Source organism: Calypte anna, chromosome 6 (genome assembly GCF_003957555.1).
Source record: "Calypte anna isolate BGI_N300 chromosome 6, bCalAnn1_v1.p, whole genome shotgun sequence".
In the NCBI taxonomy this organism is placed as follows: domain Eukaryota; kingdom Metazoa; phylum Chordata; class Aves; order Apodiformes; family Trochilidae; genus Calypte; species Calypte anna.
Window position 1 is genome coordinate 2,284,697 of NC_044252.1, and position 71,108 is coordinate 2,355,804.

Sequence of the window (71,108 nt, forward strand, 5' to 3'; positions counted from 1 at the left end):
GCTGAGGTATCTTTGAATCACAGTCTCCTAGATAAAAATTCTCTCAGCAGTAAGAAATCAGAAATGAAGTCAAAGAAACAAACACTCTGCCAGTGAAACTGCCTGCTCGTGCCTGCAATGAGCAGCTGATAAAAATTATGAAAAAAAATATAGAAAAGAAAAAGAGAAAACCAACATGTACACAATTGTTATTTGTCCCATACATCCAGCACTCTGCATAAGCCAGCTCCCAAAAACCTCAAGGGCTGCTGGCAGAGCCAGTCCTAGAAGCTTCTAGAAGGCAAGGCTGTGTATTGATTGGCATCTTGCATACTGCAGAGAAAAGGAAGGGGGGCAGATGCATCAAGAAAGCACCCAGAGCATCACTTCACACCATTTCACTGCAGCCTGTGTCAGAAGAAAGCTGCCAAGGACATTGAAAATGATGCTGGGAGCAGGAAAGCCTGGAGACAGAATGTGTCCCTCATGGGAGAGACCACAGCTCAGCTGAGACCTCAGGATGGGGTGTAGAATGTGACCCACTTTGTATTTCACACTTGGTGCAGTTCATCTCCTGCTGTAGTGCTGACCCAGTGTTAGCAGCCATTTAATGGCACAAAATCCTGAAGTTCATCTGTCACTGGCTCAAGCCATCCTAGACTGTGTTGTTGGGTATACAGCCTGCAACTGAAATTTCATTAATGCCTGTAAAGGTGGAGGATTTTTATCTGTTTAGCTTTTTTAGCAATACCTTACTCATCTTTCCACTACATGCTCTGTTAGTTTTCAAGCTGGGTGTGCATTTTTTATAGTGTGACACTAAAAAAAAAAAAAAAAAAAAGGTGTAGTTATGTAATGGCTGGAAAGCAGGACAGCTTTTTTTTCCCAACATTCACTCTGTGCTAGGCTCTACAAAAGAGGTCAATATCATTAATCCCTTTATAGAAGGGCAAAGTGTCTTAAAGAGAAGTGAAATTAATTGCTGCAGGTAAGTCAGTAGAGCCCTGATTTTTTCATTCTTTTCAACAGACACCTTTGCTCTTGTTCCTGTCACAGTTCATTATTCCCTTAGGTTAGTACTTTTTTTGTGATTCTGTCTGCCTTGCCTTTTGTTCCTGTACCCTCTTCTGTTCTCAGGAGGTATTCGGTGTTCTTAGGCTCCTGCATGGTTATCTGTAGGGACTTTCTGTTCTGCTTAGAGTCACAAGGAGGTTTACCAGACAGAGTTGAAATCATGTAAGCAAGCTCATCCCACTTCTTCAGCTGTGGGATGCTCCTGGGGGATGGCTTAGACAAATGAAGTGCAGAGATGAAGCCTGCTCCATCAATACACCCTCTGGAGAAATGGATTGTCAAATCATACCATGGGAGATCCTTCTGAAGTTTAGAGACTGGATGGGTGAGTTTTACTAGACAGCAAAAGGGCAGTCTTTCCATGTGATGTCTGAAATACCTGTTTCATTGCAGTTAAACCATTTTAAGTTTTATTTCAATTGGGAAACAGCATTTTTCCCTTATAAAGTAGTGAAAATTTTACTCAAACCTTTCGAAAAACCATTCAGGCTGATACAAATTTCTGGACTAGAATCTCCACTCTAAAAAGTCAAGTCAATGAAAAAATGTAAAATTACTAAAATCTGACATTTTACTGAGGGTTGTTAAGCAAGCCTAATTATAAGAATCACTGCTCTGAGACCTGCACTGAGCACCTGGCAACTAACTAAAACATGATGGTACTTATACATAGTTAAATTTCTGTGAAAGAGGAAAAATCTGCCATAGAGAGATTGTAGATTACCCTGCAGGTCTTGTGTGTGTGTGTGTTTGAATGTCTTAGATTCAGTCAAAAATGCAAACCCTTGGAGGACTGGAGAATTCACTTATGTTGGCAAGGATTGCTCACCTTGCACATGCCCGTGCCATGTGAGGGTGTGGTCTACACAGTTTTCCAAGGAAATCATGGAGATGGAAAAGTTTATTTGTTTGCTACTTTTTTACTTGTTAGCAGGAGAGCTGTCAAAGTAGACCTGTAGATAAATCACTTCTTGTGGGTTTTATAACAGGTTTTTCCTATCAAGATAAGCTTCTCCTCCCAGATACCCAGCTGTGTCAGATTGCTCTGGTGAAACTCGAGCTCTCCACAATCAGGTTTAGGTCAACTCTGTGGCTGTTTCCCCATGGGATGTGCTGCTGGCTGGTGCCAGGACCTACAAGCAGCACTGGTGTAATACAGGTTGTCAGTTTGCTTGTACAAATGGTGGCAGAATCCCCCCCCTCCCCTCGCCTCCCATTTTTTTCCCCATTCTCTCCTTTTGTGAAACTTTGGGCTCTATCTCAGCGTCTGCTTTCCCTCCTACAACCTGACCTGGATGTGCTCAGCCAGCCAGGAAAGCCTGCCCTCCACTGCCTGTGCTCCTGAAAGGCAGCAGCCAGGGAATTAGCTGTTCAAGAAAATACCATGACTGCTGGGGTGGAAGAACAGAGCAGGAGTGTACAGCAGCCACTGTATTCCTATGGGATAAATTTATCCCTATAGGATAAAGCTGAGGCCACCCCACGCTCTTTAAGGGTGGGTGATGGCTGGGCCTGAGCTCACTCAGGCGTTGTTGGCATCAATCCACCCACAGCAGCTCAACACTGCACCCAGAACCAAAACGTGCCCAGCCTCGTCCTGTCCCTCGGCACCACCGATCCACCCCGAACACATCTGCTTCCAGAAATCTGCTTTTTCTACTCCTCTAAAGACCCGAGTCCCACAGGGAAGCCCTGTGACAAGTCAACATGGTTTACCAGCTCAGGTTGGGCCAACTCTGGGAGCCAAGAAACTCATCATAGTCAGACCTTAGCCAGCTCTTCCGCGGCTGCAGCTTCCTCGAAGTTTGAGGCTATTTGGGGCAGGAGCTCAGATTACAGCAGCCTGAAACCCCTGCAGCTTGGCAGTGGCAAACAGCTCCCCCCCCAACTTGCTATGCTTGTAAAGCCTGCTACAAACAGGCACCGTAGAAAGAGGTGACCTTAAGAGAGGTTTTCATTCAGGGGAGAAAATGACTGAAGTGCAGGTTGGAATGATAGCAAATATTATTAAGATTTTTTAATATTTATTTTAGTTGTTGTTGAAGAATAAAACTTGGTCTTTCAGTCATCAAATGGACAAGAACATGAGCTGCTGAGTTGCAGGGGAAAAGCAGCCCATGCATGCTCCTGCCTGGGAGGTGTGTGCACTGAATGGTGTGAGGGGAGCCTCATTTAGAATTTAAGTAACAGGGTAAGCATTTTAACATTCCATTTAGCACTTCTTGTTCATTCAAGCTAAAGAAATAACTATGTGCTTACATCTACCTGTCACTTATGAAGTGTACTCAGACTCAAGTAGATGCCAGCAGCCTAAACACACTCCCCTCATTCTCTTCTTCTTTGCTCTGCAAAGACTTAAATTAACATTGTGGGTTTACCCTTACATTTCACTGCTTTAGCTAAGGAAACACATATTATCACCCCGAGTCATCTTTTGGCAGACAGCTACTTGTTTACTGAACCTCTCAGCCTGTCACTACAGAAACCTGGAACATCAATGCCAGGGAGTTTTTGTCTCAGATTATGGCTCTGCTTTGGCTGACATAGCAAGTGATTCACTGCTTTTTTTTTTTTTTCCTCAGGGTGGGGCAGTAGTTACTTTCCCGGATTGCTAAAAATAAAGCTGAACCATCACTAAAATCTTCATCTTTACAAGACCAAGAAAAAACAAAAAAGGCAAAAATGTCTCATGTAAGCAACTGAACTTTTACTCAGGATATGGGTATGAATTATATATGTCTATCTTTAAATAATGAACAACTTATGCCACAATCTATTTTTACTTAATCAGACCTCTATTTATTGCTAATGTCTGTTCCCCTGCACAAAAAGATATATTGGTTTTCTTTTCCTACTGCTATTAATTCTCTCAGCATGTGGTTTTCCTTCTTGATTCCTCAATACATCTCTCTCTGTGGAATGCCAAGCTGTCTTATTTTAAAAATATAAAAATGAAATGCATTAACCTGTTGGGTCCTGTCACGTGGAAGTGTTGGACTTAGACAAAAATTAAAAAAAAAAAAAAAAAAAGGAATTAGTTGCTCATCTTTTGATGTAAGTAGCAGGTGCTGACTGGCATTATGTTAGGCCTTGCTGCTAGTCTGGTCTCTTTTTAATAACCTGGAAAATTACTGTTGTACCATGTGTTTTTGTAAGTTGGTGGTGTCAGATAATGATATTTTTCATAGTATGTGAATATAACTTGTATTGGAAAATAATTTTTATTTTCTTGAGGAATTTTTCTCACGTGGTTCAAGTAAGCAGGGGAGAACTAGGAATTGCAGAAATGCCTATCCTGCAGTTCCTTGGCCTAGCAATGGTCTGCACTGGTGATGGATTTCTCCTGTCAGCTTGTCCAGTGAGTGCTGCAGAACAGTCACTTGCCTGTTTTCTCCAAGAGGACTTACTTGTGATCAGTCCAGAACCATCTGAGAAAGCTTTCTGAGGATTATTGCTTCTCTTGACCTGAGATATGCTGCCTTCTGTTATGGCTGTGTGGGGGTCTTCTGGTGGGGGGTGACTGGAAGACAAAAAATAGAGCTTAGGCCATCGAAAAGACTGTGACACCCATCTGGAGGAGGCAGCAAATCTTGTGAGATGGAGTACAAGCTGTCAGATAACATACCCTCAGAGATATCCCACAAGCTGTGGGGTAGCCCTGCTGCAGGATTGGGTTTTTGGGGTAAGAAGAGGCAAGCACATTAGGTGTGCTGTCTTCAGGGGGCTTCAGGGCTGTGGGAAGAGCCAAGATGAACATCCCTGGGGTGGGATGTGGGGCTGAGTGCCATCACCCTAGTGCTCTGGAAGGGGTGGCCACTGTGGGAGGGAGTCTTGGGGACTGTGAGGAGGTCAGGGTTGTCTCCAACAAGGGCTGTATGGGCAAAAGCCAACCTTGGCAGACTGTTCCTGGGTGAGGACTTGGTATGTGCCAAGGTGGGAGGCAGGTGGTCTCTGAAAGTGATTTCTCAGGAAAGGCAGTCATATAATCACAGAATCATTGGGGTTGGAAAGGACCTCTGGGATCACCAAGTCCAACCCTTGATCCACTCACTCCCCCTGTGGTTCCCAGCCCATGGCACTCAGTGCCACATTCAGTCTCTTCTTAAAGACCTCCAGGGATGGAGAATCCATCCTCTCCCTGGGCAGCCCATTCCAATGCCTGATCACCCTCTCTGGAAAGAACTTCTTCCTAATACCCCACCGAAACCTCCCCTGGCAGAGCTTTAGACTCTTAACCCTCTTGCCTTACTGATATCTGCCTGGGAGAAGAGCTTGAATTCCCCCTTGGCTCCAACCTCCTTTCAGGGAGTTGTAGAGAGTGATGAGGTCTCCCCTGAGCCTCCTCTTCTCCAGCCTCAACACCCCCAGCTCCCTCAGCCCTTCCTCACAGGAATTCTGCTGGATCCCTTCACAGCCTCCTTGCTCTTCTCTGAACCTGCTCCAGCACCTCAATCTCCTTCCTGAGCTGAGGGGCCCAGAACTGGACACAGGACTCAAGCTGTGGCCTCACCAGCGCTGAGCACAGGGGCAGAATCCCTTCCCTGGACCTGCTGGCCACACTGCTCCCGATCCAGCCCAGGATGCCATTGGCCTTCTTGGCTACCTGGGCACACTGCTGGCTCATGTTCAGCTTCCTCTCAACCCCAGCTCCCTTTCTGCCTGGATGCTCTCCAGCCACTCCGTGCCCAGTCCTGGCCGCCCTATTATAGAAGACTCCTCAGGGTGTGGCCGCCACCCTCCCGCTTCCCGGGCTGTTCCTCACCCTTTCTTTCCCTCTCCAGAAGAACCACACCCGAGGGCAGCTTCCCCGCCCCTGAGGCGTTTCCTCGCTCCTCTCCTCACAGCGCCTGAGGCGTTTCCTCCCTTCCCGCCCCTCAGCTCCCGGCGCCTCCGGTCCCGCCTCCCGCTTGTCCCTCCCTCTCTCCTTCCCTCAGGACCCCGCTCTCACACCGGGGCTGCCCTAACGCCCGCCTGCCGGCCCGCGGCACTCCCGCCGCCCTCCCGGTTGCCGTTCCCGCTGCCTCCCGTCCTACCCCGTCCCCGTTCCCCGGGCGGCAGCGCTTTCCGCCGTCGGGGCGGCGGAGGGGTGAGGCGGGCGGGGGAAGGCGTCGGGTAGGGCGTCCCCGGCCGCCTGGGGTCCTGCGGGGCGGCGGGCGGGCGGGCGGATCGGTGTCTCCTTCACTTCGCCCTCCAGTGCCAGCGGCTGCAGCAACGCGGCCTCCTCACCGCCAGACCCTCCCGCACCTCCCGGACCCGCTCCGCCCGGACCCGCGCTACCCAGGTGCCAGCCCGGGCCGCCACCGGGAGCAAAGGGGACGGGGGAGGGGGGTGGCGGGAGCGGGAGGGGAAAGCGAGCGGCGTGCGAAGGGCTGGGGTTGGGGTGGCGAGCGGGGCTGCGGGCCGCGTGGGGTGAGGGGCGGCGGGGCGGGCAAGCGCCTTCCCGGCGCCCGGGATAACGGCGAGGGGGGTCGGGCGGGGGGGGGACGGGGGAAGCGGCGGGGCTGGGGTTCTGAGCACGCCGAGTCTCTTTCCATCCCCCCCCTTCGCTTTTCCCCCCGCGGACTTCCGCGCCCTGCCGGGTGCAGGGCCCGGGCCGCCGTTACATAAGGGTCGGCGGGGAGGGCGCGGCGGGCGGGCGGGGGTCAGGGCGGGATGGCCAAGATGGCCGCGGCGAGGAGTTCACCTTGCGGCGGGCGCCGCGGGGGCTGGCGGCGGGCCTGGGAGCGGGCCTGGGAGCGGGGGAAGGCGCTGGGCCCTGCGCTGGAAGGGTGTGTCGCCTCCTTCTCCTTCTTTGCTTTTCCTTGTGGTGCCTTCCTCTCCCCGGGGGTCCGGGGTTTTTTAGCCTCGGTTTCGGTTTCTGAGCGCGTTTTCCCATCTGGGTAGTGTTGTTTTATCCCTCGGGATCAGCTATGGGTGCTGGGGCCTCCTCCGGGAGCTGAGTAGGGAGAGAGTTGGAGCGAAGGTAACGAGGTAGTTTATTGTGCCTTTTGGGTTTTTTTCCATTTTATTCTAATTTTTTCAAAGCTTGAGCTACAGTGTAGCTCTAAAGGTCAGTGGTGTCCTCAGGGTATTTTAACGAAGTGTTTTCTGATTAGCAGCATTTTCTTCAGCACTATGTACTCTGCTGGAATACGATTCTAGTCACGTTATTGCTTTTGTTATTTTTTTTTCCAATTGCACTACTACTTAGTTTTTTTTATTCTAGTCTGATCTAGCCCTCTAGCTTGATCTTCAGTATCCCAGGATCTTTAAATGGTTAGAAATCTCTGTGGAAGTCCTTTAATTGTAGGGTGTGAGGGATTTCTGAAATACTACCTTGAAGGAAAACTATGTTGTAATACTTCTGACAGTATTAATACCTTTTTCCTCTTCTTGGGACTGTGTTTTTTTTTTTGCTTTGTCTGGTTTCTTTTTGTTTTTTTGATTTTGCTTTTTTTACAGAAGAGGAGGGCGTTTTTGTGTCTCTTGAGTGACAGATTAATCAAACTTTTTCTCAAGGTGGCATGAAACAAAGCTAGGGTGGAGCCTCCACTTGTTTCAAGTAGATTCTGCATTTTTGAACTGGGGAATCAGCTTATCTGATAGATGCTTTCACGACAAACCTCTTGTTACATGGTACTTACATTTTAGGCAGTTCTAATTATTAGGTTTTAAGTGAAGAACTGAAGAAAGTGCCTTTTGAGTATAAGAATTTGCCAAACCTAGCTAACTTGCCAGCGTTTGAAGGGCTCTTTTTTCCTTTTTGACCCTGTTTTCATTTCATGAGCATTCTGATGATGGCAGTGGCTTGTCAGGTATTTAATATACCCAAATTAACTCTTTCTTTCCCCTTTTGTTCTTCTCTGTCCCTGTTGGTGCAGGATTAGACCAGCAGCATGACAGCTCTACTCTGTTTTATATCTTTGTCACAAAACTTGCATCTCCAGGCTGTATTGTCTGGCAAATACTCATTTTGATACTGGTTGGTTTTCTTGCAAAGGGAAGGATGCTTGACTAGGTCAGATGAAACAGCAGCATCCTTTTTACTGTGGTAATCCTTTGAATTTAGGCACAGATTCCAGTTTGTTAACTTCTCAGGACCTTGCTGCTTAACATAAATGTCCTGTCTGCAGTGGTTGTCTGGTCACATTGGAAACATTTAAAACAAAACTGAGAAGCTCATTTATTTACACTGTAAAAGCATGTATGTGTTAGAGGCTGGTACAAAACTTGAAAACAAGAAATAATTTAATTATTCTTCTGAAGATGGTAGTTAGAAGCGAGACCTGTTCATTAAATGGAAAATACATAGGCAGATCTCCCCTAATTTTTTTTTAAACTAATGAACTGTACAGTTTGCTGCATAGCAGAAGTTTAGAGGGGAAAGAGCAGCTTTCCCACACTTTCTCAAATACACACTGTTCAAATACCTGCTTCTTTTTATTGAATAATAGGAACAATTTAATGCAGTTCTGATACAGAATTTTCTTTTCTGAACTGTTACTTATTATTGACTTGAACTTGGGCTAAGCCTTTTTAAGCTTCAAATGCCCGGAGTCACTTTCACGGTTGGTTTGTTTTAGGCTGTGGTGTTTTTTTGTTGTTGTTGTTGCTTTGTTTGCCTGGTTTTTTGTGTGTTGAAAGACAGTGTACTTTAACTCTCTGGAAAAACCCAGACTTGTTCTCTATTCTTTAGCAAGCAATGGATGTCTTACTGCTCTGTCTGACCTGGTCGTAGAGTTTAGAACTCCTTACTGAAAGAGGAGATTTAAAATATATTTTAGTTAGATGGTGAATATAGATGTTATTGCCTAGAGGAGGCTGAAGTTACCTTCTTAAGGCTTGTGAAGGTTACTTTCTTAAGGCTGGAAAACTGAATTAGAAATTGTAGTAAAATAAGAAAGTCTTGTGCTTTACCATTGCTTGATAAAATAGTTGGGTTTTTTAGATAGTAGGAGTTAATGAATTAAACTATATACAGCAGGTGTAATCAGTTTTTTTTTTTAATCTTTAGTTTGTTTGTTTAATGTGGATCCTGTTGTGAAATAAGAGCCTGTTGAGTGGAATGGTGCCCTGAAGCAAGTTATTCTGAATCGCATGTTCCAGGAAAGTTATCCCTTTATGTAGATAAGGCTATGAAAATATGGAAAGAATTGTTTTGGACAGAGAGGAAGAAGGAAAAAAGAGCTTACCTTAATTCTGTATTAGTGAATATACTTGGAATCTTGCAGGGATTTGCAGAAGATATCTATATCCAGGTGTTGAGAATTTAAATATTGGATAAAAATAATACCTAAAAATGAAGGTGACGTTTTCTGCTTTCAATTGAAAGTTACCTCAAGAGAGTGCTGCCTGGGTGTTTTTGACATTCTGAAGAGATTTTTCCCATTTAAATCAATAAAAACCCCAACAAGCAGACCATCAACAAGAGCAAGATAAACAGTCAATTATGGTATTCTGACTTTCTCTGCCTAACAAATGTGACCAATTTGTTTGAAAAGATTTCCTTGTGCTTGTGTTTTGCCTTTTTATGGTGCTTCTCCAAGTTAGTTTCATTGTCTTCCCCCCTCTTTTCACATCCTGGGGGGAGTTGATGAGTTTTTTAAATATTCTCTGTTCTGTGTATTTTAAAAGTTGAAAAAAAAACCCCAAACCAGTGCCACTGTGAGTGTCCTTTTACTGGTGCAATGCTGGGAAAACAATGACTGAGGGGAAGGTGCAGGCAGAGCAGGATCTTTACAGGGGGGACAACCACACAGACTTGGGTGAGACCTTGGGCTGGTATCTCTGATTAGGGAGGCAGGGTCCTGGCTGGTCCTGAATGACAGGTTCTGTTCAGCAGTGACATTCCAGGAGCCTCCTCGTCTGGGAGAGGAACATTTAGAGAGAGCATTTCTCACTGACCCAGCACTCCTACTTGTTTCTTTTAAAGAAGGCAAACACTCAAACTTAAACCTGGTATTTGGGGGGGGGAGGGGGGAAAAAAATCTCCTCAGGCAGATTGCTAGTTAATGGCATTAGATGTTGCTTCTTAAATTATATGTTTACTATTTAAAATCTGGGACAAATGGTGTTGCAAACCAGATGCACACTCTTTTTACATATTGAAAATAAAACCCAGTAGGTCCTTTCAGGTAATTTCTGTAATTATCTGTCAAATTTGACTTTGTGGATCTGTGTTATAGTTATTCAAATTCCCAGTTTTCTGGAAGTGTTGATTTCTGGTAATTGAAGATGTATAGAGAAATCTACTTGAAAAAATGAAGAACTGGGTGGTCTTGTTATAACTCTCTGCAAGCAGATGACTAAACCAGGAAAAACATTGGGTATTCCTAGTGAACATCACTGAAAAACTGTAGGTATTTCACAGAATTGTTTGAGCCATCTTTTAACTGCCTTCATGTATGGATCTGCTTTAAAGTGTCTCCAAGAGTTGTGGTGGTGGTGTTTTTTGTGTGATAAAAGATTGACTATTAACAAGTCCATTCCTTTTCAGCTCCAATGGCGATTCCTCCATCATATGTAGACCTTGGCAAATCTGCCAGAGATATCTTCAATAAAGGATATGGTAAGAATAATACCTTTTAATCAAACACAGGGTTTGTGGGGCAGCAATGAATTCCCTTTTTAAGCCTGTGTGTAAAATTGAATGGTGGGGGAAGGTGTGTTGTTCTACTGTCATTACTGTCAACTAACATCACTGAGGGCTTTCTGTGGGCTGTTTTGATGTGAAGTCTGTTAAAACTTAGTGCTACAGCCACATAAATGCCAGATGTACACAAGTATGCCATGTTGTCAGCATTGGGTGTAATTTAACTTGGGAATACACTTTGTTTACCAGTTTGTCCTTGCCACAGTATTTGTTAATACAGAAAGGTATAAATACCACTGTAACACTATAAGCCTGTTTTGGAGTAGAAAGAGGAATAGCTATTGGGATAAAGAATCCCTCAACATTTTTAAATGCTTTAATAGTAGGCAGTGGTGCAGTTATTCTGCTCTGTCAAAGTGTAGTTTCTTTCTAGGTATTGGGAACTCCTATGGGGGCTTTTTTACCAAGACTGTTACTCAGCTCTAAGAGTAATAATGTGGATTGACTTTCCCGTAAAACCTACTTACGTTTCAGTTCCAATAACTGTGTATTTCCCAGTCACCTCACTTCTAAAACTTTTTTCACCTTGAGGTATTTCTTCTTGGTGCCAAGAGACAAACTGTATGGATTGGGGTAGCTCTTCAGAGGGCATTGACTACAAAGCTGATCCTGTCCTGGGAACAGAAAGAAGATGCATTTTGTCAGTCACTAAATTTGACTGTTGGAAGTCTTTGTTAGTTAAATGTTCAGTGTACAAACGAGAGGCTACTCTCACTTTCTGTGTGGTTATGACAGAACTCCTGGTGTGTTATGGAGTGGCCTCCTCTATCCCCTACCATCTAAAATATGAGTGTTACTGAAGTCAGTCTATACATGACCCATTGCTGGGACTGCTTGGAAAAAACAGATTCTTGGAAAATGTGCATTGTCTTAGTTGAAGTCTGCTGTTGTAACTCTGGATTTTTTTATTTTTTTTTTTTAAAGGTTTTGGGTTGGTGAAACTGGATGTGAAAACAAAATCTGCAACTGGAGTGGTGAGTTTAAATTCCTTTTATTAACTATCTTTTTTCCATACACATTTTGATATTTAATTAATTTAATTCTGATATTCTATCTATTTAATCTAGGTAGAAACTACCTAGATGCTGCTAGGTAGTTTATAGGTTATATGAATGATAAACTTTTAGTGTAAGGTGGTTTCAGGAGCCCTAAAGATCTTTATCCTGAACGTGACAGGGGTATCACACTGTTCAGTAATCTTTGTAAAATAAAAAGATTTATTAGCTGTCCCTTGTTTTACATCTCAAGGTTAACAAATAGCTGACACATTTTGTAAGGATGATATCAATCACAGTACTCAAAATTTGTTTCTAAAGTACTTTTTGATACTCTTTGTATTTGGTGGAAATTTCTGGCGTTTCAATGCTCGTGTGAAGTATTTGACAGGGGCTTAGCATCCTGATCTTTGGCTCCTGTTTAAAGGTATTGAAGTGTTGCAGTAATTTTCCATGCAAGATATCTTGGTCATGCAAGCAGTCCCTCCTGTAACTTTTATCTATTTTTAGAGCAGACTTTGAAAAATACAGATTCTTTTTTTTAGTGTGTGTTGGTTTTTTTCACAACTGGAAGCTCTAGCAGTGTAACTGGCTGTTAGAAACAAGATGTGTGCATTATATGCTGTGTTTTCTCTGTATCCCAACTGAAGCACAGTTTGCAAGAGCCCTGCAAGTTGTTCTTACTTTAGCTTGTTTCTTTCAACAACCAGTAATCCTGGTATTACTTGCAAAATCCAGGCCCTCATGTGAATACTATCAAGTATAAACCATCTTTCTCAGAAGAAAGGGCGACGTGTATGTACTGCAGATGTTTTAGAACAGAGATTTAGGAGATAATGTAATAATTTGCTGCTCCTGAAGCTGTTACCACAATGATTGCAGTCACATATACCCTGTACAGTAGGAACAGCACCAAGTAAGAAGTGCCACTTGCACTAGACCTTACTAGAAGTGTGCAAGTGTGTGCATGGTTTAGTGCTTCACTAAAATAATTCAAGTAAATGTCTTGGCTAGGGTTAAATTCAATCAGCCACCATTAGAGAGCAGTCTCATGCATGCTTGTGCAAGCTTTAACAGAATAAGAATGCTTAAGGACTTGTGATTCCAAATGTGGTCTTAAATTAAAATCTGTGTTTCCTGAAGTTCAGTGTAAGGAGTTGATTTACAAATAATATTGTGATTTTGATTTTTATATTTTTAGAAGTTGAAATACTGAACTTTTTAAACCCTAAGGGCAATGATACTTTGGTGGGAAGAACTCCCAGACATATATTTGCAAACCAGACTTTTATGTCTAGCAGGTATTGCCTTTAGTTTCTGAATACTGGTACACAGAAACGATTCATTCTGTTTTTGTGAGAATCCAGTGAGATACCTCAGGGACTTCTTAGTTTATTAAGGAGGTGTGAGTGGTATTGCTAACTTCTAATTGCTTTCAAGAATTCTAAGTGAGGCTGTACCAGAAGCATAAAATCGGGCTGTTGTCTTGTCTTCCAGTTCAAACATGAATATTCTTCCTGGGTGACATTAAACCGAAGTGTCAGGGCATAGAAATTTTACAGATCCCAGTGAAAACAAGTGTTGCCTGTGGCTTGTGTGAAGCTGGTGCATTATTTGGCTGAGAACTCTCTTAAAAAGCAGCAGAAACCCCAAAACAACAAAAACCCCACCCCAAACTACCCACTTCACCCCCAAATTAAAAAATGATGGCATTCTGTGACATTTTACAGTTGTACATAACTTATCTTTGGAGGTGGTTGACTGGACAATACATATGTGATCCTAAAAGAGTTTTACTGGAGTTGCATTATGTTCCTGATAGTGTCCTTGGCTCTGGAATTGATTTGTAATTTCCTCATTAGCAGTATCAGACTTGAACTTAAATTTCAAGAGTTTTTGTCAGCTTTTAAGGAGAAAGTTTAAGGTAACTACTAGAACTACTGTCCTGTTTCTGAGTAACATTGCAAACCTGTACAGTTTGTAATAGTGTCAGGAACACTGCACTTGAGACTGGGGGCCAGGGGGCATGAATTCTCTAGTTTTAATTCTCCATGTTCTTTCCTTTTCTCCCTCCACAAGTTGTAAACTTGTTGCATAGAATAACAAGCTCTTAGGGCTTGCTGAAGTAACATCTTTTTTGGCACTGTGTAATGCTTTCAGGATCACATGTATCTTCTTTCACATGGGCACTGTCCTTTTTAGGAATTCACAACATCTGGTTCATCCAACACAGACACTGGGAAAGTGAATGGGAGCTTGGAGACCAAATACAAGTGGGCTGAGTATGGGCTGACTTTCACAGAAAAATGGAACACAGATAACACTCTGGGAACAGAAATTGCAATTGAAGATCAGGTAAGAGATTAAGAGAGTATTTATTTGTTTTACCTAGCAGACTAGCAGAACTGAATGTATAGCTTTTCTTATCTTCTCCCCATTCAATTAGATTGCCAAAGGCTTGAAGTTGACATTTGATACAACTTTCTCACCAAATACAGGGTAAGAATTGTTAACCTTTTAACCTTATTGGGGGCAATACCAACATCTGTGGTCAGTAATCATTCATCTGGTCTGCTGTATTGACAGAGATGTTCACACAGAGTTCTGTTGATTCAGATTAACAAATCCTAATGCTTAAGGCTTCTGCTCTTCAGTCTCATGCTTCGTGCTACAGGATTAGCATTGGACATTTCACAACAGCCCACTTTGCTTATTTCCTGGGGTAGGAATACTTGGAAGACTGCAGGAGGCATGGAAATGCCTCTGTGTTCATCACAAAATGCCTGTATTTAGTAGCCCTGGGATTTCTTGGTGGGCTAGCTGTGCTTTGGCCCAGTCTAGGGGATGCATGTGCATGGCATTTAGGTAACACTGTAGAGTCACACGGCTGGAATTTAGCAGTTCATTGAGTAAGATCAAACCTTGTCTTAAAGTAACTGTTTCTCTGTTTCAGAAAGAAGAGTGGTAAAATTAAGTCAGCTTATAAACGTGAATGCCTAAACCTAGGCTGTGATGTTGACTTTGATTTTGCTGGACCTGCAATCCATGGTTCAGCTGTCTTTGGTTATGAAGGCTGGCTTGCTGGTTATCAGATGACTTTTGATAGTGCCAAATCAAAATTGACAAGAAATAACTTCTCTGTGGGTTACAAGACTGGAGACTTCCAACTGCACACTAATGTGTGAGTACTGAATGTTGTGTCCAGGTGTACAGAAGCAGCTTTTCTCTACCTTGTACTCAGAATATAAATGGTCAGGGTGCCTTTTTCTCTGGGAAACTAGGTAGCTGTTACTTCGTATCACTTTTTCAAAACAGTAAATATTTGTGGTTTGTTAGCACTTCCAGTATAATATATACCACAGCAGTGCAGTGGTTGAGTGCAGCAGAGCTGATCACTGCCTTTTCCAGCTGTCCCATCACACTGAATTGTATCTGACTGTAAGGGCAGTAGATTTGTTTGAGGTAAAGCTTTGCACTCTTTAAGTAGGCCAGCAGCACTTTCTGGAGCAAGACTAGAGCTTTGGTTTTAAACTTTTCCAGTAGATACATCTTGCCTGTCTGGGATGTAAAGCACATGAAACACTTGGAGTTGTAACTAAACAAGTGTAAGACTTGATTAGGAGTTTTATTTGGAGTTGCTGCCTTATTAAATGTTGCTCATCAGATCAAAACCTACTGAAGGAAATGGCAGTGTCAATTTAAGTAAATAAAAATTTACTAGTGCCTTTAGTTAGGAAGTAACTTAGTCGATTGTTGAGGTAGAAATTTGTCCTTTTGAAGGGGAAGAATGGGGTTTGTCTGGATTTATGGGAATTGAGGGTTACGGAAGGAAGCTACACAGCACTTCACAGCTTGAACTGTAAATACTCTGTTTCAGTTCACTAATGTCAAAAATTGTAACACATTTTTCAAGATCGTCTAGGTCATAGAATTCAGAATGCCTGTTTCCTAACCACAATTATCTGTTAGTTTTGTAAAGATATAATCTGGAATTACGTTCATGTGTTTGAGGATTAGCTGTAGTCCACTGAAATATCTTTTTTCCCTGTGAATTATTATAGTTTAATTTTGCTCTGAAGCCTTCCTTCATCTCCTCCTGTCAAAAAGCCTGAAACAACTCAAACTTAAGAGTTCTTATTTTAATACAAAATGGAAGCAATTATAAATAAGCATTGGGATTATGTAAATACAGGAAACTAACTCTTGTTCTTAATTTATGCAGCAATGATGGTTCAGAATTTGGTGGGTCAATTTACCAGAAAGTGAGTGACAGTCTTGAAACTGCTGTCAACCTGGCTTGGACAGCAGGTAGCAACAGCACTCGTTTTGGCATTGCAGCTAAATACAAGTTGGATTCCACTGCTTCTATCTCTGTAAGTATGGTTTTACCCGAAAGGGTTCTGCTAAGCACAGTTTGTTTTCAGGTTCTGTGAATCTGTGTGCTTTGTTAGTACAACAAAAGGTAATAGGTCAGGAAGCCTTCTAGGAATTAACCTTACAGGCAGTTTTAATTAAGCCAGCAGTCTTTAAATTCTGTAGTATTGCATACAGCAAAGTCTCTTAGAATCTGACTGTCAAATGTTGTGCTACTGTAGAAGACTTAAGTGTGCTTATTAACAAAAAATATAAAAAAGCCTTCATGTCTAGTTCTCTAAGCTAAGAATATTTTTAAAACCAGTTGTTGGAGAGCACTGTCTGTTCTCATGGTAGGAATTCTGGCAATAGGGGTTAAAAAGGTGGTAGGCAGAAAAGTTTTCTCTGTTATAAAGCTAGAATTGAAGGTGGATTGTTGGAAGCATCCTACAGAGGAAGTGATGCAAAGTGAGATAAATACTTTTGCACAGACTTGTTATGATGATGATATGAAATATGTTCTGCTTGGCTGCTTGGTATCTTGCCAAGTCTTTTGTAATAATAGGAATGTGGAAGATTGTTTGGAAGTGGCTTGTGCTGGGACACTGGTGGTAAATTGCTATGGCCTTCTGAAGAGGGGAGAAGTGGGGAGGTTCACTTGCCAGCCTGCATTCCAGCAACTGTTCTCCCCACCCTTACCATCTCTGCTCTGAAAGATATTACTATTTCAGCTCTAAGTTGAGGGGAAAGGGTGTAGCTTACTCCAGTAAGCACAAATATATTGAAAGAAAAGTAGAATTTGTTTAAGTAGATAATTAAGGTCTTGCCATAGTCATTCTAGTTTCTGAATGATAACAAAAACCTAATTAGTTACAATGCTTAAATTGCTTTTGTCTTTTTTTTTTTTTCAGGCAAAAGTGAACAATTCTAGTTTAGTTGGAGTGGGTTACACCCAGACCCTGAGGCCAGGTAAGGATTACTACATTGTCACACATATCTATATTATGCATCACCAAGAAAATGTTTGAGATCTATGCATTTATTATATAGCTGTTGGGCCCCCCCTTTTAAAATAATTTAGTCTTTAAGATGTAGTAGGTATTACAGTAGCTGATGCTGTACATTAAACCTTAATCTAAACAAGGCAAATTCCATTGTATACAGTGGTGTATCTGCCTTGTGAAAAAAAAAGTGGAGCTCTTGTGTACTTAGCAGCTAGTAACTAAGTATATCCGCATGATTACCTGATATTAAAAAAAAAAAAGTATCTGCCTTGATTCACATGAAGAGCTTAAGGATGATTTCATGGGTAAATGGATCCTTCTGTGGAAATCTTTAGAAGAAAATAGTGAAATGGAAAAAGAGCTGCAACTGGGACCTGTAATGATGGAGGATGAGTTGCACAAAAGCTAAAGCTACTCTGATTGTTTGTTGTAAATGTGCCCTTCAAAAATCTTACAGGTGTGAAGCTTACACTGTCTGCCCTGATAGATGGAAAGAGCATCAATGCTGGTGGCCATAAACTTGGTCTTGGCCTGGAACTGGAGGCTTAAAAAAGTGAAGAAACTGCTGCAGAGAAGGGATATCAGAAGAATTTGGCCTTAAAATGTATTTCCAATGTGACCAGCAGGTTTTTTGTTTTTTTCGTTTTTTTTTTTTTTTTTTTTTTTTTTTCCAAGAAGGATGACCTAGAACAAGAGCTGTATTTGAAGTATTTAGACAGTTACTTGTTAGCTGGTTTCTAGATAAATTGGTTACCCATCTAGTAAAAACTCTGCATTAGTGCAGTCACTGAAACATTATTTAAATGTATTTAACTGTTTAATGCGCTACCCACAAATAATGAAATAGACATTTATGAAAACTGTACAATTGTGTGCATGTTTGTTTTTATGTTCCTTTTGACATTCAATATTGCTATTGAATGAAAAATGGATCAGTGGATGTTTTGAAATGAGGTCGATGACTTTGTTAAATCACCTGAAGTAGAAATACATTTGGTATCCCAAGACAAATTATGAATAAAACAAGTACACACACATCTTTGTGCCTCAGATATTTTAAGAGTTAAGATATATGAGGGTAGTGCTCAGTTAAGTTTTAACTTTTAACTGAAAATAATCCAAGACTTGTAGTGCTCTTTACCTTTGTGCAATTAAGGACCCCGCCCCACCCATGGCAACACTGAATATAGATGGTTTTCACTTGAACAGCTGGATTCCTCAAGCAAGTTGAATGTGCTTTTCTGTCAGGTAAGACTTGTCATGACACAACACTTTAATTCCTCCTGTGTTCCACAAGCAAGATTTCCTGCATTACTTGTTGGCCTCCTGATGCAAAGAGGGCAGAGTGATGTACTTGGTGCACCGAGACATTTAAGAACTGCTCCTTGATGCTTTTGCTTAAGGGGTGAAAAACCTCACCACAAACACACCTTTTGCTTATGTTTGTATGAAGTGAGACCTATCTCTGCAACTGAATGTAACAGTGTAATGGTATAACGGCCTGCTTATCCTAATGCTGTGAGAGGTTTCTGCTTAAAATGACTGAAATAAAGGCTTAATTTTAAATGGAGATGGAGGAAAATGCATTCAATTTTGCTTTCCCTTCGACTAAGACATCTTGGCAGATAACCCATATGAAGTCCAGAAGCATGAGGAATAATGGAAAACCTTTCATGTTTTTCCAGGACAGAATAAAAGGAAAGTATAGGTACTTGATCTGTGAACATAACATCCCTTAAGGTCAAACATAGCTAGCTGAATGCTTTTAATGTGATATAGATTAGATACATATAGCTACAGTGCTAGCATTTAAGGATGTGGATTTATTGAGATCACTGGAGCCTGCTTACAGTTTCTCATAGCTGAGAAGGGCATCTTGGTAGTCAGTCTTGCAGTCTGTAGTTCACATCAGCTTGTTGTAAAAACCCTAGTGATTTGCTTCCCATCTTGTTCTGTCCTGCATTGTTGCTCTCAAAGTCAAGTTCTCCAGTTAAGTAATCTTGTAACATGCCTGTGTTTATGCTTTAGCTATGGAATAGCTGTCACCTTCCTTCCAGAAGATAGAGCAGAGCTTAAGCATCAAACTCAGGCTCCTGAGTTGGTTGCTGGTGTTTTGTTACATGACAAACAGAAGGCTTGGGAGCATTTGTGCCTTGGAATACCTTTACTGCTGTTGTCACTAAAGGCCATTTTCTGAGGAGTTCTTTCACTTCAAGCTAGGGAATGTGCAGACATCTGAATTTTAATATGGGGTGTTTTTTTATTGGTTCATTGCTTTTTTTTTTCCCCTGTATTAACTATCTTTAGTGCTTCACAAAGTATGTCCAGGCTTCTGAAAAATATTAAATACAACATGCTGTGTGCCTGCAGCACCTGGGCAGACAAAAGACTCATCTTTTCCCTGTTTGCATCCTTAGACTACCAGCATGGCTGTGATACTGATGTTTCCCACTTTTTGGAAGCTTTTGATAGGGCTATGGTGGTCTGACACTTTTGGGGTTTTTTGTTTGTTAGTATTTTTTAATTAAACCTTTTCTTCACTCCCTGCTCACCTCTAGCTGTTTTTCCAAGGTCAGAAAATGGGAAAGTGAAATGAATAGATACTGCAGAAACTTCAGCTCTTTGTACAAGTTAGTAATGTAAGGCTTGAACCTATTCATTTTGCTCTGTTTTCATGTGCATCACTTCACTAGTCCTCAGTCTTTAAACCTGAAGTAGTTTCATTTGTTATAATGCTGATAGGCAACAGGAGATAAAAAAGGGCTCTGCAGTAGTGAAGACAACTGAAAATCTGAGTTTTCCTAAAATACTCTGCCATAAATCACTACTTGGAGCATAAAAACGAAGTTCATTGTCTATGTCTTGACATTTCTCAGGTGAGGCTGGCAAAAATGGCTTTCAAACTTTTTTTTCAAGTGTGTTACAGAAGCTGGTGGTGTCATTTGAGTTCTGTGGTAAGAAATTCCGATAGTCTAAATAGCTCCATTTTGTTAGAACATGTAAAAAGCCTTAATGATAACTTCAAAGTGCTAGCCAGCCTTTCCTCAGGTGTCATTCTGAATAAAATAAAACCCCTTGGGATAACCAATGACCTGAGCATGGCTGTGCATCTTCTTTATGTGGACTGTAGCATTGCATTCCTGCCTGGGACAGTTGGGAGTTGGCTTGTCTGTGTGCATATTTCAAGGGCAATTAATTGTTCTTTCATAAAATAAAAAGCCTGTCACATGAAGTTAAAATGCCCTGGGTTTTTCAGGTTGCTCTGAGTGACTCGGACACTGATGTTCTCTCATGTTACTTGAACACACATGTTCTTGCAGTGCTGTAGAAATCCCCCAGGTTGTTTCAGTTGGCATCGCTATGGTGGAGTCTTCAAATTTTGCGTACTGAAATAGTTTAAAACTAGGAAATTTGTTTTGAACTATTTTGGAAAAGGCAAGGAAGTCTTTCAGCTCTGAGGCACAGGTGTTTGTCTTTCCCTTGGCTATTGCTGGGATAAAGCCAGGTGGAAATAGAGTGTGTTTACTGCCCTCTGATGCCCTGTTCTGGTGTCTGGTTTACTACTGGGCACAAACTACTGCAGTTTAATCCACTGTGACTGCACTTCTGTAGGAAACAGATCACAGCCCACACACTGATGGTTCAGCCCAGGTTCTGTCAAAGGTTTCCTTATACCAGTCAGGGAAGGCAGAAGCAATTCTATGGAAAGTAAGGCACAAATGACAAGGACTGTGGTCCCCCCTGTGGCAGCACTGGTTTAAAGGCAGGAACAAATGCTTCCTGGGAACTGGCAGAAAGAAAAACCTGAACAAAAAATATATTTTGTGGCCCCAAAGGGCACATCTGTTGCAAGTGGGTTCATCATGTTCGTCTGCCTCCCTTTGCGGTGGAATATTTCTGTTCCTAAACTGGAATAGGAATGAAAACATTACATAGATTATTGTAGTGCACATTAATTGTATTTTAGTGATGTTTATCATTATTGTTCCTTCATTGTTACTTTCTTGTTGCCCCTTGTGTCTGGCTTGCCATGTACTGCTGGGTCAAACAGATATCAACAAGCAACTGAGTTTATTTTTCTGAGCCTGAGGTATGGCATCTAGTGTAGCTGCAAGTTTGATACTGAATCTCATGCAGAAAGAGGTATTTTATTGATCCATGGTGGCACTAGTAAAAACACACATCTTTATTTAAGAAATACCAAGTGCTGCTTTGTTGCTCTCAGAGCTGAGGTGGTGGGTAAGGGCTGTGAGAGGGGCATTTATTTATTATTTATTTATTTATTTTATTTTCCTGTACAGAGCTGTTTTTCCCCGGCAGCTGCTGAAAGAGTATTATTGTAATTTAGCAGTGTTCATTTAGCCCCAATCCAGTCCATGACGGGGCGGTACCGGGGCGGTACCGGGCAGGGTTTCAGCGGTCTCTGGGGCTGCCCCCGCCGCGCTTCCCGCCCTTCCCGGCCGCGTGCCGGCGGCGCCATCTTGTGGCCGCAGTTCTCCTCTCTTTACCTCACGGGGAGACTTCGTCCCGCAGAGCAGCCTCGGGTGTTCCTCAGGTTCTTCGGCTCGCATCCTGACAGAAATGTGCGAGAAAACTCAACCCCGACCTTGATCCTGAGGTAAAGAAGCAGAGGAGGAAAACCCCCCGGGCTCTCTGGGTGTTTTTCAGCCCAAGGGAGGCGGGCAGCGCATGTGGACTGCTGAGGGAGCCGTGTTCGCTTGCGTGGACTACAGCTGCTGGTTGTGGGCGCAGCCCCTGTCCTATCTACACAAAGTTAATGAACGAAGCAGGTAACTTCCCGACTGCTGCTCTTCTCCTGTCTTCATAATGCTATTCTAGAAACCTGCAAATGGCTCAAGATCCCTTGATTTCCAGAGAGATGCTCCAGCCACCTTTAAGCAAGGCTTGCTGACAGGACAGGGCACGCACACCAGCTGCCAAAATAAAAACAAAACAACAACACAACAAAAGCAGAGGGCAAAGGGGAAGGATTCAAAATATTGACTGAGTCATCTTTTCAGGGTTTATGGCACCCTCCACCATCATGATGGGGCTGGACTGGCTCTGGTGGCCCTGGGGCCATGGCAGCAGTGTGCAAAATGGCTGCCACCTGGGGACAGTGGCACAGAAACACAGCACTGCTGTATGGAGCCACTGCACCACCATCCCCTTCACACCGAGGGGAAAAGCTGTTTTTCCTGGACAAAACCAGAAGATGAGTGCATCCATGGTGTGAGGCAGTGATCTCATGCCCCACTGCCTGCTCCTGAGGTGGGCTGCATCCTGTTCTCCACTTTGGGGATCCCCCCCTTAGTCTTGGGCACCTTGTTTCCCTGCCCAAGCAGAGCCTGCAAACACCTCTTTTTACCAGGTGCTTTGAGCCCCTCAGCTGCTGGGGGGGTTGGGGGCAGGGCACTGGGTGTGTGTCTAAGCCAGATTTAGAGCTCTGGTGAATTTTTTCCTTGCTGCTCTGTTGAGTAGATTGTGTGGGTTACAAGTGATCGTGAGAATCACCTGGAATCATTTTCACTTCTCTAATTGGCATCATGTGCTTTGGGGAGCAGAGGAAGTGGTGTTTCTGCCTTCCCCTGGTGGTGGTGCTCCGTGTATGTCCTTTCACTTGGACAAAAGCCTTCCTGTAGCAGGGGAGAGTCTAGTGGTCCCCAAACTGCTGCAGTGTTTGAAAGCAGGCTGCTTGTTGTCATATGTAGAAGATTCATCAGTTGGAGTGAACAGAATCACCTCTGATGGACATCTTCATGGACGTCGAAGTGGTGACCTGCATCCTCCCTGGCACCAGGTAAGTGTGAATGGGCATCTCTGATGTTTCAGGAGTTAATGTTTTATGGAGTATCTTAAGAAATGGCAATTTCTGAAAATGGCAATTCACAAATGTGTCTTGGGGGGACTGTAGGCTTCAATTGTGATTGAAGAAATATTTTTGGTTTTGCTTTTTTTGAAGTTCCTGGGGAAATCTGGTAGAGCATTGAGTTGAAATGCAAAGCTTCCAGCCTAATGCTTTGCAGCAAAGGCCCTCTCTGCGTTGAGGGTACATCAGCATGGCCTCGGGCTGCTTACAGTCCACCCATACAGCCTGGAGATCACCTGGTTTGACTTTATCTTGCTCCACATATGGTGTGTTCGTGATTGTGCATGAATGTGGAGTGTTGGCTGCCAAGTCAGCACAGCCCAAATAATCCCCCATTCAAAATTTCTCCTTTTGGGCTGTCTATAAACAGTTTAGTTCTAGGATCCATTTGCTGCCTCTTCCTTTTCCAGCAGCAAATGGAGAGAAGGAAAGAGAAGTGGAGAAGTATCCAAAATACAAACTTTCCATAAAAAGAAAAGCCTTAAAAAAGCCTTCCAAGATACCTTTCCTGTTGTATAGGAAAAGCCATTCTTACCTCTCCTGTTTTTTTTCTTCCTTTCTACATGATAGCCTTTGAATCACTTGGAGGAAAAGTACAGGAATTCAGTTGAAATTATTTGGTGTAGCTGCTACAGTCCAATTTCTTTTTATGGAGATGAAATAAGATAAACATAATGCAGAAAGAAAAGATAATTAAACATAGAAGAGGCAGTTATAACTTCAGCTGGGGAGTCTGGCTCCCTAATTTCTTCTGCTGGAGAAGTGTGACCACAGCACAAAGCCTCTTGGCCCTTTTGAGACCTAGCAATCCTCTGTTGGCACAGGCTGCCTAAAACTAGCTATTTTCCTGTTTATAGGTTCTCACTTTATTAGCCTGGAGGCAAAAAGAAGTAAAATGAGACCTAATAAGGTCAGGAAGGAGCACATAAGAGGTAGAGTACTGGAATGCTTGATCATAAAATTAAAATCTGTGTTATAATGCTTATATGTAACAGGGATGGTAAAAATGAAGATTGCTGTGCAAATTTAATACATCTTTTGTAACCTTCTGAGTGCTTAGCTTTGCAGCCTTAATCATGTGCTTTTAATTCACTTTGTGGAAATGACCATAAATGCTTTCTAAGGTCAACAGGCAGACTCCAGCTGTAGATCTGGAGTTTTCATTAAGAGTTCACCATAGTGTATGGCAGGGAGTTTAAATATATGCTTTTACTTAAGCTTCAGCTAAAGAGCATCACTCAGTGTCTGGCATGTGAGTGACTATGCTGACAGTCAAGAAGGGAAAACTTGATAGCACCCGTCAGGGTAACCAAAGCTGCATGAGAGAAGGGAGTGTGATGGGCTTGGCAGTACTTGGGACCCTTTCTCTAACATCAGTAGGGGTTTTGGGGCCCCAGATCTCTGGGTTTTGACTGAGTATGTGGTTCTGTGGCCCAGGCCCTCAGCAGGACATTTTGCTAGCTCCATCTTGTTTCTTCCCCTGACCTGAGGAGAAGACTGTTGACTGCTGGTGGCAAGAACTCCTGAGAAATGACTGCCTAAATTAGACAACAGCTGTAGGAAGATCCAGAGGTGATGTAGAGGTTGGCTCTACTCAGCTGAGGAGAAACTGCAGCTTTTTTGTACAGGAAGTTTTGTCAGGAATCTGACCTAGTGAATGCCATTTTGTAATTCACTTGATAATGAATTAATGCTCCTCTTCACTAGGGATGTCTTTGATGCTCACTGGAATATGATCTAGCTCTGCTGTTCAAAGGAAACCTAGGCAGGCTCTGTAATTTCTTTCAGGTTGTGTTAATCTCTTTGATATAATACATGATGGCACAGTAGTTGCACAATTAACTGTGCCTTCCTGCTTTGGATTGACCCCACTAATTACTTTACATTGAAAAGATAGATTAAATTTCTTGGGACAGTGTTTTATAGCATCTGACATTCAGATGGCTAGAGGACATTGAAGGTGACACTGCTGGAATGGCACACCAATACCCTGCTGGTGTGCCCTCAAGGAGACATCAGTAGCTGGGTGCAAGTTGTGGGTGAAAGCACCTGAGGGACCCTTTCTTACCTCCATCCTTGGAGTTTGGCCCCACTGAGGTGGAAGCCAAGTGGGTCCCCTTGCACCAAGCAGTGCAGGTCTCTGTGCTCCTTCCTCATCCCTGTGCAGCCTAGCAGCTCTGCATGGCTTCAAAGGTGTCCATGGCTGTCTGACAAACCTTTCCACTTCTGCTGGGGTTGCAGTTGTGGTTGCTCCTTCTGCTCTCCAGCTTTTGACCTGTAGCAGGCAACTTGCAGTAGGCAAATGCAAAAATATAAAAGGAACTTAAAGAAATGAAATAAGCATTGAGTGTCATAAGGCCCAGGCTGTGTGAGTTTATATGTTACAGGCAATGGGGTAGGACCTGTACAGTAAACAGTAGCACTTAAAATTTAGCATTTTGGATCTCTATATATTCTCCTAGTTTTGTACTTTTTCTGTTTTTTTAATAGCTAGGTGCTATAGGAGATGCATGATTTTCCTACCTTTGTATGTAAATTACTAATGTTTGCTTCCTGACAATGCACAAGTTTAAAGATACAAGTTACCTGTAGGGCAAGTTTGAAGCTCTTTAGCTGTAAGCCTAACTTACCTCCAGGTGATATTGTTAGGTGGAGTCCCTTTCTGGGCCATAACCTTATGGACTCCTGTGGCCACGGCACACAACATGGCAGGCAGAAGCTGGGTGTCCTGTGATGCCATCCTCCTCTGAGAGCAGGCTTCTTTTGTTGATGTTTTAGATTTGTGGATTTTATTCAAATTGTCGGTGTTGTCAATGTTCAGCCAGGCCTTACCCTGGGTAATGAACACTGTGTTGTGTGTGTCTGCAGTAGTTAGGCATTGCAGTTACCTGTGACAGCAGTTCTAACACTCTTTCACTAACTAACTTGTGCAAATCTAATTTCACAATGTCAAAAATTTACTACTTTCAGCTCGCCAACAAAACCCAAGTCCCTACCCCAGTGTAACTCAAAAGGTTGCTGTGAAATTGCAGAGACTTGGCTTTACAGTAGGTGAACAGGAATAAAATTATGAGCCTTTAAACTAAATAATAATTTTTTCCTTGTAGCCCAAGATCTGTTCAATCAATAATCTTCCTGCTAACTCTGGGGAGAATTTTAGTTGCCTCCATAAAATGTTTTAATTATTTAAAATCATAAAATATAAGTAGGCACAATTTGCTTGGAAGTCATTAGGGAAATGTATGAATAAGAAGAAAAGATAATGTTTGCTTCTGCATTAATTTAAAGCAGTCTAAAATATGAAATCTAATCCTGGAAAGCAGTGAGTTATCAGCCATGTTTACTTTTTCTATAATAGGAATAAATATTAAAGCAGCTAGTTATGTGCTTATCCCTACAGTATTGCACTGAAGCAAAAAGGAAGATAAATAACTTGTCTGAAATTCCACATTAATTTCCCTCTTTTACAGGTTTTATGTTTGTTCATTTCCTTTTTCAAAACATTACTCTAGAAATTATTATAAAACAGGTGAGTTAAAAACCACCAAAACAAATGCATGAGACCAATTTGTGTGTGATTGGAATTATGCAGCAGTAATGTTTTATACTCAGGCAAAATCTTTCATCCCTGTGCAGTCAGAACATACAGCTGTGAAATACCACAGGGCTTGGCAGACAAGAGAGCAGAGAAATTGATCGACAAGGAAGCAAAAAACTCAATACACCAAGTTGTTCTGAAGAAACTTCAGTGCTCACTGTGGCAGGAAATGTTCAATTTTAGCTCTTAGGTGTGCAAAGGAGAGAACCAGCTTTGTTGTTCCCTGCTCCTGTTTGGGATCCCATCAGGAACTCCTACCCTAAAGACACTTATTTATGGCTTTCCACATTTTCATACTGAGAGGGGTGTGATAATGCTGCTCCTTCGTAAATGAAATGGGCAGTAAAATCAACTGTGCTGCAAAACACAAAGAGATGGGTCCAGATCTTTCGTGCACGGGGACCTTGTAGGTTGTCAAAATGTGTTGGGGTACCTGTGGAGATAAACAAATGGAGATAAATTCAACAGATAAAAAAGCCTCCATGACTTTGTTAAAAGGAGGGATGGCAGTGCCAGAGGTTCAAGCAAATGCTTCTTTAGTTTTCCCTTAGGCCTGCGTCAACACGAGAGGCTGCTGATGCTGCCAGCTTCATCCTCTGCATGGCCCTGTGGGATAAGAAGCTGCAGAGTTGAAAATGCAGAACTGGGCCTGAAGCATTCAGCCTGTTTCTACCCTTGCACAGAAAGTTGTTCCATTCTGGGGTGCAGCCTTCTCTTTTGATTTCTGAGCACCCAGAGTGTTTTCTCAGGGACTGAGTTACCAGACCAGCAGCCAGGATTGCATGTTTTCATTCTCATGGTGGCTTCTGGGAGCTACTGCACTAGAGAGGTTTTTATTATTTCTTTTTTCTTGCACAATCCTTCAGGCCTGTTTGCTTCTGAGCAAGTCCCAGCTGTACATTTGTCACCTTTGCTGGCCTCACCCATCTCAACCTTTGCAACTAGAAGTGATGAAAGTGTTGCATGAATGGCTGGGTGGTAGTGTTTGGCCACCAGCTGTGCCTCTAGGTCAGCTCTCCTTTAGGGGTGGAAAATCCTGAAGCTCCTCAGTGTGAGCAGTAGCTCAGGCAGGTGTGTTCTCCAGGAGGGGTAAGCAGATCTGCAAGCTCCCATACATGATCTCACCATTAGAGAGAGACAAAGTCTTAGACTTCGTTATCATCTGGTCCACTCTCACCACCTAATGAAAGCCTAAATTCCCATTGTCCCCACAAACTCCCTGAAGCTGATTCACCACTTGAATTAAACCATAATTATATATTATCAGCAGTCACTTTATAGTAAGGTTGAAGGATTAAATGCAGTTAGTGGTGATGAATTCCAGACGTGGGGGACAGAAGCCTGAAGAGAAGGCCAGCTTCTGAGTAACTACAAGATAGAGTGTAATGTATTCTAAATATTTGATTCAATTAAGCTTCCTTCTGCTCTTTGTTTCAGCTTACAGATGGCTCATCAATCTATAGTTTAGGGACACATTGCTATTCTTTCTAATGGTAATTACGTGATCAGGATGGAGACAGGTTTGATTAAATGCTCACAGTATGCTCTGCATATTTAAAACAGCAGAGTCCAAAGCAAAGCAGAGGCAAAATCCTAGCTCACTGTGCATGGCTTCATCCCCAGGCACTTCTTCCAGCATAGGTGACAGGGACTGTGGCAGTTCCCAGCATTCAAGGAACAGGAGTTGTGAAACTCATGAACTATGATTTGTTTGTGTATGGTTTACAATGTTGCTAAACAGCTATTTGTAAAAATAGTTATGGTGCTTGCCCGTTTTTTGCTTTGCTTTACTGAGAGTATTCCTGCAACTTGGAAATCAGTAGCAAAAAAATTTCAGAGTCTGTGATCAATCTTCCAGTGACTCCTGTGTATTTGGAAAAGGCCATCATGGTAGTTATAGGCCAGGGTGTGAATTCTTAACAGCTTGTAGCTAGCTTGTAATTATCAGCCTCTAAAAGAAGAAATATTTTAGAGGATGCCCCAGCTGCTAGTGTCCCATTTTGTGTTTGTAAACCTTACAGGTTTTGGTTATCTATTTAAAAAAGTAAAACTGTAATGCAGAGCATGGCCAGAAGCTTTGCATGCAGATGTATAATGATCTTGTAAATTCATCTGCATCTGAAAGCTATTATAGTCATTAAGACTTTGGTAAGGTGTTATTGCTTTTACAAAGATAAGAAAATAGAAGCACGTGAAGGTTTGAAACTCTGAGGGTGCAACTGTACCCAGAAAAAGAAATAGGGCAGGCTTTATGTGCTATTTAAATTCTCATTTAAGGGCCAGACACATACTGTCCTGGCCTCCTCCCAGGCAAGGATTTTACTTTACAGCAGCCAGTCCTCAATTCAGCAAAGTACTTAATCACATCTTGACATGCTCTGCTGAATCAGGGTTTTAAGTGGAAGTGACAGAAATAGAATTGAGATCTCCTCATTCCTAGCCCCACTCTGAAGCCATCAGGCAACACTTCCTTTTTTTTTCATCAAACTCCTACCACAGAATAGGACAATGGTTGTCTGAGACAGGTAAGACTTGTGCCTTGAACATCTACGAATTATCAGAACCCAAGCCACCCTGTTGAAATTTCAAAAATATGAGCTGAGCAGCCAGTTCTAACAATTCTAAAACTTGAAATCTTGGTCCCTCAGTGTCTTGAGACATTTGAGTGCATTATTTAAGCACATGGAAGAAGCATTCTCGTAGCTCTGATACGGTCTCCCCACAGGAGGCCAACAAATCAGAGAGACCTTTTCCCTCAATATATATATATATATATTACCTGTCCAGTGTACTATTCCCCCAAAACAGTAGCCAGAGGAGCTTTTGTCTGTGTAATGCTAGTTTCAGTTTCTTGTGTGACTGGGTTTTGTCTGTAATAAGAATTTCAGGCTGAAATAAAGAGCCCTGAAAATGAGTTATTACTATTGATAATTTGCCACAGAAGTAAGTCATTAGCTGGATTCTTACTCTCTAGCTTGGGCATAATATGCCTCCTTCTCTCTTTAGCATTGGTCCCAGGTGAGTTTCTTCAGCTACTGTTTCTTGATCAAAAAATGTTTCAGCCTGATGCATTCTAGTACAAGAGCAATGGATGACATCATCAAATGAAGTTAACTAGGAATTAAAAATACCATAGGAAAAATACTTAGCTAGGGTGTCTAGGGTGTGGAAAGAACATAATTTTGTAATGTGCTGCCTAGGGATGGGGATCTCTGCTTGCAGATACTATTTCAGTAGCCAGTTATCAGTTGTATTTCATCCTCATACAACTGTTTTCACTTTACATACTTGCCACCTTTTTACTTGCAGCTTTCTAGGAAACAAGCCCCTAGCAAGCTGGTTCTTTGGCAGGCAGGTGGGAGGGAGAGTAAAGAGGAAGAATGGCTTTGATTTTCCTCTAAACCATTTGTTCTTCCTCTTTCTGGCTTCAAAAAAAATCTACCTGCACTGTTACCAAAGTTAAAGAAGTGCAGTCTTTGCATATGAAGGTTTTAGGGAGTGCTCTGTAATACAAATCCTGTTTATCCTTTGACATGCTTCTAAATATATTTTTTCCAGATGGTCTCTATTTGAAGCTTTTTATGTATTATCCTTCAAGGATTATCAGTGACTTTCAATATCTTTAGTTTGAGAAGGCTAGCAGTCTACTTGATGTCATGTACATTTCATCAAAAATCCACTTTTCTGTTACGTATTTTAACAGTAAACTGCACCTCTTTCCCTTTGGATGGTAGGACTGATTATTCAGCTACTTGGTAGCATCCTCTAAGACAGAAAATTACTTTGTTCTATTGACTTGGAACTCAATAATTCTACAGCGGGAGATTTTTTTTTTCCAAACACTGTCTTACAAGGATAGATCTTAATTGCTTTATTACAGTTGAAATAAGAAACCATAGTAGATTTCAAAACAAGTCTCTCAAGTTAGGTGCTCTTAGAATCCTGCTGCTCCTAGAGTCTACTTTTCATGGCTATGCTATCCAGCGGAGATATAGGTTAAATACTCATTTTTGATGCTGGTCCACTTGTTTGTCCTGATGATTTGATGCTGGGCTTCCTCCAGTTACAACTTGAATGCTAATGTGACTCCATCCCCCATTGGAAGTATGCTGATATTGATTCGTGCATCCCTGAGAAGCTTCTCGTTGAGTTGGTGGATGGTCTGGGCTGCCAAGTCATCCTTTCTTGGTTTTAGCACTCTTCCACCCCAAAGGATCTATTGAAAACAGAAATGTTATGCACGTCATTTGTTCCAGTATGTTCCTTGGATTTTTAGCAGCTCTAATAAGCAAGTAGGATTGGGAGTCCACAGAACTGGCTAATTACACTTCTAATGCAAATTAGAAGCCAAAATTAAAAAAAAAAAAAAAAAAAAGAAAAAAAAGTTATTAAACACAGGTATTATTAAAAGCCTCAATTCAGTTGCCACTGTAACTCTGAAGGTACCTGAAGTTTAACATCGTTCTTTGGTTCAAGTAAAAGTTAGAAATTAACTGATCAGTAGTAACTGATTACAAGTGCTACCTTTGATCTTGCCTGAGCACTGCACACAGAAGAAAAAGCACTGTGAGATAAATAAGAATAATACAGAGGGTTCTCTGTGAGGAATGAGAAAAACTTGTTTCTGATATGACAAGCTATTTATGAACCAAGATCAATTTAACAGTTCTTACTTCTATAGAGTTTTACTTCTTGCTCATACTAGTGTTGCATATAGCTTACTTTAGGAATTTATGTTGAATTTGAAAAGCTCCCTTTGCGTAACATGGAACAAATATGTTGCAATTGGCAACCAAGTTGCAGGTCAGAAATCAAATTACTAGTATCCCACTGTGATTTTTTTTTTCCCCATAGGCAAAAGCAGTAACTCTCTGTGCTGCTACCACTCCAGCTGCAGTACTTACATTGTCAATAGCTATTATTCCTCCTTTCTTTATGAGGCGCAAACATTTTTCATAGTACTCAATGTAGCTTTCTTTATCCGCATCAATGAAAGCAAAGTCAAATGTTTCTGCTTCTCCACTGGCCAACAGTTCGTCTAGATGAACAACAAAGTGAGTCATTACACCTTGGTTAATGCTGTATAGGAGGATGTCATCCATTTGTGTCCAAGCCCTCATTAAATAATCTTTTTGGTGCCTTGACCAGGCAGCCTCTTCCTCTACAGCTAATTACTAGAAAAGCTGGTCCCACAGAAAGCAAGCTAGCCATGATGTATGCCATAAAACAGTCAGGTACTGTGTTCTGCCTACTTGGGAGTTCTAAACCAGAAGGATACAGCTGGGACTGCTGAAAGGTGCAGTAAAAACAAGTCAAGCAGTTTGAAACTGGACACTCTCTGCATCTTCAGATACTTTTTGAGCTGAGAAGAACTGTTTTCTTAAATGGAGTAGGAATTTTGTCAGATCTATGAACAGTCCCTAAAATGCAAACCTCTCATTGATGATCAAGTGCCATGATACAGGTCATAAATCCTGTTAGAGATCTCTGTCACAGCACAAGATGGCTGTATTCCTTCTCTGGGCTGAGGCAAGTGGAATTTAGGTTTATCTGAAGCATTGCTTAGAGAAAGCTGTCCATGGGACTTCAAGGACAGTGCATCCTAGCAGACTTACATTTTCCTTTTTAGAAAGGATAGATGGATGCATTCAGAAGGTATGCAAGGGATGTTTTGATTTGTGGATCAAACAAACACATTTGCTGCAAACCTTCTTCTGCTTTCTCTGTTCCTAGCAAATTTATTGCATTTTCAGAATATTTATTATCCCCTTTGCCCCACATCTTTGCTTTTCCTGAATGAGAAAAGCCATTGCTTTTCTAATGGTCTTGCACACTTTCATCACATTGTAAATTTGAACTTCTCTGGACACAGTTTAACTGTTGTATCTTAAGTTTTGTATTACCATCTGTATTTTTTCTGCACTTCAGACCTTTCAGAAAACTCTTCCTGTCTATAACAAAGAAATACTTACTTAGAATGGACAATGGATAAGAGAAATTGTGCTTTGTCTAACTAATCTGTTCTAATCAGCTTTCCCAGAAGTGGCTGACAATAGTGCTTCATAGATTAAGTAAGGCCAGGGGCAGGACAGGTGAGTGGCAATCACAGCCCATCACACATGACATGTTAGCATGTAGGAAAATTGTGACCTTGTGAAGTTTTCTGTTTGTTTGTTTTTTTTTAATATAAAAGATGCTGTCTCGCTGTCAGCAAAGGGACCACATCCACAAGCATCTTTGGTCTGGGATTTCATGAGCATTATATTAATCTTCTATTTCTAGGAAAAGGAAAAAAGAAGGTTATTTTAGGCTACTTACCAAGTGTTTGAATTGCTGGCTTAATCCGCAGGTCAATTTTATGATCTACTCCTGCCTAGAATGAAAAAGAACAAAATATTTGAGAGTGATCAAGGAATATCTTGGTAGTAGGTTGTACTCAGGGAATGACGGGTGTTCAGATACTTTTCCTATTATTCCTAAGTTCCAGGCAGCTGTCTTTGCAAATTAAACTCTCAGCCTCCTTTAGTGATGGGAATGCTCTGTATGAATGTGCAAGTTTCAGATGCCAAAATCCCTTGACAGTCAAATGCAGTTGTTCAAAAAACATAACAGAAGAGATGCTACCTCTTTCCACAGTGGCTTTCCAATTTTGGCATAGTCTTCGTTTATATCACAGGCAATAACTTTGCCATTATCTGGCAGGACAAGTGCCATATTCAAGGTATTGTAACCTGTGAAAACACCTAGGAAAATCATAAGTGGTGTTATTATGGGGAAAAAAAAAGATAAATAGTGAACTACAGTACTCCCTTCAGCATTAATAACCCCAAAAGCAAAAGGAGTCAAGGACTGTAATTTGGTAATGGATACAAAAACTTTTTTCCCTCTATTGTAATGTAAGGGTGATTTTTTTTGTTTATTTTGTGTGTGGTTTGGTTTTGTTTTCTTTTTTAAAGTCAAATCTTTTAGCAAAGTTTCATGTTGGCTTTTTTCCAAACACAGGGACAAGAGTCTGGTCCTGCATCTCTGAGAAACACCCAGCTCCTATTTAAAAGTGGAGCTAAATCCTGAGCCAAAGGGATGAGACTAGAAGCAAAATACATGATTATAAGGGCATCGTATATAGCTCCCTGACACTGGAGAGCCAAGGCACCTGTTTCTTACTTTTTCAGATTGCCTCTAAATTGATGAGACATCTATGATGATACTGGAATTACTGAATGCACAGATAAAAACAGTGGCAAGTTAGTGCAAATTAGACATTACTTTTTACACTGCAGGTTGCCCACCTGGTTTCCAAGACAGGAATGCAGTGCCTTACCATTAGGCATCTTATGTAAGCATGGCTGTATTTGGAGAAGCACAGGCAGGAGCTTTATTCTGCTACACAGAAGACAAATTTACACACTTACCTATCTCGATAACTTTCTTGGCTTTAATGAGTTTGACCAAATTTGCCATAAGCTGAGCCTGGTCACAGGACACCATCATTTTACCATGGGGATGATCAGCAGTGAGCTTGAAAGGGGAAAAAAAATAACATATCACAACAAACCCCAAAGGATCCAAAACAATTTCCTAGGCAAAACCCCCAGGGAAATCCTAGGAAAACCAGACACTCCTATCTTTTTTTTTTAGATAGCTTTGTGCTCCTTTGTCAGTCAGAAATTGGTTTGAATGTTGCAGTAACTAATCAGGGTGTGTGTCATGAGCAGTAGCCAATGATTCAAAGCAGTAACATGCCCTGAAGTTACCATAACTGTGGCAAACTCAGCAAGAGTTACAGCAACTTTTGATGAACCATAGAGGAAATTTGACTGTGAAAGTCCTTTATTTCCATGTATTTACATATACAGATGCATTTTTGTTTAAGTTCTAACCTTTGTACCTCTGCCCTTATTCCTCCAAGACAGGCAGGATGTTTTTATGAACTGCTAGGTTACTGTCTGTTGCCAAAGGTCAGATGTAGTTCTGGCTGCACAGTACAGAGCTGGAGAAGATGAGTCCATGCCAGGGTGGGAGTGCCTCAGGGGGAAGCAGGGCTGTGGGAAAGACAGTCCTCCCATTTCCTTTCTTCCTTTAGGGCTCATGCAAACAAACCAACTCCAGTACTTAATACATAATAGCTTTTATACAGGAGTAGTTTGTCTCACTTGAAATGACTCAACCCTGACTCAGGAGGTCTGTTCTGAGCTCTGACACTGGGGCTTGCTGGAGGACATCACCTCTCTGAGCTCTAGTTTCCTTATATGCCAACTAAAATGAACATGTGTCGATGTTAATATCCAGTGCAGCCCAAACGTATAGGTTGGGAGCCATGGATAAGAAGATGTCTAGAATATATTCCAGTGCTGTCAAATACTCATTTGGGAAGCCATGAACATTGAAGTCTGTGTACCATCAGCTTAGAGCACAGTGTCAAGTGTGTGTTTTACAGTTTGATAGATTGGACAATTTTGCATTGCTTCTCTTGTGTAGGAAGTGTATCCAAGGGTAGTAGATTTGACCAGGATTTCTTCTGGACCCCAGGTATCATCAATAAGTATAAACACACGTACAGAGTGGTCTCTAAGGACTGAAAATCTCAGCAAGCACAAGGAATAGGCAGCATCACAAGAGCCCAACAGTTCAGGACAAGGCATGGGCAAAACTAAAAGGTCCTGGTGGAACACTGAAGGGAAGGGATGTGTTGAGGGATGAAATACTGACCAGTCGCAGCTTCTTTAGAATTGGGTGTTCCCTCAAAGAGTGATCCAGTATGTACTGCAAGAGAGGACTGTTTTTCCCAATGGTACTCTTGGACGATTTGGGTGTACCAAAACCTAACGATGGATATCTTTTACCTATATAAAAAAAAAAAGGAATGATAACTTGTAACTTTGTCAGTTATTGCCTGCTTAAATAAAGCAAGCATTGAGTATCACTAAAGGTTCAAGAGTTCTCTGCTCTAAAAAATCCAGTGAAAAAAGAAAAGGCAATGTAGCTGGACAGCTCAGTGGACTGTAATTTTTTCCCCCCTTCTTTCTGACCTCTAAGATGTGCAGCCCAAAGTCTGCAAAGGCTGAAAGGGAAAGGCTTGAGAACTGTGTTGCTGAGAGAACAGCATCACAGAATCATTGTGGTTGGAGAATTTCAAGATCACCAAGTCCAACCAGTAACTCAGCACTGCCAAGTTCAGGGTCCTATCTGAGGGTGACAAGCTGCCATATTCTCACAGGACAAGTAACCACACCAAACCTAAAGGGCAAGTGTAGGGAGCGAAGCATGAATGAGACGTGCTATTTTCTTAACCTTGGAGCCCTGCTTAGCAGATAGATGGAGGTTGCTGGTCTTTAGTGCTGTCAGCTGATGCAGCTTCTCAAGCCCTGTGTTCTAATGACTGGGTCCTGCCCCCTGGCCAGTACTCTGGCATTATTCAGTGGCTTTTTTGCATGAAGCCAGAGTGCAAAAACAGAAGGTGCTGAAAGCTGTAGTTTCATTTTCTACTTAAATGGAGAACTGATTTCAGCTATGATGCCCAGTGCTTCTTTTACCAAGCAGGGCAATATTTTAAACAACAGTTACACACTTCCTGATACTTGTTTGCTATTAAAAAAACACTTATTTTGAGGTGTTTTGTTTATTTTCTGTTAAGGTCTCTTTCACAGCTGACCACACCAAGGTGTATAGATTATTTAGCCACTTGTCTGAAGTCGAAAGGGGATGTAAGTGGCAGCCTCCTTCCCCTGCCTGACCATGCCCTGGCTCTTCCTCTGATCCCGGGGAAAGGAATCGAAACTATTCCCAGGAGAGAAAATGAGGCTAGGGCACCACTACGGCGTTTGCTGGCTGGTCAAATAAAGTCGGCCCAGGGTCCGCCTTGGCCGGCACCTTGGCTGCTGGATTACAGGCAGCGGCTTGGGCTCTAATAGCATCAGTCTATTACCGCGGAGAAATCGCGGGTCCCCGTCCCCTCCGCGGGGCAGACAGGGGGAGGGCGCAGCCCCCACCAGCCCCTTGAGCTCGGGGGGGAGGAGCTCCGCTTACCTGCCAGCATCCCCGTGGCAAAGGCAACCCCCAGCATCGCCGCCCCGACCGCCACTTCTTTGGGCACGCTGAAAAGGGGCATTTCGGCAGGGGAGCAGCGTGGCAGATGCACAGCGGCGTGGCCCCGGACGGTCACAGATGGCCGTGGGGCGGGGCAGCCCCGGGCCTCCTTCCTCGTCCTTCTCCTCCTCTTCCTCCTGCCAGGAGGGCGGTGCCGTGCTCGGGTGTGTTCTAGGAGCTGGCGCCTTGGTTTTGGTGGCTTTGACACTGTCCGAGTCCCGGCATGCCCGGTGCTGGAGATCTGGTGGGAGATGAGCGCCTTCCTCCCGAGCGACGTGCTCAGCAGTCCTTTGTAAAGTAATAAAAGCAACACCTGGGGCTTGGTCCTCCTGCTAGCCCAGGAAAGTGCTCTGTCCTTCCCCTAGAACAGATATTTTTTTGCATCTGAGGTGCGGCAGATTCCTTAATCACAACAGCATGCTAGATTGTGGGACTTCAGTCCTGTGACCGAAAGAGCCGTGAGGTCCAGGGCTGAAGGAAGTTTCTCCATGAGAGGCAGAACAGGGCCCGGTTTCCTTTGCTGCTGTTTCAGACCCTTCTGCAGCACCTTCGGGTGTGGTGCAGCAGTGCCCTGGTTGTCTGGTTGTTTAGGGATTTCCCGGGCCTGATCTGTCTCTGAGGGAATTGATGTATAAACCAACAGAGATTGTGACATCCTCTCTTGGAAATCAGGGTAAATTTTTTTTCTGTGCTTTTGTTTCATTGCATAGGTAAGTGCTGAAATGAGCCTGCAGTGCCTTTCGGAGGTGGGTCAGAGTTTTCCTTTTCCTTTTGTGAAGTGTTGGCAATACATGGATTTTGCAAAACCCTAGCAAGTTCTATATAATTTTATTGCTCTACAGGACATAAAATTAGCAACATTGCCCACAGACCAGGAATACGCCAGGCATGGAGTGGATTGCAACTTGGCCTCCACAGGTTGAGGATGAGAACACATAAAGCTTCCCTTTTGGCACAAAATTAAGCTCTAGAAAGCCAGATGATTTGTGTGCTGGTAGATTAGGGTTGTAACTTTTCAATTCTGTTCCTTTGCTAGCCAAGCTCTTTTGTGTCAATGCAGTTAGCAGAAAAAGAATCTTTTGTGAGTGCATCTTCAGTGCAGGATTAAGTATATTGCCAGGACAGGTATGAGAAAGGGGTTTTGGTTGGCTTCTTGAGGGTTTTCTGTGTTTTTGTTTGTTTGTTTCATTCAGTATCCCATAGTTTTCACTTGTGTACACTTTGCTTTGGTGAATGAAAGCATTTCATGCCATCTTTCAGTAGTTGACTTATGAGGAAGCACTGGAATGTGTCAGCTTCAGCCTAAACAAAACTATCAAGAGACAAACAGCCATAAATCAGATTTTTGACTGTGCGGCTCCATCTAGTGTTTATTCTCTACAACTGCAGCAGGAGGGACAATCACCTGTGTGATGAGCTGTTTTTTTAATGAAAAAACACTCTAAACTTGTAAGCATCCAGTGCTGTGTTGGCCTCGAGTCTCGACACGACGAGCTGCCTCACTTGAAGCTCTCTGGAAACGTCAGATTTCTAAGATTTCCAAGAGAACTGGTGGACAGGATTACAAATGTACTCAAACATGTGTCTGAAACTCCACCTCTTCCAAGTTCTTCTCACAGAGTAATAACTTAGCAGTGGTGGCAGGGTCAGAAGGTGTTTTACTATGTGGTTGTATTGGACAATGCATTATTTCCTTTAGCTAAGTTAATTTACAGATATCGAAGTCAAGATGAAACATTTTCTTAGAGTGGCAAAAGAGAATGAAATAGAAAGGAGCCAACTGCTTTTCTTTGAGCCACTGCAGTTTTCATTTTACATATTGCTGAACAGGAAACTTTGATTAATCAGGTTAATTAGACACATGCCTGCAGTTTGCTGTGCTTACTTGAGCATTTACACATTTGGTAGATTTCTGTCTGCTTCTTGTGCTGGGTAAGGAAGAGCTACCTAGAGATGAAGCTGTGTCTGAAGTGGGCTTGGATACAGACACCACTGCTCCCTAAATCCATTGGGTCAATCCAGTTGCACGGATTTCCTGGATCATTATTGCCCACAGTGCTGTAATCAGTTTTTGCTGTGACTGAAAGTGCCTTTTCCTTGGAGCTGCACCCCTACAAGGAGGTTTTGTGCATCATCTTCAGACTGGAGTCAGAATACGACTGCTTTTGTGAAACATAAGGAGCAGGACTGACAGGATTCAGGCTGGCTAGCCAGTGGTTGACCTCAAGATGTGCAAATCCTCTCTTTATTCATACTATAACCTATCAATGGCTTCACAGCCATTGGGGAATTGGTATCTGCAATAGTCTGCTCTCATACTGAAACCTTACTTCCAGGAATGTTTTTATATATTAGAGTGCTGCACATCATCCACCTTGGTGTCATCTACCTGTGTGGACTTACTGTAGAAATGGAAGCATTTCTACAAATGCAAAGCAAAGCATTAGCCTGTTGATACTGCTGTCATCTCACTTCTGGGATCCCACCCTTCATTTGCAGCTGTTTTTAGACAGAGCAGTGGTGCACAGTAACTGAGGTACTGGTGCTAAACGCTAAATGACTTCTAATGTGTTTATAAGCTGTTCCCTTCCACTATTTTTTTTTTCTTTGTCGTTTTTGTTTTTGTTTTTCTTCACTCTTCTACGTGTCAGCTACCTGAGCTCAGCCATGTATTCTGGCAGGCTGTGCCTTCCACGGTGTTAGTGGTGTTTTGTGGTCTGCTACAAGGTGGTGGTAAAGAGCAATATATAACTCCCTTGATTGTCTTACTGCTGCACTATAGAGAAGTAAAATCTGTGGAAGGCTCAGCCCCCTTCCTGTGTGGACAGCCAGGGGTAGTGCCTGAAAGCCTACCTGCAACATCTGCACTGAGCAACATGTGTACTAAACCCTGATCTTACCCATCCTCAGAGAGGTGTTTGGAACACATTGGAATTTCAATCTGCAAGGAGATAAGAAAGAACAGGCAGATCTGTAAGTTGTCCACATCGACATGGTGGATGAATGTGTGTATAGATGGGGCCAGCTACTCAAAAACACCAGGAAGCCATAAATTCCCTTACTTTTTAAGCTTTTCACAGATAAATAAACCCATAAGCATTCTATTGCATTTATTTATTTAATTTTAGTGAGTTTTCCTAATATATTTGGCTAAAATTGAAACAGAACATATTTACCATATTTATGTGTTCACTCATCAGTCTGTCCTAGGCATTGTAGACAAAACGTATATATTTTACAATTTTATGCTCCACAGTGTATATCCCCTTGCAAGACTCAGATAAATCAGTTAATGGTGATGTATTTTAGAATTGTATATATAGAATTATTATTTTTTTTCTTCACAATTGAAATTTCTTTTTTCTTCCAGTTGGTTTTACTGCTGTATTTGTCTGTTCCATCCCTGTTATCTCTCTCTTAGAGCGTACACTTAACATTTCATTTTACAGTTCTGTAATGCAGTGTTTGCCATTTACTGTCATAACCTCCTTGACCTTAGAGATACTCATTCCACATGTATCTGTTGTAGCAATTTTTTTGCAGCGAGTGTTCATACATCTTCTCAGCTGAAATTCTTGGGATTGTAAGAAGGGTGCAATCTTTTTTTTAATCTGTGATAAATGGAATTGCTCTCCAAAATTTTCTTCTGATAGTTGAATTCGGTAATTTGAAATAAGACTAATAGTTTCTCAAAGACTCATCATTGCTTCTAAAGCAATCTGGATTTTTTATCAGGCACACGGTGAGTATCAAAGCTTCCTTTTAATATGATTCATTGTCCAGCTGGAGAGTAATCACTAAAATGGAACGCAGACATGAACAATGACTTTAACTAAGTTGGTTCAGTTACTTTCATCCTGCTCAGCCACTTCTATTGCATTCAGTCTTCTGTGGGAGCTTTTAAAGTATGGCTTTCGATAACAGCTTGTAAAGGCTGTGGTGCCTTCACATCTATTTCAAGGCTAAGGCATCAACATTTCAAATGCTGCTGCTAAGAAAGCTGGTGATTCATGAGCCCATAAGCCTTAAGCCATTAAACTTGCAAACAGCGAATGGTTTAGAAGCGGTTTTCAGCTAGAAGCATTTTGACATATTGGTAAATATTTTCAGGCCTTACTGGCTTACAGGCCAACATTTTGAATATATATGACTGCTTTTTGCCATCTCATTACCAGAGTAGGTTCAGCTTTGGACACGCAGGTATCTTGAGGAGAGAGAGCCCCTGCCAAGCAGAATAATTCCCAGTGCAAAGGAAGTTAATGGCTTCTATGAAAATATCCCACAAGTATCAAGGACTGTAAAACTCAAATTGAGCTTGACTGGGGAGTCTCGGTGAAATAGCTCATTCAGTGGCTCAGCTTGACAGAACCAATGATAGAAGCAGTTCTCCTGACAAAGGGAGTTTGTTATTGAAGGATGTGGTTTGGAGGCACGTTGAATTTCTCAGAAGAGGTGACAGACTGTTCTGAATGATCTGCTTCCAGGTCGTGGCCCAGCCTCACACTTGGAACAAGTGCACAGACAGTAGTGCAGTGAGTGCTAGTTATTGAGAAATAAAGATTGGTATTAATTGGCTCCTGCAAATGGCCCCCATGTGATGGAAATAGGCACTAGAGTGGAGCATTCTGTTTTACTTAAAAAGTCTGCTCTAAGTCTCAAGATGTTGCTCCACTTAAGCCGTAAACTATATAGTGCATGAACAAAATATGAGAAATTTTGCTCCCTATCACTCTGATAAATGTAATAAAATTAAAGATGCAGTGAAAAAATCAACCATATCCATGACATCTCATCAACCAGGCTCTCCCATGCCATCATCTTTTGCCTCTTCTTTTTCACATCTGGAGAAATGTTTCAAAGACCAGAAGACCGGATTTGTTTCATACCAGCTGTGTAAAAAGATGCTAAAAATGAAGGTTACTTTTGAAAACACATTGGTTTTCCCCTTCCCCTTAAGGACTTTTGTCCTGAAGGTTCCAGTGCCCCAGAGCATGAGCATGACAGCAAGAGAGGTGTAGAGACTGGGGTGTATGAGGTAGAGACTTAGTGTATGTTAAAGAAAGATGAACGATCACCTCACTAGATATGGTTCCTAGAGAGTTTTGGGTCAGATTGCCATTCCACAAGTAAGAATCTCTCAGAAACATGTGAAGAACACGCGAGTGTTCTGGGGACTAAAAATGAAGAATTCCTAGTAGCCTGTCAGCTGTGATTTGTTAACATGGTGCAAGGTGGTGGTACTGGTAAAATACATGTGCTGGAGAGAGAGCCCAATTGAAGTTATCACCTGAAACTCAATGTGTGGTGTGTTACCCCCTTAAAAATGTAGTGGAGATGGCTGAGATATCCCCTGGAAACAGGAGAGTGGTGAAGAGAGTAATGTCTGATGTTGCAAAGGGCAGAATGTCTAGGAGCAAACAGAGGAAAGGTGTGAGAGGATTTTTTAACTGTGTGCAGTGCTCCCTCTATTTCCCCACTTTATTTTTCATTGAATATGTGCTCTTAGTAATGGCCATGAGCTGAACTCACGTTTTATCTCTATAATATTCTTGTTACAATTTAGCTCTTCAGTATGAATGGGTTTTATTCCCTTACTGTTGTATTTCTTTGTGTTTGAGTGTTAACAAAGGGCTACATAGACTTTTGTTTTCTTATTCTGTTCTTTGTTTTATTATATATATTTTTAAAATCACCTCAGCTCCTTATAAAATATTGAAATTTATCTTAAACTTGGTGATAATTCTTTGAAAGAACCTCTAATAGGTGAACTTTGAATTTTTCAGCACTAGTCATACCTTTGAATGGGAATAAGGCTTTCTTAGCATAGTACTTTAAAGTTCTGGTTTTGCTGCTTCCTTTTAGTGTTCTAAAGATCAGATGATCCTTTTGCTTTAGTATTCTTGAATCATATTTTAATTTTTTAATCAAAATTTCTATCCGTTTTGCTTGTAGAAAGTTCCTTTCTTTCTATTTCTTTATAGCTTGGGCTTGACTTCATAAGAATCTCTAACTGAACCATAAACTACCTTTATAAATATCATTTTTCCTTGAAAGCTATATCTTACTGCAATGACCAAAGTTTTGTCATGTGTTAGATTAAGATGTCTGCCTAAAATCAATAATGCTGAGGTAACAACATTGGTTTCTGCTAGGCTCTCAATTACTTTCTCAGTTGTTTGTCATAGGAAGAATATATGATCAGTTGTTTCCCCTGCAGGCTATAAAAGCAGCCTGTTCTCCTTTGATCACTTCTGCATACTTCACTTTTACTCTCCTAAGTGTAACACAGATTTTTAGAGCCTTGGACCTGTGAAGTAGCAAAATGATTCTTCTGTAGTCCATTCCAAGGGATAATAGCCTCCCTGTATAGAGCATCATAAATATCCTTGGACAACAGTTGGCTCTTTTGGGTTACACTGCACAATTGCTGTGGAATCTGTTCCTGAATTTGCCATGCTCTTTGAAGAAATGTCTGGGAGAAATTTACTTCGCAGTCTTTCCTTTGCACCTTGAATTCCCTCTTGTACTTCTTCTTTTGCAGGTAGTGCCTTATTCTTTATCTGTTTGGGTAGCAAGTACTGGTGTGGAACTGCTACTCTTTTAGTCTTTTTGGTGTGGTTTTGTGATTTATTTTTTTTTCCTTTTTATCCCCCTCTATATCTTCCTGTTTTCTAAGACGGTTGCTGGTACTGTTTTGTTCTCGAAGTTGCTGTAGTTTGCCACAGAGGGGAAACACAATCATTCTCTGCTCTTTCCTTTCCTTTTGTTCTCTCTAGATCTTCTTTATTTGAAGTAAATTACACTGCACCTGCATGATGCCAGTAAAAACCCCGCTAGGCAGAGGAATACTTAAAATAGTAGAATCTCTTGTGAAAGTGGGAGCAGCCATAACGGGGCAATTGAGTCAGTGGCTGCTTGTTACTGTAAGTGCTCTTCCCTCAAAAAGAGGCAAGCCTGCTTCTGAATGAGGCTTCAGAGGTACCAGGGAAATTGGAGAAGGTAAATTGAAGTTTTGGACCCATCAAAGCACTTAAGAGAAACCATCCATATTCGCTCCTGGTTTTTCACATGTCCTGTGTTACATGATGGCGAGCACTGAACACGCTAGTTTGAAGTTAAAACAATGAAAATAAACCCAGTTAGAAATTAAATCTCATCCCTTTCACATTCCTGTGTATGTGAGAGGTGAGTCAGACTTGGTCGTGTGAACAATTGGATTTCAAGAACTTGCAGAATACTTAACCTGTACCCTGGCAAAGTCCTGCTGACTGATTTCACAGCACAGAGCAGCTCTGCAGTTAGAGGGCTGTTATGTTTCCTAACAGTGTATTTGTAGCATGTTGTAAACAGTAACTATTGTAACCGGATCCCAGGCTGTTGGGCCTTAAAATCTGCAGCGCTACCCAGCTGGCAGAAACCTGAGTGCAGTTTGCCTTTGTCTTCTGTCTAATTCATGGAGGCAACAGTGGAAAATGCCAGAGTGCTTGGGAGCTGGGCCAGGAGGAGGATAGGTATGCAGCTGGTCGTCTGTTTTGCCCCTTTTGAGAGCATAGGTAATTACTGTGTGCCATACACCTTCCTGATGAAATGCCTCTTGGAAAATGAAAGCTGTTTGCCTGGTTCCAAGGCAGAGACAGTTTTCCTGGCCAAATGGGGTTTAGTAACTCGTCCAGCCTAGCTGCAGTGTCTTTCATGGACTGTTTAGCTTTGTGGTGTTTAGGAACCCCGTAGAGTTGTTGTATACCCAAAATAAGGCATGAAACCTGGACATTTCTGCCTTCAAGCACAAAGCTGACAAGTGCTCTGTTCTTAATGAGCAAACGAAGTAGGAGCAAAAAGAGGATTAATCTAGACTCTTTGAAAGAAATCTTACCTCTTGGTCTAAGGCCAAGCATGGAAGGTGAAGGAGAAAGCTACAAGGCCATAAAATGTGCAGGTGTTGGAGGAGGGACTGCTCTCATCACCATGCAGAATCTGATGGATTGTGGGAATCCAGGAGTACCTGGGGATTGTCTGTAGCCTTGAGAGCTTTGGCTCCACTCAAAGGATGCCAAGAGTTTCCATTAGGCATTAATTTAACCAACAAAGCATTTTACTAAATAAGTGTCAGATGTTCCCAAGTTCCTGGCAAACAATACTGCTTGCTGGCCTTGCAGGATGATGCCATGTATTGGTTTGTTTTGTTCTCTAAAGTACATCAATCTTGAGCATAGCTGCTCCTTCCCAGTGTTTGGTACTACTGTAACAAGTCATCCTTCACTTCTGTTTTCATCAGGGCACTGATTCTAGTATAGGCATGAGGTGAAACCCCTTCCTTCCTGGGGTCTCCTTCAGCATTTATGGTCGCAGAATTTTTCCTCAGGTGCTGCATGGCCACATGGAGCAACTTACCCAGTACCTAAAAGCCCATTGATCTTAAAGAAGGTGCCTCTAGAGTTGGGATACCCCACTGCAGATTTCAGTGTCTCAGCAGGCAGTCAGTAAGCAGGATATTTGCAAGAGGAATTTGAGAGACTTCATATGGGCTCAGAGTCCTACATGTTGAGGGCTTCCATTTGCTGGTCAGCCCTCCTCTTACTCCTGTTGGCATGAACTGTCTTTGCTGCTATTGATAACTCTCTCTTTGATTTGGTTTAATCTGAATGTCCTCAGCTCCCTCAGTTTCTTCATGCAAGAGATAAATACTAACAGTATTATAATTTTTGAAAAATTTGTGGTGGGAAAAACATGATATGGGAATAGTGCCAAAAAGCAGAACTTTCAGAAAATCAGTCACTCTTGCAGACCTCTGTTCATTCCTTGTCTGGAACTGCTTTTGCTGTCCTTGAGAAGGTCAGAGAAGGGAAAGGATGCCCATTACACATCTGCTGCACTGACAAGCAACCAAATGTACCTTTTGCCTAGTGGCTCACATTTTGGCAGCACAAAGCTTCCAATTCCCACCCTTCTGCAATCGGATGGGATGAATAGCAGAGCTGTCCTGTATTGCTTGTTGGCATACACCTTTAGTACATGGGCTGCTTGTGAGTCTATTAATCTAAAGTTACCCCTTCAGATCACTGCCCAGTTTTCTAGCATAATCTTTTTGGAAAAGAGCTTGGCATGTGCATCTCCTTTTTTTTTTTTGGTACATGGGTGGGGTTTTTTTGTCTGTTTTGGTTTTATTTGTTTTGTTTTTCTTCTTGTAATTTCCTGATGTACAGCAGTCATCCTAAACACTAGCACTGGTATTTGAAAATGAATGGGCATATTGCCATCTGGAGAAAATGTCATGCCCTTCTGGTGTGGATTCTGAGTGATTCAAGCTGTGGAGGGGTGTGTGTAGTGGGCATGCTATAAATTTAACATTGTCTTTGCTGTATGCAGGGATAAGAAGGAGGATGTTTCCTCAATTCGTCTTTCTTGTCCTTTTTAGGCATCTGAGGATGGAATAAGCCAATCACCAAAGCAGGTCCAGGTCAGGATAGATAAATACCTTCACCTGTTGTAAAATTCAGAGCAGCATTTAAATTCCTGCCTCCCCTAACACTCCTCCAGAGAATCACCCAATCAGTTGTAATTGCTTGCTTGAAAGTGCATTGGAACAGCTGAATTTGCATGGATTAGGATAGTTTTATGCTCTGTTTCTGCCCACTTCTGGACCAAAAAAAGGTCTCGAAGCCCAATTTATGGCTTCAGTCTTTATGGTGTGTTGGTTGTAGGCAGCTAAGCCCTGTGAAAAACAGGAGGGGAGTAGAGACAGTCAATGAAAACACCTGTTCCTGTAATAGTGTTTCCATCCTCTTATCTTGTCCTCTGTATTGGGTTCATCCCCCTCATTTCACCTTGTTTTCAGCTAGGAGGGGCCAGGAGCTGCTCCTTACTATGCACATGTGCTGCATTTGGCATCATGGAGTCCTTTGGATAGAGCCATTGGCTACCACAGTACAGCACAGATATGCATCCTTCAAAGCAGGGGGGGCTCTGAAGTTATGTGGCTTCAGCACCATCTTAAAGTTTAGGAACATATAGCTGGTGCTGATAGAGTAGCCAAAGGACTTGTAGCTCTCCTCAGTTCTTCCCTTGTCTCTGCTTTGGAGACGTAAGTGGAAATTTAGCTCCATCAGGAGAAAAAAGAACAAAACAAAACAGCCTCAACAACAAACAAGACAAAACCAACCAACCAATAACAAAAAATATCACCCCTAAAACTTGGGGCTTGAGATGTTGTGTAGAGCTTTCTGCTGAAGGCTTGGGAGAAATGGATGAATCTGTACAGATAAAGGAGCCAGTTCAGGGCCTGGGATCAGCTTAGGAGCATTAGCATGAAAGCTGGAATTACCATTTTGACAACTGCAGTGTCAAGGCTTGCCTACTGGATTTGCTACTTAAAGACTCCTTTTGCCTGATGATGCTCTTACACTCAAATAGCCCCTTATTCCCCAGTCTGGTGCTGATCCTTGTCAGAGAAGGAGATACAAATCCCAGTTTTCCTTTTGTGACCTTTGTCCTGTCCTGTGCTCACTGAACTAATGGTTTGTAGAAACAGAAATACCAGTTTTCTTGTCTGACTCCTGTAGTAGGACTTTACCATGAGTCAGTCTGGTCATGAGTCAGTACCATATCATGTCTGTAGCAAGGCCTGCCAGATCCTGGCTCTTTGGTAAGAGAAAATGTTGATGCAATTAAAAGTCAAGGTTGCTTTTGGAGATAGCAACAGCTCAAGTGAATTTTTGGCTGTTCACCAAGCCTGGTCTCTGGTGTGTGGTTTTTTCCCTTTATTTCGGATGGTTCCATGTTTCTGTCTACTTGAGCCTCAGGCAAAGTGCAGCCTCTATGTAGAAGAATTTGATTCCACTTTTCACTGAATGTCAGTGCTGGCTAGTGAGGTAAGAGTCCTGGCTACTCATTTTTTTCCATGGGAAACATTAGAAATGAGGCTGACAGATGCTTTTTACATAGTATGGACGTGGCAAAATGTTTTTCTCAGGATGGCCAAGGTTTGTGGGTTTCAGCAGTGGAAAGAACTGGTAGCTGTAACCCAACAGCTTGTTCTGAACCACCTGGCATCTCTTCTAAAGTGGTCTTACTGAACCTGAAGAAACTTGGTGGTCTGTGCTTAACAGAGGACTTTTTGGGTCTTAGCAAGAGTTATACAGCTGGTTTCAGACAGTGTTGAGTGCTTTGGAAATCTCACCCCGGTAACTACACTCTCCAAATGAGTGGTGAAGCAGAGCTGATATTAGTCAATGCAGACTACACTACTGTGTGGTTAATATTGATCTACATGTACCTGCAGCACCAGTAGCTCAAGCCTTTGCTGACAAAGCATTTCAGGGCAGGGAGGGAGTGGGAAGATGGATGCAACACAGAGGCTGGTGCTGATTTATCAAGCTACACGCATACCAGAAATTTGTAAAGTGTGAAACAGAACGTGGATGTCACTAGCTGAGAAGCTAGCCTGATATGGGCAAAAAAAAGTCTGCAGTAGGCAGTGACTTTAGCATCCCCTTATATCCACTTACATATGGCTATAATCTATGTAAATTATTATGTTACCTGCCATTCAAGTGTTACTGATCTTTGAGGGGTGAAACAAACACTCATTTGACTCTAAACTTGAAAACCAAGCATCCTACTTATTTTGAATTATTATTTGTGAAGCATTAACAAATTGCCAAAACTGACCAACTGAAGCAAGCAATAACACTTTGACTGAAATATAGAGAAGATCAGGTGAACTAAGAGGAGCATACTGCCAGCTTGTGGACCCTGCAGGGGATGTAAGAGAAGTCATTTATGGTAATTGTTAAGCAACTCTTCTTATCCCAACTTGGAGTAAAGATGGGGAGCATCTTTCTGCTCAGGGAGCAGAGATGACTTAGCAACAAGCCAGGAGGTCTCTTGAAGCTTCCTCAGGCTTTTTTCAATTCATTTATCATAGAATCATAGAATGGTTTGAGTTGGAAGGGACCTTAAAAATCACCCAGTTCTAAGCCCCCTGCAGGGGCAGAGGCACCTCCCACCATCCCATGTTGCTCAAGGCTCCATCCAGTCTGGCCTCGAACGCTTCCGGAGAGGGGGCAGCCACAGCTTACAGTGTCTCACCACCCTCAAATTAAAGAATTTCTTCCTAATGCCTAACCTAAATCTGACTCTTCAAGTCTGAAACCATTTTGCCTTGTCCGCTCACTACACACCCCTGTAAAATGTTATAACCCTTGGCTTGTAGGAAATTAACAAAGAAATGCTTATTGCAGTGCATGACCAGATTTGGAAACTGTAACAGTGTTCTAGTATCTTGGTCTCCTTCACTTCTTAAAGCTGTGCATACATTTCTGTCTTGCAGAGTTTGAGCCAGACCTTTCTGTTCTTACAGACCTTGGGTAAAAGCTGAACGGGCTAGTCAGAAGAAAGCGACTGTTCTTTAAATAAGAAAGAACAGACTGGCAAATCCCAGCTGTAGAAAGCATGCTTCACCCTTGCCAGAAATACTGCCATCTCTTAACTGAGAAGCAGCAAGTCTGCAGCCAAGCTGGCTCTGGAGGAAAGATGAGTGTTTGCTCTCAGCTGTGTTACCACCTGTACCATGCCAGGGAAGTTAAATACACTGAAAGAGCTCCACCTACCATTTGTTTTATTTCTCTAAATGAAGAATGTGTTGATAAATGGCAGCTGAAATGAGGTAGCAGTGGGTAAATGGGCACCCTACCATAATCCCTTTTTTCTGTCTGGAGCCACTAAACGCTGGCACCATTACAAGAGATGCTGCTTTGCAGTAATGGTAATGCTATGAAAGTGGCCAGTTCCTGCCATTTGAGGTAAGGAAATTCAAATCTGAGACACAATGAAACCATTTAGAACCAGGAGAAAAATACATTGCTTTAAGAAATTCAGGACTTGTTTTCTGGAGCTGTTTTCATTGAAGCTGCAGCACCCTGATTCAAAGAGTGATCAAGTGGAAGCTGCTTTAAGGGAGAAATTCAGCTTTACTGAAGATTGCTGCTCTTCAGTTGATTCTCTGAGGTATTTGACTGAAAATACAGGATAGAGTTAGCTTATCCATGAAGGAGGGTTGAAAAGAAATCTGAAGAGGCAGCAACCCAACTAATCTAGCATGTGGAAGTTAAGAGTGCAAAGTAATGAAAGAGTGGAATTAAGCTGAGTTAATCAGATTGTGCTGTTCCGTGTGACATTAAAATCCACAAGAATCAATAACTTCGGAACTGTTGTGTAGCAGTGTATCTTCCATTGTCAAGATAAAAGGAAGTAAACAAAGTTAAGGGAGAGGAATAATATGTCCAAATCCTTAATTGTAAAGTGAGACATACCTGGAAAAACCTCAGTTGTGGCCCAGATTTGTGAGGTGGCCCAGCAGGGTCTTCTTGGAAGACAGAATGCATAGATGGCTGAATTGTCTTCTGTGGGTGATTTGGGAGGACAAAGAGAAGTCTGGGAACAGACAGGTTAAAAACATGTTAAAGCAGTGCTATGCCAGAAAATGGACTTCTCAGTTAAATGTAGCTGTCCATTAAAAACCCAAATGTGAAATTTCCCATTCAGTAGAAGGCCCTCTGGGGAAGGTGTGGAGGGAAAGGAGGAGGAACAATGAGGCCAAGATGACTCTCTAAAATGACTCAAAAAAATCTGTGAGAGTGTAACTCAGAACAAGACCTTTCCTGTATCTTGTATCTTACATCATTATAAATTCTGCTAGCATCTGGATTCTGTAGAGACTGCGTCCTTTGTCATTCCAGGCACCTTAGATTGCTGTTTCTGAAGTGAACTGCAGGTATTAAGCATCTAGCTCTTTTGAATTTAATTCCTTTGGACCTTTCACAAATCCCAGACTAGGCCTTTAGTTGGCTTCTGCTCTCTCCTCACTGGCATCTTTAAGATATTTGAGTTATTTTTGAGACATAGATCCAGAGAGGTTAAGTACAAAAATAAGTAATTACTATTCTTTTGCCTGAATAATTCCAAAGTGACTATTTTTAATTTTTACCCTGGTTTCAGTTCAGATCAAATTGGTTTGAAGGGAGTGATGAATGATGCCTTGGCTAGTACAGGCAACTTGCTGTGCACAATAGTGCTTTGTTTTACACATCTATCAAAGAAATAACTAGGGTGTTGGAAATGACACATGGATTTCTCTCTGGCAATAAAGGACCTGACTGGCTGTGTTATATTATAGTGATGGTTGCAGTATAACAACCTTGATAGATAAAACAGTAGCTAACCTTTGGGCTGGGATGTTTAGGTCACCAGTTTAAAATTGAGACCATCTATATCAGCTTACGTTTCCATCCTTGTCATCTAACATTCAGCTTTTGTTGCTTTGTGTGCCTGAATTTCCACATGCTACAGGAGCTGCACTGCCTATTTACTGCACAAATTGAATGGTACATTTCTCTCATTTGCCACATTTGCTTTGTACTTTTACTTGCACTCATCTTCTCCTTTGAGAGACCATATTTAACATTCTTAACTGCAGTGCAGATCAAATTCATCTCGGGGAAGATGAGCATTTGAACCTGATGGTGAGTGAATGATTGACAAGGTGCAAGTATTTTTGTGTCAAGGCTGTGACATGTCATTTGTTGAAAAAGCTATTCAGCTGAATGCTCTACTCAGCTGAAAGCTGGGAGAGTGAGGAATATGCCAGATTCTCAAAAGGATGCTGCTTGATGTCTAGTGGCACCATTAGTGACATTTTGATGCTAATGAAGAAGGGGAGCACTCTCTGCTCTGAAAATTATACTTCTGAAGGTTAGAAGAGGATGCTTTATGAAGTCTGTGCTCCACTGTTGCAACCCCTGTAAACGTCCAGTTTTGCCATAGATAATGAAGTTCCACTTTGTGGATTGCTGTGGTCTACAGAGTGTTTGCTGATCACATGGTGTTGCAAACTGCATGAAAGACAGCTGGAACAGTTTAAATGCCTCCCTGCTAGTGCTTTGCTAGGCAAGTGATTGCTCAAGGTGCCACAGGGATGTTAGAGGCTTGATAATGGAAAGAGGTTGGGGGTTATATCTTTATTCAGTTGTGCTCTGCAATGTGAAGGAAGCCTTAAGAATTGTAGGTATAGCTTGACCTGAGTTAATGCTGCACTCCCTAGAGTGAAAACCTAAAATGTTGCTGATATTGGGTGCAATTACTCAGCTCCCAGAAGCACTGTTGTTAATTAGCAGCTGTTTCCCTGGTTTGTGAGAATGTGGGTTTCAAATGAGCAAGTCCTGCTAGAAGAATTGTGTCAATATGAGTTTACTAATCTAAAACTACAGCCTTCCTGATGCATGGAGCATTTTTTGGATTTTATTTCTGAATAAATTTGCTAGGTCAGCTGGCACTTGACCACAATGCCTTTTAGTGACGTGGTAGAAGTGGGAAATGAAAAAGACTTCCTATTTTATGATTTGTAGTTTTTTCCCCTCTAAGTCTAATATGGCCTTCAGCATTTTCAAGTGGCTTTTTTTCCCTAGGTACTCTACATCTCCTCTTCAAACTTCCATCCTAATATTGTAGAGGAATGACCAAAGAATTCATAAGCAAAATCTATTTCAGAAAACATAAAAAAATCATAATGCCTTTTAAAGTCATTCTGTAAGGAGCAGTATTGTTTCTTAATATGATAATCACATATTACTTTAAAAAAAAATGAATTTTCTAACAAACTTTCTGAAAAATGAATTAATTTGCTTGGGTGGTGGAGAGTTGGGAAGATCCTCAGAAGACCAGTCTGTCCTAGGAGCAGAAGTTTGTTTCTGGCTTGTGGATCTGGCTGTGGATGTCATCATGGCCATTTCTTACAAATACTTAGGAGCAGCTGCATCTCTCCCTCTTTTGTATTCTTGAGCCACAAGTGGCCTGACTAACAGTACCAATGCCACTAGAAAGATCAAAGCACTGAGTGAGCACAGCCATGGCTATTGTTGTTTGGTTTGATGGATGCACCATATGCTGGTTGTTTTGAGGTTTTTTGGGAACAAAACTCATTAAAATCTTAACTGCTCTTTTCATGAAGCAAGGCTGGGGAGAGAGGGAGGTAGAGGAGCACCCTCCCGTTATACTGTCTCCATGAAATTGCTGCCACAGATGCTGTTTTGGCTGCTGGTAACAGTGTCAGAAATGGCAGCAGCCTTCTGCAAAAGTGGTTTAAAAATAGACCTGTTTGGTTATGCTTGTTCCCTTAAAGGGACATTGTCACTTTGATTTAGTCTCAACATTTCAGCTTGGTTGCTGTTAGCTATGCCCTCTCTTAGTTTCCAGCCAATCTGGCCAGCTCTGCAGTGGGTTGGATATTGTTTTACATACAGGCAAATATGTTTTGAACACAGTGCAATAAAGTTTTACTAAACCTAGTAAATTGATGAAAATATATTTTTTTGTCTGGGTCTGTTACTGTGAAAGTGAGGGACAATTAGCATTCCCTTGCCAGTGCTGTCACTCTTGCAGTTTGAAGGCCTTGTGCTGTCACCTTAGAGACACAGTCAGCCTTGCACTTTCAAGATAGGTTTCTGTTCTCACCATCTTGCCCAGCTGCTCAGCTTCCTGCTCTTTTTCTGAGTCAGAATTCTCAACTCTCACTCTTTTCTTCCTACAAAGATCAGTTTGAGCAATGTAATGGGGTAAAACTGGAAGCATGCAGCCCCCATCTCCAGGTATCTTCCATACCTTTAAAGCCCAAGCTTGCTTTTAAAGGGTGAGAAGTTCTTTTGAAATTACCAAGTTTCTTGTTTAGTTAGGTAGGGTTTTTTTTGTCTTCTGCAACTATCCCTCTTCAGAACACCACCACACCATGCTGCTTGGGTCAGGAGGCAAATAACCAACTTTATCAGCAGCACCTCTGCCAACAAGACTTTTGTTGTCTACCATTTCTGTCAAAGCTGAACATCCTGGCTTTGCCCAAGGTCAGCACAGGTTTTGTTTTAGCCCTGGAGAGTGGAGCAGCCCCAGTTGCATGACTGCAGTGAGTGGCAAGGACACAGCTTTCAGTCCTTAGAATTCCTCCATCAGTTTTCTCACTGCCTGCAAGATGTGTTCCCCTCTGTGCAGGGGTATGGAGTTTGACAGCACAGAGCAGAGGCTGGGAAAGCTGACTGAAGCAGGCTGAGAGGCAATTGTTGAAACATGATTTCATGCAATTACATCTGCCTTGGCAGTGGTACCGTCAATTTAATTTCCTCCTCTTCCACCATCTTCTCCATGTTAACTGCTTCTTTCTCCTCTGCTGCCTTATTGCCCTTCTGCAATGCCTCTGCTACTCTTTGAAATGTCCCCATCTCTTACATCAACTATCACTTAGGCCCTCTAGCCTCTTCTTAGCCTGCTTTCCACTTGTCTAATCTTTTTTTCATTAAGAGTTGGATTTTGCTGACATCTCTAAGCTTCCCTATCTCCTGATTTTTGAGAGTTCAGCATTGATTTCAATTAGGGTCCATGTCTGGAGGGCTTGTGCAAAGAGGTGATTCCTCTTGTGGTAACTAGTTAGTTTTACTGCTCTCCCAGATGTGCTCACCTCTGCTCAGTTCTCACAGCTGCTCTGGTTTGCAGTCTCTGATCAAACCATGCAAAGCAGGGCAGCATTCAGGAGTCCTCTCTCTGCTTCTATTAGGTGGACAGGTCAGAGGGTAGCTTGACGAGGGTTTCCCTCTCAAAGGAGTCCTGAACTGAAATGGTATTTTAGTAACTTAAGCCCCTGAAAGCATGCTAGGTGTAGGCACCTACCATTTATCATGTTCACTTCTCTTTTCTCAGTGTTCACTCCTGACTTAGCTGTGCTTCAATGAGATGCTTCATGCACATCTCCTGCCAAATAACAAGGTGCTGGAGCCCATTTGCCCCATGCATCCAGAAGCAGCTTTTGAAATGATGGGATACTAATGTCCATTCCTGGATCTGTGAAGAGGTTCCAGAAGCCTGGAAGAAACCTAGAGTTTAAATGTGCCAATATATATATAGATAGATATATAAAGGGTAAACAAGACAAACTTTGTAATTATAGCTCTGTCAACTTGATGTTGATCCTGGGCAAAATAATAAAGTGGCTGGTAAAGGGATTTGAGTAGCAAAGAGTTAAAAAGAATAATATAATTAACAGCAGTGAAGATAGGTTGAGGGAAAATAGATCCTGTCAAACTAACTCTAACTCTTTTTTGATAAATTTTGTGGATTAAAAGAAATAATCTTGACACCTCTAGAGCTGCTGACTTGCTACCACAGGGGAAGAAAGTGATACAAACTTAGCATGGTGCACACCAGTGGCGTTACCAACTGGCCAGCTGTGACAGGTCTCTAAATGTGATGGCTAAGAAGGAATCATTGATGAGCAGGTGTGTTTCTAGTAAGGTAACATTTGGTTCCTAGCTCTTTGTTGTTGTTTTTTTTTTTGTTGTTGTTTTTTTTTTAATGGGTGAATGTGGAAGAATATCCCAAATCACTGGGAATTAAAGTCTGCAAGATAATGGTCCCCCCAGTTTTGTGTCAATAAGGAAGACAGTAATCTGTGAGACCAGGTTTTCAAACCAGTAGTACCACACAGGAGAATGTAAGCAAGTGATTGTGGAGCTTTCTCATAGGGCCAAAAGGGAAACTTGGTATCTCAGAACTGAAGATGCCATGCCTACAGGGTGGGAAACTTTTTAGGGAAGGACTCAGATATTTTAGGCACCTGCTTCATAATCAGTTTCCAAGTTACCATAAGAATTAGCAAGATCTTAGGATGTGAAAAAGAGGGATTATTAAATGAGAATCAGGAGGTAATGCCTTTGTCACTGATGTAATTGCTTTTGGGGTAGGATGCCTGTGTCTTGTTTCAATAGTGTTAGAAAGATGCTGATAAATTGGAGGAGGTTCACAGGCAATCTATCAGAATGATTAAAAGGTCTGAAAAACATGTCCTTCAGTGACATGCTTTGAGAGCCTCATCTGTTTTAGCTTGTTGAGCAGAGGTGTAAAGGTGGCTTGACCAGTATATAAGCACTTATATAAGGACCAGAAATGTTCTTCCATCCAGGTGACAAGTGTGTTGTGATTGCTGCTGTCTGGAAGTTGCAGGAGGACAAATTTAGGCTGGAAGAAAGAATTGTGTTTTAAAATAACAGGGGATAATTAACCACTAGAGTATTTTACCACGGATTGTTCTTTGCTGGCAATTTCATCCTCTCTTGAAAGTGTGCTCTGGCTGAAGCAGGGGGTTCATTTAAGGAGTGGTATGATCTGTGGTTTTTAGGTCAGAGAGGGTGATTGGTTTGGTGCCTTCTAGCTGTAGGATCTCTGACTGCATTACCCCAGTTCTTGGCAGTACTGAGTAGTTTGCTCTGTCCAGGATCATTCCCATGCATTAATATTTCAGGCAGAGAATCTCTTGTTTTAACTTGTGTAAAATGGATGCAATTTAAGAAAATTAGACATTAGTTCACATAATGAATAACCTTGATTTTATCAATTTGCAGCTCTATTTTCTGCAATTTGACAAGCTTAAATGGCATTCAAGTAGCTTTTCATGTAAGGTGTCACTCTGTTTCCTTACTAATGCCTGAGCAAGTACCTTGCCTATTGTCAGATCGTTAATTCTCTGTTATTAAGTACTCAGGTGCTTCTTCAATGCAAGGACTGTCACTTGCCAATGTGGAATCATTTCAGTTAAGAAGCCAGCCTGTCAGAGGCTTATCTGCTTCTCCAGACTTGCATTTATCCACCAGCAGGAGAATCTTCTTTCTGGAAATTTGACTATTTTTTTTCTTGCTTGACTAGCACCTGATTTTAGCCTCAATGTTTAAAGCTCAATACAGAGACTGACCTACCTGCAGTGTTATTTAACTGTAGTTAAAGAAGTGTTGTGTGTATTGAACGTAATGTTTTCTGTTCCTCAGCCCTACTGGGGGGAGTGTTTAGTGGAACTTGTCCTCCTGACATCAACTGTAGTTAGTTTTTTCATCTAGAATACATGTAAGCATATGCTGCAACCTTCAGTCTTTTAAAAAAAGTTGGCTAATACAGAGTACCAAAGATAAATTTGACCTCCGAAGTTTGATCCATCAGTTTATCTGATCTGCTAGGGAGAGACAGACAAGAAATAATCGCTTGGACAGTTATGTAATGCAGGGAGAGGTTAGATTACAGAGTTGTTGGCAGGGAAATAATAAAAGTGGAGAAAATAAGTGGTGATTTATTGTCTTTCTTCTGATGTAGAAGTATACTGATTGCAAATCCTGGATGAAATTGCTCTCAGCTTTGGGAAGCCTGGATCTGAATGCAATGATCATTTCTTAATCCTATCTATGATAAGCTTGCTTTCAGCCCAGGGACTTGATAAAGGTGCTGATCTGTGTTCTCTCTGGTAGGCTATGTGAATGTCATCAGCAAGCAGCAGATAGCCAGGGTAGCTACTAGAGTTTTGTCATGTGGCCTATTGCTTTTAAGCACCTTTCTGCTAGAGGCTGCTGTCATTCAGAGTGTAGTTTGATCACAACTTAAAGAAAAGTACTGAGCCGCTGTGGAACTTTTGTTTTCCCTTGTTGCTGCCTCTCAAATAAAAAATAAATCTCAAAAAATTAATCTTTCAGAAAGAAAGCAGAGGTTTGGAGAAAATACTGAGATAATACCTTCAGTTTTTCATGCTGGCAGAATGAAATACTGGTTTATGAGTTGGAATGAAGTAACTTGTAAGGGTGTGTGTCTACTATTTCTGGGTTTGGTCTTGATGCACTTCAGGAAACTGTCATCTCATGTGTCAGGGATTTTGCCAGAGAACTTGTAGATTTCAAGTGTGGAAAAAATGTTGTGGAAGTATTGATTATTTATTTACTCAGCTCATTTGAAAACGAACATTTTTTAAAGTAATTGTTCTTTCTAGGAATTCTACTAGGCATCACTGCTTGATGTCATAAAATTTTAAAATTTTTTAAGGCCAAGAAACTGTTAAGTATGCCAGACATGGAGAAAAATGGCACATGTGCTAAAACCTACATTAATTCAAAATGCTACTGGGGAAACTGGACACTTAGTTATGTGAATCTCAAAGTGAGTAAAAACACTTCATTTTGAAACTATTCATGTATGATCTAGCTTTCAAACTTGCAGATCCTGGTGACTCCTTCAGGGGTGTGGAGCTCTCTTTCTAATGCACTGGGTGAGAAGTTTGACTTTTACTTAATGAGGTAATCATTAATAGAAATAGAAAAAGTAAAAAACCCCAAACATGTAGGGACATCTTTATATCCTTTCTAAAGCTGAGTTTCTGATTTTATAATCAGCCATCAAAAAGTGGCTTTGTAAGGCTGTTTTTTCTTTCTCTTGGTGTTGTTGCATAGCAGTTAAGTGAAGCTGGGACTTAAAAAGTGATTTATCCTTGGCAAATAAGAAAATATTTCCCTCAGTTTCTATTTGGTGTGTATCTGTATAGAGCTTTGCTCTAATATGAAGAATGCCAGTAGGTGGCAATCAAGAATATGCAGGCTGCTGCCTCTGTGTTTTGTAGGACCAAAAGGCTTCTCGTGTATGGTAACATCAGCTTTTAACAGGTGTGCAGAACTGGAAAACCTGGAATTAATGGAAACTTGTGCAAAGGCTGGCTTCAGTCACTGTACTTGTTAATAATACCTGCCTTCCCCAAGGAACAGATGGGGGTTAGCTGTTCATAAACCCCCTGAAGGTAAAACACCAGGAATTAAAGCTACAAGTTCAAATACACTTCCCACTCCTCTAGCTGCTGAGAGCTGTCCAGTTTTATGCTGGGGCTTGGAGCATCTCCTCACATAACAGAGAGGTCATGTTCTCAGGCCAGCTATGTCTGATACAGAAGTTAAGTCTTTGCAGGGTGCCCTAAGGAACCTGCATCCGTGCAGCCAGAAGCAAAGCTGTGTGTACCTATGACTCAAACAGGGTTGCTCCTTGAAGAGCTTGTTTTGCCATCACAGGTTTCCAAGACTTTGTTTTACTTCTAAACCCACTCCAGTACCAGGCTTTGGGAACTCACTCTGGGCACATTAATTGTCTTGAATTGAAAAATCGTGTCCTGTAAATCCACTGCAGGGGGAGGATTTTTCTAGCTTCCTTTCCCCCTTTGGGATAGGAAAAAAATTACTGTTCAATAATGAAGTTAGGGTTGATAATTTGCTGGTAATTGGATGGACAGATTTATTTTTGGGGCAGCAGGGAAATCTTATTGCTATACATAAAATTTCCTATGAAACAGTTTGTAAAATCAAATTGCAACTGACAGTACAGCGTTTGCCTGTAACATTTACCAGCATAGCAAATGACTTCTTCCCACATCTGCCCTCAGCTTGATCTTTCCTGATGGTAGGAGTCTGCACTAGAAGGAAAGGGAGAAAGATGCAAGGCTTTAACTTTGTGGAGGACTTTTATTTTCCCAACAGAAATGGTTGTGGCATGAGGTCATTTGAAACATTGACTGCATTGTATTGGTATTGTTACAGCATTGTGACCTACATTGCTGGAGCACTGTGATCTACTCCAACTAATGGATCCATCAGCACAGATTAATTATAAACCCAACAGCCCCTTCTAGATGTAGTGGGTGCTGGTGACCTCTAACCTAGAGAGGAATATGCTGGCTTCCCCTTTGTGTGTGTGTGGTAAGGTGGTTTATATGAATACTGCTGTGTGGAAACTGTCCCTAATAAATGGCAAATCCCCTTTAATACTGTATTTGGATGATTTTTAATAGATGTTAGTTTCTTAATCCACTGGAAGTCTGGAATGGCAAGTTGATTTACATCTCTGAAATTTGCTTCTTGTTCATGTGTTTTGCTCAACTTCAAAAGACTGTGTCAGCCTAATCATCATTGTGTTAGCTGTCATTAGCTTCATCTGTGAACCTTTTCTGCTGTAAATTACTCAGCTTAGATAGAAGAGGGTAACTCAGAATTTCCAGGCTGGAGCTGCTGACAAAGCAACAAAGTTGTCCCTTTTTCCTACTCCCACCAAGTATCTGTTGTGGTTCAACGCCACAGGCAGCTAAAACAACCCTGCATCCATTTGCTCCCTTCCCCTGAAATGGGCTGGAGGAGAGAATTGAGGGGAAAAAAAATAAAATAGAGAAGAAGTGAGGTCCTGCTGTGTGCACAGTGTCTGTGTAGCAAACTGCCTTCTGACTGTCCTCTGGCCAGTGCCCCTCCATGATCTTTTAATTCCTCACTTTCCCACATAAGCTTTGCTGATTGAAACTCCCTTTTTTTTGGTGATTTTTTTTTTTTGTCCCCCTAGTACATCATCTTTCCAACTTTCTACTTGTGTTTTGGTTTCGGAAATACTAAATTACATCCAGTCTCTTGTGATGCTTTTTTATTTTTATTTTTTACTGCTGTTGAGGTGTTTTGTTGTCTGCTACTTCAGCTGAGAGGAGGATCATGGCCCATCAGCTCTGCCTACAGCAACAAGAATGGCTGTGGTGCTAAAAGGGAGCAGTGCTTGTGCTAACAGCCTGTGTAAAGGAGGTGATTATTTTTCTGTCATTGCATGCAAAATGCTTTGGAAATAAAAGATATTGTTTGAGCCCCCTATGTGTCCTTGTGTGGTGGCAGAGAGCACAGACTGCTCTGTAACAGATAAAAATTAATATTCCTACTTCTTGTGCAGCCTCTTTTTTATTTTACTCATCTTCACAGATCTGCTTTCAATTGTCTTGGTTTCTTCCCTGTGTTTCCAGAGTGAAGACTGAGCTGGGTATTTCAGATGACAGCTTGATTTAGAAGTGTGCTTTCTGTTTATGTGTAGTTTTTAAGCTTTGTTAAACAGAGCCAAGAAAGACTGAAGCTGTCTGCTTTAGTAAAGTAACTCTTTTGGGTGGGAAGAAGGCAGACAACTTTGCTGTGACATTCAGGTTGATTCCTCTGCCTTTATTCCTTTGAGAGGTCTCAACTTTGCAACTCTCCATTCTACAGGAAACATTAAGATTTCTTTCTTTCTTTTTTTTGCCAGTGTACATTACCTTAATTTCAAGCAAGTTAAATTTAATCTGCCAGTGTGTTGCTTGGTCCCCCAACATGTTTGAGGACAACTGGACTGTCTCAGATTTCATAGCTCTCATCAACTGAAAACTCTTGCTGGAAAACTTGGCCTAGTCCACATGCACCTCTTTTCTGTCTTCGGCAAACAAAGATGCAGGCAACCAGGGACCCTCAATACCAGGCTGGGGCTTCTCCAAAGGCCCAGGAAGTCATGGAAAAGGAATAGGATAAGAATGTGACTTTTGTGTCATGTCACTTAAGTGTGGGATGTTTGTGTATGGGAGAAGAGTGTTTGTACTGACATGTTCCCTTTTGATGGCTGGTCTTTAATATTTCATGAAACCAAACTAGTTCAGAAACATAAAGAAGCCTTTTACTAAAGTGATTTTTCTAGAACAGACTTGGCATAATACACATAGGCTAGGTCCAGCCAGAAAACTGTCAAGCCTCTTCCTCCATTTTCACTTCTTTAATAAGCTCAGACACGTCGCTCTTATGCTCCAAGGCATCCCAGGAAGCTGGAAATCCCATGCTTTTGAACTGGTACAGCTGCAGACATTTTCCCTAGGATTTATCCACAGAGTCTTTCAAGTGATCTAGAAAAAAATTTCCTGTGCTTCAGTGCACAGAAGGGAAGTTGTCCAAAGCTGTTTAGGGATATCTGGGTATTAAACCATTTTATTTAAATATTTTGATAAGGCTGAAATTGTGCAATGATCTAGCACAGAGCAGGACCACATTGCAGGCAACCTTTAGTCCCCACAGGAGGTAACAGAACCCATTTTCTGTGGAATATGTTAATTCTATCATTGTTTTAAAATAGTTTTCTTAAGTTGCTGTAGCTGCTGGGCACAAACTACATTATTGTTTCTTAGTAATGAAGGAAAAAATTATGAGATGCATGGTAAGAGCTCTGCCTGACTTGTGTGCACTTTTTCTTTGACACCTTTACTAGCTTTTCAGTTTCCTTGTGACCCAAGTGTTTCTGTTTTCCTCATGCTCAGACCTAGGGACCCCTGAGATTACACTTGATCATCTAAAAAGTGTTTGTGTCATTCTTTACTCACCATAACTAAAGCTATGCCTGTCAACACCTGAAAACGGGATGAAAATCTCATCTTTTAGTATGTGGGCTGCAGAATGGCAGTGTTCAAAAAACACACAAAGCTTCATGGGTCTGGATGAAGCTGAAAGCCTGAATCAGGTGATCTGTCCATCTGTACCTTATTCTGCTGCCCCAAAGAAGTCCAGTGAGATAATTTTGATACCCTCCCCTGACACTTGTATTGCATGTCAGCATGCATGACAAGTGGATTATTTTTTACACCATACAGAGTACAACATCCCCTCCAGCAAGAAACTCTGACTGCAGCTTCCTCTATAGGCCCACTGTAGGTAGGAGTGATCACAAGTGATAATTGCAACACTATTAAAACAAAAGATCTGTTGAACCAAAGTGATGATGGAGAGAAAGATCAAAAGTAGAGTAAGGATGGCATAGGCATAAAATATTCTTAAATATTCTGCTCCTGTCCCCTCACCCCTTTTTCCAGGAATGTGTGGTACATGGAGATGAAGGGGAAGCCAACATCTCTGATGGGTCTCCTAACATGAGGAATGCTAGATACAAGTTGCATGGTTGTGATTTGCTCTGTGGGGGTGTGCTCCTCTTCTGTGTGCATTTCTCCTCTGCAGGAAGCATTACATCTTAATTTGTAGCCCCATTGGTCTGTCAGGAGATGGGAAGTCCTGATGGAGATGGTTCTTGACAGAAAGGAGCAATAGAGTGTGAGGAGAATGAGGAAACCACAGGGACAGGTCTCACTTTGAGCAACCTCATTTAGGGCTCTGTTGGCAGACAATGGACAGAGCAGGATTTCCTGAAAAGGAGCATGTTAAGGAGTTTCTGAGTATCCTTAACTGTGGAGTATTGCAGTAAAAACTCACTTCATTACAACAGAAGTGTACAGAAAACTGTTTTGCCTGGTCAGAATCTTTTTTTTAAAAAAAACAAAACAAAAAAAAACCCCAACACCAAAACACCCAAGAAACCACAAACACAGCAACTTTCTTTTTAAAAAATAATTAAACAGTACCCTTATCCCCCTAAAAAAACACAAGTTAGTTTAGGGTCATTTTGTGCCCTACTGTTCCTGAACACTTCTTATGAGAATATTTACATGAAAACATAAGCTTTGTATCTAGCCATTTAGTTAACAGAACACATGAATGATTCATGGTAGCCCTATACATAATGCATAATTAAATCACAGACTGATGGAGTGGAATTTATTAATTGTGAAGACACATGTGTTACCATGATACTAATTTATTTCTTTCCATTTTATTGGCATATTGCTCGCTCATCTGTGATTGCCTGCTTTGTTGCATTACCCAGGAACAGTAACATGTTGTTAAAACAAATTATCTGAACATTTGGATAGGCTGTTTGGTGGCTGATGGGAACAATATGTATTTTTCAAAAAGATTTAATGTAAATTATTATACATGGGGTATTAGCACAGAACCATCGCACTGAAGCTTCTCTGATGAGCCTTACTAATTTCTGATAAAAGCTAAAAAGGGAAAAAAACTGCAGAGACTCTTGCATGAGGAAAAAAGCAAAAGTTCACAACAATTCTCTTGGCAAAGTTACCTGGTAACTTTTTATATGTTGTTATGAATCATTGCAATATTAGATTATAAAATTTAACAATTATTTTAGCTCATTCTTAGAGTTTGTGTGCCTGCCTCAGGCTTTTGTCTCTGATTCCTGTCATGTCTTGGTGGGATCTTTGGAAAGAGATTTTTATTTGCTTGTGCATTAGCAGGGTGAGCTTTTGCTATAGAAGAATTTCATGTTCCATTCATGTGGATATTGTCTTTGATTTTTTTTTTTTTTTTAATGTGGCTATATTGTGATATTTGTTTGAAAGCTGATATTTGAATTAAAATTAGGGAATTGTTTTCAGGAGAGCTTAGACAACCTCCCTTTCTGTGTCTCTGTACACTTGCCAGATCAATTGGGGAATTAAAGTTGAGGCATTCCAAATTCAGGTAACTGAATTTTTATTCATTTGGTGAAAGGATAGAAGTGTCTCTCTTGGAGGAGAACTCATGCTTTTATGTACTTCACTGTTTAAATATTTTAACCTTTTTGTAGTCAAATGATGTAATCATGGTGCTGAAAGGCTGGGCCTCTTTCTCCTGAAACACTGTGTGGGTCCAAGAACAGTAACATCTGGAGAAGTTTCAACCCTCTTAGGAAGATCTGAGTTCAGCAGATGTGTGGTTGTTTGCAGAAACTTTTGGTTTAACAGGCACCTAATGGGACATCTCTGGCATGCCTGGAGCTCTCAAATCAAGCTGTTCTCTCAGCAAGTCTGCACCAAGCCAGAGCTATGGTAACTCCACTGCTCCATGGTGAAGAGGAGCACCATTTGTAAAAAATAAATAAATCCTTGGTTTTCAGTACCCAGAAGCTGATACTAGGCTAAATATTATTAGCTTATTTATTTTGTGATCTAAGCTGGGGAAAATGGTCAAAAAGGACACTTGAGTCATCTGATCTCATCTCTTTTGCATCCCAGGCTGGTATTTTTGGATTGAAAAGCTTTTGCTGACTGGAGTGTGAAGTACAGTTCTACCACAGTGCCTAGAAGAGAGAAGGGTATGAATAAGCAGAGGTTCTCCCACCTCTGACACTGTCATTGTCAACATCTGTCTTTGGGATTAGAAAATACATTCTGCTTTCGTGCAGAGGACCCATGTGGCTCATCTTTTCAGATCCCTCAAAACTGATGGTCCTAAGCTTGTTTTGGTGCAAAAGTTATCCTAATACTTAATAAAATAACTTTTGGGGTTTTTTGTTTTGGTTTTTTGGGTTTTTGTGGGTTTTTTGTTTGTTTGTTTGTTTTGTGGGTTTTTTTGGTTTTTTTTTTTTTTGCTTTGTTGTTTGTTTGTTTTGTTTTGTTTTTTTGTGGGTGGTTTGGGATGTTTTATTTATTTTAGCCACCTACCCAGGACCTCTGCATGCCAGGTGTTGAGCTGACATACATTTAAGAGTAAGTCCTTGCTTAAAAAGTTAGTCATCTGGTAAGGCAAGAAAAAGCAGGATGTGAGAAGTACTATGGCTGCTTTTCAGAGACAGAGAAATCGAGTTGACAGATACACAAATAACTGAGACCTTGGCTTCAGAAAGGTTAAATGACTGGCAAAGGCTCCCCAGGAATTCTACTGCAGAGCTTAGAAATGAACCCAGGTTCTGGCCCAAGATCTTGGCCATGAAACTGATCTTTTGAAGGGAAATTACAGAGAAGAAGATATAAGAACTGCAGAAACTTGCTGCTGCATCCTATCCTTGAGATCCAAAATCTTAAGTACAAATAGAGCTAAAGAAAGTGAGAGAATGCAGCTGTAGTTTTTGACATATCCAGGTAATTGTTCTAATTCAGAGTCTGACTTGCATGACACAAAACCAGATTGTGTCAGCAAGAATGGTGGTAAAATTCCAGCTTTATCACAGAGTAGTTAATGCATAAGATTTCCATATGCAATTATTTAAGAGCTGCTTTTTTTTTTTTTTTTTCCAAGCAAGCTGATTTCTGATTTGCCTGATCTTAATAACAAGACCATGAGGTTTATCAGCATGCACCTCTTCAGGAACACTGAGATAAGCAGCTCTCATTGTACTGAGCCTGTATCCATCAGATAAAATACAGTATATTAGTCATCCTGGACAATAGAGGAAAAGTTACTCTTGCAGAACCATCAGAAGATAAATATTTTCTGCTTGGAAATTAATCAGATAATTTCCCCTCAAGATATATGTTTATCTTTGTTTTTCTTGCAGGGGTATCATTGGTCTCTCTTTATCTCATTCAAGACAAACTACACTTGAATTAACAGCAATAATTTTTAGTCTTTTTTCCTAGAGCTGAGGATCAGATACTTGGTTACTGCAAGGAGATTTTGTTCTCCTAAGATCTCTGGGTGTCTGTTCTGTAATGTGTGCACTTGGGCAATTTCAGAAAACTACAGATTTTGGAAATGTTGAGCTGAAATGTTAATTTTGAGGCTTTTTCCTGTGTCATGTTACCAGGCTTCCTGATCAGGTAAATTAAAATAATGGTCTGCTCTGTGGTGAGAGAACTGTGGTGCAGAGAGAACTTTCCAGATAAGGGTATCTGAATGTTGAAATGGATTACCCGGGAAAGCTCTAGAAATTCTAACAATGGAGATGTTTATTTTATTTTGCTTATTTAAGACTTATACAAAACCAAGACTTTATGCCTTATAAATGGTCTGCTCTGGGAGCATCCTGAGGTCATTATCAATTCTTTTGCCTGAGACTATGTAGATTGTCTCTTAAAAACCTAAGCAATTTAGGGCTGTTTTGTTTCTTTGTGTCATATTCACAGTAATATTTAAATCTAAATGGCAAAAATAAAGTTACTGACCTAAGGACTTAAGCTTTTATCATAACCTTATTGTATTTGTTCTGATGATCCTCTGGTTTTACACACAGGTTTAGACTGAGATCTCTGGCCCAAAGATCTGTCAGTTTGGGGCTGCTTGTATTAGAATCCCTGCTTTTCTGAGGTCCAGATTTCTTGCTGGTATTTCAGAATCATTTCAGATTGGTTAAAAAAAAAATCAATCTAAACTCAGATTTCTCTCTCACCTGTTTTTTGAGTTGCACCTCATCCAAACTGGCTGACTGTAGTTTATCTTTTATGCAGTTACCCACAGCAGCTGCTGGAGACAGGCAAATGCAGCACATCTTTAATAAATGAGAAGGCACTTGCTTTAACTGTTAGTGCAGGAGATGGTTTAGCCAGAGGCAAACCTGCAGGCTACAGATATTTCAGCTGGCCATGTATGGTTTCAGTGATGACTTGAAGCCATGCAAAAGAATAGATCATAGTCTTTAAATAGATATTTGGGGACAGGGCTAAAATAAGTGCTGAGAGGAAAGGATCCAGGCAATGCATTATATTCATAATAGTTGAGTAGGTCACTGGGAGGAAGGAAAAGTGGTTGTCCACCAGATCTTTAGTACCTGTATGTACTTGAAGCAGAATTCTCCCCTGGAACTGAAGAGAAGTTGTTGGATATGTGAGGAAAAAGAGAGCAATGAAAAGCACATAGGAGAGGAAGACAGAAGGAAAAAGCCAGTAGATTAGAACACCTTTGCTTTTCTTTCACCTTCTGTGGCATGCAGACCACAATTTGTTTCGGTTTTGGTTTGTTCTTTTGATTTTTTCCATCTTACAATGTCATTTATGAGAAGAAGCTGAAGATGTTATGACATCTTTTAATAGAGAACTGTGATGAAACTGCAGGAGGACCCTAAGTTTGCTAAGGGGCAAATGTCATGAAGTTCAAAATGACAGGGGAGAAAGGGAGAGATCAACTTTAGCAGTGTTTAAAAAAATAAAGTATGGGAGGTTATTCAAGAAAGAAGGACTTCTCTCTATATGATGAAGTTGAGGAAGGTGTGACTTGATGTTTTCATACATGGAACTTCATTGTATTTTGGACCACTGCTGCCACCAAGTGGAGTAGTTTCCTGTAGCTCTTCCCTGGGGTCTTAAATAAATTTGCTCTTTCAGCCACCTGCTGGTTCATGGAGTGGCAGGGAGTTGGATTTTTAAAAAAAGCTGTTGACTGCACCTCAGAGTTCCTGGCTTAAGATGATATCATTGCCTGAAGTGCTTCTTGCCTGAAAGAGTCAAAGTAGCAGCACGTTGAAAAGTGGGTTGGCGAAAATATTTCCTCTGTGCTTGACAGAATTTGGGGCAACAGGAAAATAATTTGGCTTATCAGTAAAGATATGAGGTTAAAGAGAAGCTGTAGCAATTCACTGAGTTAAAGACAAGGAGCTTGTAAATCCAAGATTATGTACTTTGGGTCATTTCAGGTGCTTGTACTTTTCCAATTGGTTCTCTCTGATTTGTTACTGGATGTGACTTATCCTGTGCATGCTGAGGTTACTTTTTAAAGACCTCTGTGTCAAAAATGGTGCTCATTTGATTAGGTTAACAGCTGTTAAAAGCTGCTTTGCAAAGCTGTGGCTGCTAAAGAAAGGTGTGTATTATTCCAGGGCAGCATCCACACAAAGGTGTATGGTGTAGGAATTTGGCAAAATGATTTGTTTATCCTTAAGACAGCTTGGTTGGGTATCTGGCTGATCATGAATCTAAGGAGGGTTCCTTCAGTAGACAGTGAGTTTTAGTGTCTGGCACTGCCTGTGTCACTGTGTCCCTAGGAAGGTGATTCACAGACTTGTGGTATCATCAAGGCCATCAATATACTGGAGCTGACAGCACTGGAATTGAATTTCTATTTTCATAAAACACACTTCAGCTGGCAACTGGACAATGTTGTTTCCTTTCCTTGAGAGCAGTCTGCAGCCATGTCTGAATATACATTTCCAGGAGGAGCCTCAATAACAGTTTTGGAAAAAGCTAATTTTCTTTAGATTTAAAATTGGACGTGCCAGTAATATTGAGGAATTCAGCCATCTGAAACAGCCATTCATCAGCCTGCTCATGAGGGTCTGTTAGCTGAGTATTTCCTTTCTGAGGAGGCTTGGCCTCAAAATGCTATGAAATAATAGTGAGGTTGAGAAGTTCTGGGTTTTTTTGTGTGGCTTTGGTGCTCCCTAATTTCACTTGCTTGACAAATGGTAGGCAGCACACATACCACTGCCCCTCATTCAAATGTATTTTTGAAGTGTTTGTTTAGCCCTAATGGAACTGTTGTGTTACCACCTCAGAGGCTGGAAACCATGCAGTAGACACTGCTTTCAACAAAACCATGCAGAAGGTTACAATTTTGTCAGCTGAGAAAATTAAAGATGTGCTGCTTTGAACATGTTGACTCCCAGCATATTTGCTGCTTGTGAAGCTGTTTCTTCCCTTATGCTTTTAAAACAAATTTTGCTGTTGGAGAAAGGTGCTCAAGACCAAAGTCCTTTCTGACCACAGAACAGATCCAAAATGACCCAGATACTTTATAGTGCTTCAAACCATCATTGGGAACAAGTAGAATGTAATTATATTTCCAGGCTCCTGATTCTGGATCTTGTCACTAGGGCATAGAGATAACAGTATCTTTCTCCAGTGCATCAGGAACTAGCAAGCTATTGCAGCCAAACTATTCTTTGTGGATGTCTCTGTCTGAGAATTAAATTTGCTGTCCCCGACATCTAATGTTTTAGATTTATTTTTTTCTCTTCCTTTATTTGGTATAAAATTAAACATGACATTAAAAGTTTAAAATGAAGTATTTCTGAGATGTCAGTACGCTTTTATCTTGAAACATTCCAGCATCACATAAAATTATATATGCCAATATTGTAATAAAATGTAATACAAAATTGAAAGTCAGAATGAAATACAGTCTGACAGCCAAAACCAAGAAGTTAAATTAAATATTCCATTTAAATATTCCGTCATCACAATCAATATTTCAGAAGGTTGTGTTGTTGACAAAATTATGTTTGCCATCTGAAAATCTTCTTGCCCTCTAGCTGAAATCTTCATTTAACTGGGTCTAATTGTGAATTGCTGAATTCTGTGTTGAAGACCAGAATGCCTTTCAAGACAAGCACTGAAAAGCCATCAGTAATGTGTTGAATTTGATTCAAAATACTGATTTAGAAGAGAATTGCTTTGCATCCAGAACCATGTTTTAAACTGAAGTGTTCTCTGGGTCATGCTGTATTTTTTCCTGGGGCAGATAAGTATAAAATCCTTCAGGTATAGCTGAGAACAGAACTGTTTGGTGTTTTACTCATTTGTTTAAGCAGCGTTCAGACCATGACACTAGAATTAGAGGTTCCCTTGCTTGAAAGACAAGAAACAAGCCACAGAGTTGCAGCACAAGGCTGAGCTCTTCTGGCTGGTGTCTTCAGGCAAGTTTGTCTCTGGGTTGAAGTCTCCTTTGCATTTTCCTCCCTGGGTCCAAGTTTAAGGGCTTCTTTATGTTGTTATACAAAAGGCCCTACTTGTGGAAACTTAAGGTTCTTAATTAAATCCATACTCCATCGATTTCTTTGGTGAATTAACTAAGTTATTCTGAAATATTATGAGTAAGTTTAATTTCAGATGCTTCAACACTAAAATTACTTCATGAACCATAAGCAGACCAGAATTTTAATAGTGGACAGTAAAGAATTGATGCAACTGTGAGGTTTGAATAGTGAAGAGTTTGGCTCCAACAATTGTGTTGCAGATTGCTTCCATTTATTTGAGAGTGGGTGCTACTTTGTTCAGCTCAGAAGCAGTCAGTTAAATGACACTGAGAACTCAGAAGGCAAGATGAGCAAAGCAGGCAAGGAATCTTTTGCACTGCTTGCCTCCCACCCCCCACTTTTTTCATGTTTGGGAAATACTTGCCAGTTCTTAAGGGTCCCAGCAGAGCAATGTTAAAAGTTTAAAACTCCAGGTACATGTAAAAGGTGTATGTGTGAGGGTAATATAAAAATAATACCAGGTTCTGCTTGTGGTTTCTCATAATATTTCTGATTAACAGAATTACTTAGGAATTTGGGACCTTGGACAACATCCAGTCCTTGTCACAGGGAAATAATCTTGCTGTTTTTGTCAGAGTTTAGCTACCCTTCACAAAAGTTGTCAGATCAAAGTTACTTTTCTATCTAGTGTGGATTGTGAGCTCCTGAGTTTCTCCAGTATTGATGTGTGTGCTGTTTGGAGTTCTAGCTAGATGGTTGGTTGCTTAATGGATAACATTCCAAAGTCAGTAAAGTGGACTTGCACATCCAACTTCCAGTTCCCTCTTACACTTTGAAACCCTCTGCTGATGTTCTTTGAAATACTCCTGTGTTCTGTGCTCATTGCCTTCACTGTACCACCGTGTGTTTCTTGCTTCAGTCTCTACTCAGACCCAGTCTCCTCTGAAGTCAAACAAACCATTCAGTAGGTGAATATTTGTTTCCCTGTGTGAGGGGTTTTTTTAATAGCTGTTGCAAAAATAATGCTGGTGACACTTAGCAGAACTTCTTGCTTGCCTGCATGTGAGCTGATGGATGTTAGCCTAGATCACAGAAACCACTGTCAATGCTCCAGTCATTATGGTGCAGCTGTTTGTTTTGATACTTTTCAGTTCACTGGATAGTGTAAGACATCTTTCTTTCAACTAGTTTCTGGTTGATTTGGTTGGAACTCTTAGTGATGACATGGCTTTTAACCAAAAGTAATGTTTTTTCTGGGTCTCAGTTCTGATTCCTATCCATCTAGATGACTGATTTCCTTCAAATCTTCCAGTGCAAACAGTAGGTTTGGGTTTGGTTCAAATAGTAATGTCCTGAAGCTGAATTTATTAGGGGACCAGCATCTGTACAAAGTCGACCCCAAGAAGAAAAACATTTTTGCTTGGCAAGAATACCAAAGTTTGTTTGCATTACCTTGCCCTGCAGTGTTAGGTCAGTCACCATCTATTTTACAGCCTTGCACCAGCACACATTGTTTGGGGGCAGAAAACCATCAGCCTCCCAGAAACATGGAGCAGTGTTGGCCTCTTCCCTTAATAAAATGAAT

The 71,108-nt window shown here is 41.4% G+C and overlaps 2 protein-coding genes across 2 annotated transcripts; one reads left to right on the forward strand and one right to left on the reverse strand.

The window, feature by feature from the left end:
• Positions 1-6,151: 6,151 nt before the first annotated feature.
• On the forward strand, positions 6,152-18,606 carry VDAC2 (voltage dependent anion channel 2). Its single transcript, XM_030452928.1, has 9 exons — positions 6,152-6,334; positions 10,529-10,600; positions 11,609-11,658; positions 13,882-14,034; positions 14,126-14,178; positions 14,633-14,860; positions 15,902-16,052; positions 16,944-17,001; positions 17,494-18,606. The coding sequence occupies exons 2-9, from the start codon at positions 10,534-10,536 to the stop codon at positions 17,583-17,585; spliced, it is 852 nt and encodes a 283-aa protein (XP_030308788.1). The 5' UTR covers positions 6,152-6,334; positions 10,529-10,533; the 3' UTR covers positions 17,586-18,606.
• Positions 18,607-30,359: 11,753 nt separating this feature from the next.
• Positions 30,360-36,758, reverse strand: COMTD1 (catechol-O-methyltransferase domain containing 1). The gene is made up of 7 exons (XM_008504010.2): positions 36,530-36,758; positions 35,213-35,346; positions 33,916-34,021; positions 33,128-33,246; positions 32,822-32,876; positions 31,408-31,541; positions 30,360-30,719 (listed from the first exon to the last, which is right to left on the reverse strand). The coding sequence occupies exons 1-7, from the start codon at positions 36,609-36,611 to the stop codon at positions 30,567-30,569; spliced, it is 783 nt and encodes a 260-aa protein (XP_008502232.1). The 5' UTR covers positions 36,612-36,758; the 3' UTR covers positions 30,360-30,566.
• Positions 36,759-71,108: the final 34,350 nt, after the last annotated feature.

Bases quoted from the DNA above. Each gene is read 5' to 3' on its own strand.
- VDAC2 (XM_030452928.1), top strand. From the start codon at position 10,534: ATGGCGATTCCTCCATCATATGTAGACCTTGGCAAATCTGCCAGAGAT. The intron at 10,601-11,608 runs GTAAGAATAATA...TTTTTTTTAAAG, and splicing joins TATCTTCAATAAAGGATATG to GTTTTGGGTTGGTGAAACTG. The intron at 14,861-15,901 runs GTGAGTACTGAA...TAATTTATGCAG, and splicing joins TTCCAACTGCACACTAATGT to CAATGATGGTTCAGAATTTG.
- COMTD1 (XM_008504010.2), bottom strand. From the start codon at position 36,611: ATGCCCCTTTTCAGCGTGCCCAAAGAAGTGGCGGTCGGGGCGGCGATG. The intron at 35,347-36,529 runs GTAAGCGGAGCT...TTTTTTATATAG, and splicing joins TGCCACGGGGATGCTGGCAG to GTAAAAGATATCCATCGTTA. The intron at 32,877-33,127 runs GTAGCATCTCTT...TTTTCATTCTAG, and splicing joins GAAAGCCACTGTGGAAAGAG to GCAGGAGTAGATCATAAAAT.